The 72,089-nt window shown below is 42.8% G+C and overlaps 1 protein-coding gene across 1 annotated transcript; it reads left to right on the top strand.

Annotated features, from left to right (window-relative positions):
* Positions 1-18,770: 18,770 nt before the first annotated feature.
* On the top strand, positions 18,771-55,868 carry ankrd50 (ankyrin repeat domain 50). The gene is made up of 5 exons (XM_047584867.1): positions 18,771-19,089; positions 20,276-21,485; positions 34,606-34,838; positions 50,907-54,451; positions 54,734-55,868. The coding sequence occupies exons 2-4, from the start codon at positions 20,974-20,976 to the stop codon at positions 54,446-54,448; spliced, it is 4,287 nt and encodes a 1,428-aa protein (XP_047440823.1). The 5' UTR covers positions 18,771-19,089; positions 20,276-20,973; the 3' UTR covers positions 54,449-54,451; positions 54,734-55,868.
* Positions 55,869-72,089: the final 16,221 nt, after the last annotated feature.

The raw sequence follows: 72,089 nt of genomic DNA, 5'->3' as shown, positions 1-72,089 counted from the left end.
CAGCAAAAAAAAAAAATTCCTCTGTACCCGAAGACGAAGTCGTATAAAGCAGTAATGGCTTTTACGGCCTCGACAAACACAACCTGCAGTTTCAGCTGAGAGGAGGGTGTGTGTTTGTGCGTGTTTGTGTGTGTGTTTATGTGTGTGTGCGTGCGTTAAACAACCAGCATCACGGCCATAAAATCACAGAGCGGAGCTCCTCTCTAAACACCAGAGGAAACGCGGAGCAGAGGTCGACAAATGCTAGACAGCAGGAGGAAAGGTTCATTTGTTTGTTGTTTTATTTGAAAAAAAAAAAAAACATTTCAGGGTATTTCCACCGTGAGTGGTGCATTTTTTGGTGCAGCGTTAATTTAGAGCAGTAATTATGTGTCTGTTTGCAGTTACACGGAATCTATTACTTTTTTATTTGAGTCCTGTTAAATGTTTACACGTGCAGGAAGTGGCTCTGCCGGGGCCACGGTGACACGTTAGTGTTATCGATGATGCTGATTATGTGAAAAACACACAGAGCTCACGCAGTTATCGCCAGATGTCGGTAACGGCCCATGTTATCCACACATGCGAAGGAATCAAACCGCACTGTAAAACATTTCGAGTCGGTAAAGGTTCATCGAGGCCACATGAACACGGATCCGATGTTTGGGTGAAACCGCACGGGTCTGGACGGATCTGGATGTTTCTGAAGCCTGGTTTACGTGCAGAGTCTCAGGTGTCACGTCACATGACTGATCTCCCGTCTAATCAGCGCAGTAGCTGCTATTGTTTTTACACATTATTAAAGTAACGGCTTGATTTGGAAAGTTTGTGGGCTCATATTCGCTTTTGCTATTGTGTTTACAGCCGTATAGTAGCCGCTCTTCAAGGTTTTCCTGTGGCTCTGAACTGGTTCCACTCTTCAGTCTATCTCAGCTTCAGTGAATTTTTAAATGTACCTTTTTAAACGCCTAAAAGAAAAGAAGAAATCTCCTTCTATCTTGTCAAATGGACTCACTTCTCTTCACTGTTTCTAAGCTGAGGTCAGTTTAACTATATTCCGATCGGCTGCCAGTTTAACTTGAGAGCACTAATGTTTTTGTTTCTACTTTCTCATCTTGACGACTTGTGGCAGCTTTTAAAGTTTACCTAAACTCCAGGCAGATTCAACTAACATCTTGTCCATTCAGAAATTTTATATTTGTTTTACTTGGACCGTTTAGAGAAGAGGAAAGTTTGAGCCACCAAAACAAAAACAGACGCTTTGGAATTCATTCCTGGTAAGGAAGCAGCCTCTAATATCCACTCATCCATGACGCTTATGAGGCCAAAAATAATCAAAGGTATCCTCACGTCATAGTTATAGTTCTATCCAATTAAAAAATACGAAAATAAGGACAGCCTCTATATTTCCCACTGCATCATATCACCCTCCTTCCTCCTCTACCAACGCTTTTTCAGCTCAAAACTTAAAACATGAGTTAAATGAACATTGGCCACACAGACAAAACTAACAAGAAACCAGAACAGTGGATTACTTTAAGTTCTGAAAACGTATTAACTTGAGCTTAATATGAAGAGCTTCTCTTGACGATTGGCGTTAAAGAGAAGAAAAATGTTCCCATAACTTCACGGGGCTGTAATGTTTTCCAGTGCATAGATAATAATCTGAAATGACACAGGGGAGAAAAGTAGAGAAAGGGTGGAGCAAAAAAGTCATGGAACGCCAAAGACACCAGCTGAAATCTATCAGTAATTAAAACGCAATCCTGCCCCTTGTCAGTGCAAATTAATATGAGCTGGTTCAGTCCCAACTGATGGAGTCTCGTTTCCAAAATTCCCTGTGTCATTCCAATTTATTACACATAGTTTATGGACATATATAGAGGGTATGCACTGACGTCACTGTCAATGATCCATACGAACGACCAAATAACAAACATTAACAAACATTGCCATGTGACCAGAAATCACTTCTCCTGATATTTATATGAACCTGATTTCAGCCTCAGTTTCAATTAGTTTTAGTTTATTTCAGTTATGATAAATGTAGCTAAATAAAAGACGCTAATACTAAGAGCTTTACTGAGACATAACGTTAGCCATACATAATGTGTGACTTCATCAATAAATACAGCATAAATGAATATAACCTGATACTAAATGTGAACCACAACACCAGGTTTCTGTGCCTGGATTCCAGTTGTTTCTTCTAATGCAGTGGTACATTTACTTCTCTGTTCTTCACACAACAGCCATCAAACAATAGAGGGTATGCATGTGACGTCACAGCAAGGCGGAAGTCTCCATGGTTACGGCCATTGAGTGGCAAAAAAGAGACACATGAGCATGGACATTAGCAGTATTAGTTTCATTCCTTTGACTTTGGTTGATGCCGACATCTGGTGAAGCAGCTTTAATGTTCAGACTTTCTGTTGAGTTTTAGTTTGCTTGCTGATTTCTGGCGTTGTCCTTATCTGTGTTTCAGCCAAGACCAGGATCACTAGTCAGTTTTATAGGTTTACATTTTGTTAGCTGCTTGTTTCGTAATTCGTAAAAAACATTTACTTTTACGCTCAAAGTAGACGCAAGCAGTGTTTAGCAAATACATAGATATCAAAGATATAGAATACAACTGCATTTCCAATTAAAAAGTTAAATTACGCTCAACTTTGTTAATGTTTGTAATTGGTTCTTCATTTAGTTATATCGTATTACTTATATCGTATTACATCAAAATATGGCATTATGTGAAATAAAAGTTTGTTAAAAGTTAATGTTAGTCAAGAATAAGGTGAATTCATTGAGGAAATAATGGCTTGTTAAAGCCCTTATCTCAAACTCCTGGGAGCAGTTCTTTGTTGAAACTTTATTGGAGCCTATACACGTTTTTAATATTTTGAAAGGGGGAACGAGAAAGTTGAGGAACAACGAACCAATCATCTGCAGGAACAGCGATTTGCTAATTGATTTTCATCCAGTTTTTATATAAGCCTTTAACTTTCAGGCGTGAGTGCAAAATCTGGAGCCAACAAACGTTTTAAAATCTAAACCAAACCTGTCAACGTTAACAGTAAAGTACAGACCCACAGTATTTAGACTTTATTGGGTTTCATTTAACTTCTACCAGTTCCATCTGTATGGAGAAATCTGGCCTTAGGAAGCTAAGAAACCTGAATGAATGTTCTGAAAGCCAATGTTACGTCTGTTTCATATCAAACACAACTACCATTAACGTTGCTGAGTGCTCCACCAGGTGAAAAAGCATTTCCAACACTTGTTTCCAACTCCAAACGTTGTGCATTCAGAAGAAAAAAATGATGCCTGGAACTTGTTCTGTGCTGCTGGTTATGCAACAGAAACACCGGTGATATTTTTAAACCGAGTCCTGTGCAGAGGTAGACGAGCCGACATCACAAGCCTCCCTCACCTCTATCATCTCCCGCAACAGATATGTCATTAATGATGCACAAATTGTATGAGTTGTTTTACGAGTGTTTGCCAGTCGATTTCCGTGTCCCAGATTTCCCTGAGATGACACGTAGACGGCTCTTCCTGTGTTTTTTTTTTAAAGGATAAATTATTCAGAGAGGTCATGAATTTACAATGAGAAGTTTGTGTTGAATTTTAAAAAGGAAACTGCGGTAATGGGATTACCTCGTAGCGGCTGAGGTGCTTTTTTGTGAGTCGAGGGAAGACACTTAATGAACTGCATCATTGAAACATTCAGTGCGTTTACATGCACAGTTTAATGGAGTCATGCTCAAAATTCCACTTTCTGAACGAGGTCCTTGTCCCAGTTTTCATGCAGCAGAGATAATGGAATAACTGATGGGAACATGTCCTCCACCTCCACACTAGGTGGCGATGCGGCTTTTTATCGGGTTAATACGGCCCCCTTTCTGGTTGACCTATTACATCATATAATAAACAACCAGAGTCTAATGACATTTCAAACAACAACAACATGGATAATAGTTCAGCTTTTTTAATCTTGTACATCATGTGCAGGTGGTTCTTCTACTGGTTCTGTTTACCTTCTTCTTGTTCTGTGACTGGCGTTCTTGGATGTTTTTGTTCTGGGTTCACATGCTAACGCAGCGGTTGTGGAGTTTGCACACATGTGTTGTCTAGTTTAACTCTGATTAAGGTGTATACATACATTCCAATCTCATTATCTGGTTGTTTTAATCAGATAAGCAGAACTCTGATTTTAGTTGGAGTAATGTGTTTACATGCACTTAAGTTGTCCAGTTAAAGTCGGATTAAGGCACATTTTTGTGTACTTATGGTGCAGGTAAGATGACGCTATCCCTCAGGTGGTTCTTCTACCGGCTCTGTTTAACTTCTTCTTCTGCGACCGGCTTTCTTGAATGTTTTTGATCCAGTGGCATGTGCACACGTGTTGCCCAGTTAAGCGTATACATGCCGGAGAAAACTGATTTACAGTCACATTACCTGGGAAATTTGGTTAGTCGGAGTAATGTGTTTACATGCACTTAAATTGTCCAGTTAAAGTCGGATTAACGCAATAATTTGTTTTTTTCCATGTGCATGCAAAGGTAGTAATTCATTCATTTAGTTGGATGGGGCATGATAAGCCTAGAGGCTTTGTTCTTAGCTATATGCAAACATCAGCTTGCTAAAACACTCACAATGTGACAATGTAAACACCAACCTTTAAAGTAGTGATTCCCAACCACTGTTATCCAGTTTCACTTAATTGGTCAGAAAATGGGCGGCACAGTGGTTTTGTGGTTAGCACTGATGCTGGCTTGGACCTTTCTGGGTGGAGTTAACATGTTCTCCTTGTGTCTGTGTGGGTTTTCTCCATAGACGTGAGTGTGGATGGTTGTTTATCTCTGAGATAGACTGGAAACCTGTCCAGGGTGAACCCCACCTCTCGCCCGGTGATAGCTGGGATTGGCTCCAACAACTCCTGTGACTCTAGGGGGATAAGCCGTAGTAGAAGATGAGATGGTCAGAAAATTATTATTTATTTACTGCAAATAATTAGTCTTCATGCATCTATCCCAGCAACGTATAGTGACAGGCAGAACGATTAAATCCTCTTCCAGTAAATGGCAGAAGGCAGATAATTAACCTGTTTATCTACCTGTTGTCATTCAAACCTCAGAATAAGTCATCCGAGTGAGACAGCAGTAATAGCGTTGGTAAAAAACTGGAAAAGAAAAAATATTCAAACTGAACTGGGACCTGGAGAATATTCTGACCCAGATGAAGGTCCTAGTATGAGCAGTGGTCAGAAGAAAGTAAAAAGTGTGAGCCCAAGACAATACAGTGAAGGTTCTCTTTCCTGTGGATTTACTTCTGCCTGGTGTGTGGGGAAAAGCTGTCTATAACAGAGCCATGGTTCCAAGCAAAACACCCGTCCCTTCAAAACCAAAACACAGAATATTTTGTTCAACTGTGTGAATATACTGGAAACAGGCACCACAAAGATGAGTGAGAGAGCTCTCAAAGCCAGCTACCAAGTTCGACCCTGGCGCTCTTAAAGAAATAGCACAAGTCCCTCTCTCAGATAATATAATTACCAGATGCATTGATGACATGTCTGCAGACACTGAAAGGATAGTTTTGGAAAAGTAGCACGTTAGTGGAAAATCTACGGATATCAGTGGACATTTGTGAATTTTGGCCCAGATTTCACACTGAGAGAGTAAACTGTGAGCAAATTGAGAGCACGTCAATTGTGTTGTGAAATGAAGTTTTTATCAGCTCAGAATCATCACCAAATCAAAGTGTTTTTATCTCTGAAGGACCTGGAAACAGTTATCCGTGCTCTTATAACCCCTCCCAGGCTTGATTACTGCAACTCCTTGCATACAGGATTGACCCATTCTACCTTTCCTCGGCTGCAATTATGGCAAAATGCAGCTGTAAGACTGTTAACTGGCACAAAGAAACAACCACATCACTCCTGTTCGGGCCCAACTGCACTGGCTCCCTGTGAAGTACAGTCGATTTTAAAATCTTTGTTTTTAAAGCTCCACAGTTCATCTCCGACATGTTAATTCCATATTCTCTCCTCAGGTCACTAAGGTCTAACTCCTCTCAGTCCTTAACTCCTGCCTCAAATCCAAAGGTGACCAGGCTTTTTCTCAGTTGCTGCTCCAAAGCTTTGGAATAGTCTTCCATCTCACGTTAAGTCCTGCCCCACTATCGACTCTTTTCAATCTCGTTTAAAGTGCTACCTTTTTTTCCTCTTGCTGTTAGTCTGAGGTTGACCTATGGTTACTTGTTCTCCGGGGGATCTGTGCAGCTTGGAGCCGAAGGGTCACAGGTCACAGGTTCTCCTCCCACCAATTGACTGTATATATGATGGACAAACCCATCGTGACATCACCCATTGGATTCTGAACCTAAAAAATTAAGCCTGAAGTGGGCGGAGCATGTGGCCGCCATGTTGGATGAGCTTTACTCTGCCCACACTCAGATACTCCAAATTTGGACATGGGGCTCATGTTGAGGCGGAGTTAAAGTGGCCTGGTCCTTAATTATGCAGAATTGGATGTGTCAAACAGCAGGAATATAATTTCCCCAATAAAGTATCAATTATTATTATTATTGGTTTTTCATTGTTACTATCTTATATTGTGCATACTCTGTTCTTCTGTATTTTCAGTTTTTTACTTATATAGAGGAAGATGGTTTTATCTTTTTTGATAGGAAAGCACTTTGAGTGAACTTCTTTTGTTGCTATATTACTTGACCATTGATTTTCAGGTCAAAGTTGAGATCTGGAATTATTACTTTTGGTAAATTTAGCATGTAGTCAGTTTCCTGCCTGCTCAAAATTCACCTGAGGCTAATGTGAGTGATATTTTGCAAGTATGTGCTCATAAAACAAAGCCAGCCGTTTGAATGTTTGACCTAATGTTGTTGGAAAAACAATCACCATCTACCAAAGTTTCATGGCAACAGTTGTTGAGACATTTTTCTTTTCAGCCAGAAATAAAAACCTAGAAGTCCCAGGATTACCAAACACATCACCGATTACACAATGAATGTCTGGAAGTTTGCGCCGCTTTTCTCAACAATTACTCAATCTAGTCGCAATCGAATAATCTCACATGTTAGAAATAGTAACCTGACACACGCGATGGTTTGTTGCACACGCCGCCTTCTGATGGAACTCATTAAAGGTTTGGCATCCAAGTGGCAATTTTGCGAGAACACCACAGCTTTGCAACTCTCGGCATCTAAAAGCCACAAAAGGCTAGAGTTAACCCTAACCCTAACCCCAACAGATTAGCAAGATAACCGGGTAACTTAACATAATAAATTTAGAGAAGAAATAAAATTCAGATGAACGCTCACTAAGATTGCATTAGAAAGCACACACAGAACCATCTGAGAGGTGGTTCTTGGCAAAACGAGTAGTTAAAGAAGTCAAGGTATTGCTGACAGCGACAGAAAAAGAAACTGCCCGGAGGCACACAGGGAAAAACCTTTGCTTTAATGCTGTGTGCGCATTAGCTTGGATGTTATGTCGTGGCACACACACATACAAACAGACACAGACCCACAGATTCTCTCTGGAGACATAAATATTTCAGAGAGTTGTTGTTAGTTTCAGTCTGCTGGGCCGGGACAAGCCTGTAACCTGAAAGAGCCGACATCTGTAGAGCGGAGGGACACGGGTTCATGACCCATATAAATGAAATAAAAGTCAATAAAAGCAATCTGACATAGTGATTTTGTGTTTTGTTTCATCTAGAGGAGGTGTTATGGTGCAAATTTTAAATGAAGAAAATGGATGAAAGTGTTCAACGGATCAGAATTTGTGTGACCATGATTCTCTGTTTTGCTGGATTATCTCTGATCTGCAACAGTTTGACCCTTGACTCCCATTAAATCAATTAGCCTCATTCGCTTCATGAAGACGCCGGATACTCAATCACAGCAGCTTCAATGCTGATATCAATGTGCCCTTCCCTTAAGGTGTTTTCATATTGATTGTGAGATAATAGAGCCATAAAAAACTAGTTTTTCCAGACTTAAAATCTTAGAATTAGCTGCCAGCCGGTTGAAATGTTGAGTTGTTTTTAAAAGTGAAGTCTTATCCTGCTAACACCGTATCGATCGAATAAATATTAATCGAGTGAAATAAGATTGAAGAGTCAGCGTGAGGTTGCTGGATTGCAGATGGATCTTTTCCCCAGTGCATTATCTGAGACACAAATTACCTTAAGCTAATTGGAAAAGACTCAAAATATGACATCTTGATTTTGTACTTCTTAGCACACACGTCACATTTCTCCCCCTAAATACGCTTCCAAACCGCTGACATATTTATCACCGCATCACTCTGATCTGAGGGAAGCTGCGCTGCGAAACGCAACATGATTTTCTGCTTTCAGACGCCGTGCAGCGCGGTAGCCTTGAAACTGCCAAGTGCGCTCCCTCAATTTTCCGTCAGGTCACTCATCTGAATCACGCAGTTTGCCCGTCTGCTGTTCGCGTATGAGCCCGAGGACACTGAGCAGGGAGGTCTTGTCCAATCTGACAGGAGAAAAATAAAATCTCTATTTACTCCAAACGGCCATTATAGGAAAGTAACATTGAATGGCAAACTCAAAAAAAAAAAAAAAGATATGGTTCATGATAGGGTCATCTTTTGATAACATAAAAACACCTGTCAGAGCAGAACAAGGACAACAGCTGAAATAATCTTAGAAGTTTCACATTGCTTAATATTAGGAGTTTCTGCACAGCAGCAGTGCTTTCAGTTAAAGAATGACAACGCTCACATACTAAAACAACAGAATAGGTCGATTGTCAATGACTCCTTAACGGGCCAACACGCATGACCAAAGCGACCCTGTGTTGGTCTGCTGATTTGTCTGCTGACCTTACAGCCAGAGGGCTCCTATACTCCTATACTTCATTAAGACCCGACTTTCCACTGTTCTTAGATTAGACAAAACAATATCCATGTGGGGTCTGTTTCCACAGCAAAACATGGACTGTGGTTTGCACTGAAAATCTTAAGTGTGATTCTAAACATACAGTCGGCAAATGTACAGTACGTACAGACCAGGCAGGTCTGAGTGATGAAGTCCATGCAGAAGTGCAAAGAAATTGCAGTTCATCAAGTGGCCACTTGAGGCTCAAAAAGGGAGCAAATCCCCATAAACCCCCATGTTAAAAAGGGGGTTTTTACAGTAATACTGTATCGGGATGAATTTTTTTCTAAGTCATTTGTTTATTTTTCATTAAGGTTTAAAATTGTACATTTGAGTGACAGGCCGCCTGAGCTAACAGGAAGCAGAGAGTTGAGCTGGCGGGTCTCAACTTCTTTAGCTCCGCCCCAACAATGTCCATATTTGGAGTATCCAACTGTGGGCGGAGTAACTTGGCGACCACGGGCTCCACCCACTTCAGGCTTCATTTTCGAGGTCCAGAATCCAACGGGTGATGTCACAATGGGTTTGTCCATAGTGTTTACAGTCAGTGGTACCAGAAGCATGGTTGCTAACATTAGCTGTCTCTCCTCCACACCAACTTTTGTTTGTCTTTATGCTCATGTTTGTGATAGCATACTGTTCCATTTATAACAGCTATTTGATAGGGTTAGGTGCTTGGTTTGGTCAAGAAAAAGATCATTTGTTATTCGGCAGTGTTTCCTGATCTATAGCAAGTTTGTTTTTGTTTGTTTTGCCCAGCGTACTGCATATGAATCAGCAGTATGATGCCATGCCATCAACATCTGGGTTTTCAATTAGTCAGACTGACTACTGTGGCTAACGCCTGCTAGGGCTAGTGCTAGTGCTAATAGCCTATTGCCTCAACGTCAACGTTTTTCTCTATAAGCGTTTTCGGGCTTTCTATCAAAGACGATTTAAGCAACCGATTTTTTTTTCACAGCAAATTGCCTCACCTGCCGTTGTACAAAAGCCTCGCATTTAAGCGGAGCTGAACACGGGTTTATGAATGGAGTGTGTGCCACCACTAATCATTTCACTGAAACAATATTCTATAAATAAATGGACGCGCTAATCGGGCGCGAGTGCTACCTCGGTACACGCCAGGCTTAATCTGCGCTCGCAGAGCTTATCATCGCTCATGTTAACAGAAATTGATCATGGATCCGAGTTATTTCTGCACTTTGTGACTCATGAGCTCAAACACACACACACACACACACACACATGAACACACAGGAAGCGCTCTGAGTGCCAGAGTTGCCCCATCCTGTGATTGCAAATTAGCGCTTACAGGCCTGTAGCTTCAGGTTCCATGATTGCCAATTATATTTTATTCAGCCTCTATTCAGAGGTGAAGTGCTGTTGCATGAGTTATCACGGTCAGCATCCTCATTGTTCATTATTGTCACATTATCATTCTGGGTGGTGAAATATTGATTTAGCTCGTCACTGTGTAGAAATGATTCCCTAAAATGTATAACGCCGAGGTTGTTCTGAGGGGACGGGCGCAAATATTTTGGAGAGGTGGTGGCAGAATGTTTTTAAAGTGGTGCTGTCCATTCACTTCCTCCTATTGTCAGTCATGAGATTCACTGTCGGGACACACACACAAATATTCATGCTATGCGCCTCTGTACTTCCCTTGTCCTGAGATTCTCTGACGGTGTTTTATTTTATTGTAGCCAAGCAGCCACGACAGGGGCTGTAAAATTGAGCAAAAGTGACAATAAAAAAATAAAAAAGTCCATTTGAAATGACCACTACAGCAGCCTCTGTGAAAAAAACATGGTGATAAATGGCAAGAATATGTCCATAACAAATGACTGAACCAAAAGTGAGTCAATTCCCATGTACCTCGATGGTGAAATGTCCAACTTTACAGCAGAAAGAGACATGTTTACGACCTGGAATAAAAACTATTTAGGCCTTTATAGTGAAATTCTTTAGCTCCACTCATGCTCCAGTTCGAGCCATATTCTGTTTTATCTTAGGAGTGCGTTAGGGCGGGTTGGGGGTATGCTTGGGGAGTATGTACGTGTGTAGTATGCTGTGTATTGTGTGTGCATGAATGACAGCCTGGGGTATGGGGGATGTTGGGACATTTGTTTTTAATGTAAAGCACTTTGTGTTGCATCTTTTACATATGAAAAGTTCTATATAAATAAAGTTTGATTGATTGAGCTTGGGCTTCAAAACCACTCTTTAGGAAAATGTTTTTGTGCGTGTGTTTGTTGTTACATCTCAAATGATTTGCACATCTTTATATAGAGTCATTGGTTGTAACGCTCATTTAAAAATAATATATCTTCCTTCAGTTTCCTTCAATCTTCAGTGTTGTATTGGCGTTATATGTAATGTAATTACTTGTTGTGATCAATGTTTTGCTGTTATTTCATTATTTTAGTTTTGCTATGTGAGTCTTAATTATGCCTGACTAATCCCTTTACGTTTTATCAAATTAATAGATAGTGAATATAGTGAATTTCTTCATTTAAGCCAACTATTCTCAGCTCAACTCATGCTCCAGCTCTTTAATAATTTCTGATTTGGCCGAGAGTCGGATACTGTCAAGATGGCGACGTCCTTAGGCTCCACACCAAGATTCAAAACCACTCTTCAGGAAAACGTCTCAGATGATTTGCACATGTTTATATACAGGCAATGGTCATAACACCCATTTAAATTGTTATATTGACATTATATGTGATTTAATTACTTGTGATAAATTTTCATGGGTCTCATTTGATCACTTTTGTTTTGTGAATCCTGATCATTCTTGACTAACCCTTTTACATTTGAGCAAATTAATGCATGAAACGTATTCATATGGCTGAAAATATTGGCATTTAATTTGAATAACCTCCACTGCTGGCATGAAAGAAGAAACCAAGACAAGAAAAGAAGCTTTTTCTCTGCAAAAAAAAAAAAAAAAAAAAAAGAGTAAGAAAGGAGATTTTCCAAACTCCCCAAATCCAGTTTCTCATAAACCATCATTTTCCTAAGGATAAAGAAACTGTTTTTAGTAAGATATCACAACAGAAACGTTGCCGTAGCACAAATTCAAAAAGATCTTGCCAAATTCAAACATAACAACTAATCAAATAGCACCAACACTATACAACTGATTATTGTGAACCAGCTGGGTAAAATCGTCTTAGCTTCAGCTGCAGCGTCTGTCAAATATGCCAGGCAATCATCATATCTGGCATTCACAGGTTACATCACTCAGGAGCTGCAGCCAGCTCGGAGAGAAGAGACGTGAAACATAGTAGACATGGACGAGTCCAACTCAATTTTCTAATGCAAACCTAGAGCTCTCCAGCCAAACCGCAATCACCAAATGTGCGTCATCATATTCTTAATAACAAGGTGGAGGATATGTCTGAATATTCACCAAACAGGGAACAATCATGGCATCTCAAGCTGATTCAGCCTCCGTCCCAAGGGCGACGACTTGGACCGGTTGGTATTTAGTCGACACAAAGACCAAAAAAATTGCTGTAATTATGTGAATTCGGCAGATTGGCGGGCATGGCTGAAAGTGAATCTACACATCGAGCACAGTGTGAAAAAAAAACCCTGAATAAACGGCGACATGCGGCTTTGCAGTTTTCCTGTGGGGAGGAGAGAGCTTGTAACTTGGCTCCCGCTGATCCTGGGATGGCTGGCAGATTGAAGAGTATTAGTGTTGAGTTGAGCACTTTCTACAAGCTATGCACAATGTGGCTTAAAATGGTACCTATGGTACTATGGCCTGGAGTTTCTACTTAAATGATATAGGGTTAGAGACATTTTAGGTGTTAACGATAAATAAAATCTCCTCCAATTTTCACACAAAGACTTTAACTGTGGATTTGCAAGTAGTCTGCAGTTTTGGCCTAAATGCAAAAATGAGTATGCTAACATGCTAATAAACACCATTTTGAGGTCCTGATGTTCAGCACATAATGTTTACTATTATTGCCTTCCTACTTTAGTGTGTCACCACACCAAAAAAATGCCAAATAATTAGCTCCAAATACAAAGTACAGCTAATGGAAATAACATTAGCATCATTATGTAATTGCCAGATTAGCTTATATACCCCATCTAGTGACGTATAAAACAACAAGTAAAGCTCTATAACGTTCATTTAACCCTAGAGTACCTAAGCTGAGTGGTTCTTAAGTGATAATACTTTAACGTCTAGCCTTTTAGCATTCTTTAGCCTCCCAGCTTAGCTAACAAGTTGACTAGTTGTGGCGTCTCAACTCCCGTTTGGGGTGCAAATACTAAACTTGGTCATGAACCACAGAGCTGGACACACCGCCCTGCTAGCTAAGTGAACTAATGTTAACCATAAAATAAAAAAATAAAAATAATAATGTGATGCTAGTGGCAGTTATTTTACTCAAATGTCTCTCCAGCATAGTTCAAGCCAGGCTAGCAGTTTCTGTTAGCTCTTTAGTAACTTCCAACTACTTTATGGAGTCATACACGCGACATGTAACAGGACCGAGGGGGGATTCATTTGTATACAGTACATTTATATACAGTACTTCAGACCCTACGCTGTAGCCTGTGGCGTAGCCTGACATTCACCTCCACAGAAAAGTAACTACACACCATGGCGATGCAGACCACAGCATCTCCAACAGCTTTGCATGTACAGCACAGCACATGGGCACAGACAATGCCTCTACACGTCACCACGCACAAAAGGCAGACCAAGATATAAAGGGTTCAGAACACTGCATGAAAACATGTGGTTCCTAAGCAGCATGTTCTGATTAGGACTCCTATGGCTGGAAGTACCAGCCTTTTGCCAAAGCAAGCCCATTATTGTGAAGTGGCCATTTAGTGGATGTGTAATGTCCTGCGTTAGTGTGATTGTGATATGTGTAAAGGCCTTTTATTAAGCTCTGATAGGTTGGGTGTGGGGAGACCTATTATCTTGGCAACACTGATGGTTATGTGCACGTGTCCTGAGGTTAAGGTGGGCTAAAGAAGCGTTGGTTGTCTGTTTGAAATCTCAAAGAACAGTTTTTGTCAACCCATGTATCCACCCTGACAATTACTATAGCCAGTAGAGGGCGATGTATCTTGCAGGTGTATTTTTTGTTGTTGTTGTTGTTGTTGTTGAGGAAAACAGAATTTGCTCTGAATATTCATTTTTGATTCGCCAACAGGGAAGTCAAATTTGGTGTGTGGTCTCGTTCAGCTCATGCTCTTGTTTGCTTGTTTAGTGCGTGGGCAGCCAAATAAACGCTGGTGAGGTGGGGGAGGGGGGCTGCACTTTCTTGTCAGAAAAAAAAAAAATTCTGATTTTCACATGGAACCAGGGTAGTTGTAAACAACGCAGAGGTGTAATGAGCATCATTTGTTTTGTGCAGCTAATGGTTTCTCCTGGAGTGGTGCACAACAGAGCTCAAAAGCAGAAGCTGAACTGACAATTGCCCGTAAAACTTTTTCACCGCACAAAACCAAAAGGTGCGGTAGTTCAGTGTGGTTTATTAACAGCGCAACAGTGCTAGATTTCGGTTTTCAATCCTACAATTATCCACAGTAAGAGGTGAGACATGAAACCCGAACAGCTCATCTTCCCCCTGCTCGTCTTCCTCTTGTTTATTTCTTCGAAGCGGCAGGAATTAAGTATCAGAGTATCATCTAAAGGTTGATCTGTGATTTCTCCGGAGGGGAGTTCAATATATATTGATTTGTTTATCTCCTCTCCACATCCACAGGGGGTTCCTCCACGTTCCCCGCTCTGCATGATCACACCTAGAGGTTACAGAGCAGCTGGTGAGTGTCGAGAGAGTGTTTTGTTGTCCCCCCCTCCCAGTCAGCAGATTTCCTACTGTTAAATGGTGTTTTTTTTTTCCCGACGCTGTTATTATCTCAGTGGAATACTTACGTTGCATCAGGTAAACCCTATCAAAAAGATAATTTTCCTGTAATATTCCCGTTGGGACAATTGTAATGTGTTTGCGGAGCCGCGTCTATTAATGGGCCCTTGTTGTTGTTTTTTGACATGCCTCCAGTTCCTCTGTTTTATTATACCTTCCAAGGCTTTATCTGCATCTTTGAGTATGAAAATATTGGGAATTATAGCTTAAATGTGGTGCTATTGGGAATAGCAATATAAAATCAGCATGCACTTTTTATGTACTCTCAATCCCTGTCTTTTTCTAAAAACCTAAAGCTTTCATTTCTGTGACGCCTATTCATGATCTAACTCAGACATTTATATTATTACAGGAAACCAGATCTGAAGAGGAGCCTGAGACCAGCACCGGGCTGAATTATCTTAATTTGAGCTCAGCCGGTAGCACACTGTCAGCTACTGTACGGCCTTTCTGCAGATACAACCTCAAAGTAACAGTCCCTGAAGTAATTCTTCGGGGAGCGATAAAATGAGTTGTACGATCAGCAGCATCCAGCTAGATCAAAACGCATCAACCTGAAATCCCCGCGCGCTTCCCTGCTGGAAGGAAGAAAAACTTCTTCTGCTACAACTTGTTTAGTGTTTCGTTTTCATAGAGGCTTATGTAAGAATTTATTTATTTAATTTTGGTTGAAATGGCACAAATTTATTCAGTCATCAGTAAATTTCGCTTTATTTTAAAAAGCTGTTTTTTGTTTCAGGGCAGGCTTTAAGGCATGTGGCATCACAGCAGCATGGGAGAAAAGACAAAAGACGGACAAGACAGGACATATGCTCAGCTTAATCAGTGTCGACATATGGACAATAACCTCAGAGTCAAAAATACAAATGAATTCTCCAGTCTTTTCATCGACACTGTCTGCTTGTACATGGACACTAGTAATCCACAAACAATCAACTTAATAACCCAATCAAAATGAAACTTCACCATGAAACCACCTCAATCAGAACAGACTGGCCTGATTCAGAGAAAAATATCAGCACCTTTGATCAAGTAAACACTTGTTACATTTCCAGCTGATCGTCCACAGCAGGCAGAACCACTTTACCAACCACGTCTAAAAAGTTCTATTGGGACTGATGTTTTGGGGCACGTATTAGGAGGATCCGTCATGAAAACCACTTCTGATTGCTCTGAACTCACATCCACTTCAAACGGCTGAGGTGAGATATGTGTGCTACAGACGGTCTAAACGCATGATAGCATGCACCATTCCGAACATGTAATACATCAAAATGAAGGGGAGAAACTCATCTAAAAGCTTCTATCAGGCATTGCCACCTAAACGAAACACAAATGAAACCCCAAGCAATTGTATGGGAACGTGATGGAAACAGAATACTGCCAACAGCTCATTCAGTGCTTCTTCTAACCTTGCAACTTCAAGGCAGCCATTCAGAAACTCAGAGAGCTAGAAGCCAAAGCGCCGCGGAAATAACATTCGCAAAATCATAAAGAGGTTTCAGATTCACCTTTTTACCATCTACTTTTGCACAGTTCCTCATCAGATTTTACATTACTAATTGAAATTTCAACCGGGCTTTTAAACCATATATCAGGGGTGGTTTTTACTCTAAATAATGGGGGTTTTTTAAGGTGAGAACAGAAATTTATATTTTCTACATTGTTCCAGATGAATTTTCTATGACACAGGAACATATATGTTTATTCTGACACTTTTGTAGCAATCTCACTGGTGTTTGTGTCACAGGTGACCAAAATTATTCATACAGCCCTTAGAGTTGTGAAGATATATAACCTTTGTATTTATTATTATGTCATTTTCACACAGGAGGCAGAAAAATAGGCACAGAGACGAAGACGATAAGTATGTTATATTTTATGAAGATGAAGAACATAGTCTTCATAAGTAGTGCAGAAACTGACGCCTCTAGATGAAAACTACAGGATTTATAATATTAATTTATATTCTACAGTCTTTAAATGTTCATGTGTCCACAAAACGTTGAAAAAGAAAATGCAGATCACAATTCCCATATTGCTAATTGTGCTAAAACTAACAATCCAACTCTAAATAAGACCCCAAAAGACTTTGCATATTTGATAAGATTTTTCTTGAAAATAAATTGTATGTTGGGTTTTTCTAGTATTTTTCACTACATATTCCCATAGAAACACTATCCATGTAAATTGACCACTGGCACCCTTTAAAATCTATAACAGAATTTAAAGGCCTCCTCCTTACATACAAGGCCCTTAAAGGAGTAGCTCCATCGAATCTTAATCTTAAGACCTCATTGTACCATATTATCCCAATATCGATCTCAAATTGCAAGGTTTCTGTCCTCTAGTCTCTAATCTTATTTCTTCTCTATTACTACTCATGCGATTCTGTGGTCCGTCACCTTCAAGCTTCCTCTCAGGGTTTCAGACCAGATTTTCTAAAGCGCCTTGAGACCGTTTGCATTGTTATTGATGCTATATGAGTATAATTGAACTGAATTAAACCGATAACATGTGTATGTTTTTTCTGAGAGGTTTGAATCACATCTCAGTTTGATCACGACACTAATCACCTTGCATTGATTGATTTCAGTCCATAAATAAACATCCTCACATAATTTAAAATCTATAATAATCTACTAAACTCTAAAACTGTCAATGAGATCCTCTAACATAATGACCTCTACGTCACAATTTGGCCGAGGGTAACATTTTAATCTTAGTATCTTAGAGAAACACTGCAAACATCACATCATCTGCAATAAAACCTGTTGCAGCATGGCAGCGCTTTTTAAATGTGGTGAGAAAATCAACCACAGATCAGATTTGTGAGCGTGAATCATGTCTGTGTCATGTGTTGAAGGTTGAAAGCTGAGGCGGTAATTTTCATCCTGCTTTTAAAACGGGGAATTTGTGGACGGTCAAAAACTCAAAGACATTTGAGACTTTAATTTTTTTACCAGGACAATCTAGAAAAGCTTTCTAAAGAGTTCTTGGTATATAGACAAGGTCTCAATTTGATATAATTTGATGAACTAATAAAAAAAGAAGTCATCTGATTTCTTTTTTCTCCACTGTGTTAAAAAACCCAACATTTTAGGTCTCACGGTCACATCTGATCATGTTGTCATATAACCTCAGGCCAACATGTCCTTGTAATAAATATTTATAAAATAAAATGAGTTTTGGAAAATGAAAATGAACGTTTATTTAATTTTTTTGACTCAGCATTATTTCAGGAGAAACTGGATTATGCTGAAAGTCTTATGTTCTCATATATATAAATTATATATTATATGCATATGTTTGTTTACATATGTTTACATTACAGCTGCCACAATAACGATTTTATCACGATATGAACAAAAATGTAAATAATAACGGCAACATCCAGAAAATGCATCTTTAACTTTATGTCATTTTCTCTCCTTTGGGAGATGAATTCCACTCAAAATTAATTTCAAGGACTACTACTACTACTATATTACCTGATTTGCTGTGAACTTTACAGACATAAATCGTACAGTGTTGAACTTTAAAAAAAAATAAAAAATTAAAAAAATTAAATGAAATAGAAAAAAAAATCGAAAGGCACAACTTTTATTGACTTAATCCATATACCTTTCATAGATAACAGACTGGAATTTGATTTATTTGTTATACGTGTATAATATATAATTAATATGAGAACATAAGACTTTATAACTTTATAATAATGATGTCATATATCATATATAATACATGAAGTCATTATGTATAAATAATTAAGTCAACAACGAATAACATATGATACGATAAACGACAAATGACATCCTTTGTGTTGACTAAATATTGGCCCACCTGTTCGTACTTGACTAATGGCGACCCCCCCTCCCAAAAAAAGTTTGAAACAAAAACTACAAGTCCCAGAAGGCCTTGCGCCGCTCGCTGGCGTGTGCTCTGCATGCAGTGGGAGAAAATGTAGAGTGTCTGTAGGCGGAGAGTCAGTGGGCTCGCCTCGCCTCGCCTCGCCTCGCCGTGGAGCTGTGTGGTGTCGGGCAGCAGGAGGAGCCGACACCGACAGAAGAGACCGATTCAAAGAAAGACACCAGCGGTGCGCGAATGCACAAAACTGGGCTTTGAATTGCACCGGCGGAATACGGGTCGGGTCGGACGGTTTTTCACGGGAAGCGTGGACAGAAAAGGGGTGCCGGTTGACCACGGACACGGAGACCCTCCAAAAAGAAAAAAAGGAAGGGGGAGAAAAAAAAAACAGCAAAAGGAATCGGCAAGAGGTGAGAGGAAAACCGTTTGGGGCTGAGGGAGACATTTGAAACTGTAGCGAAAACATTGAACCGCTCCGCAATTGGCCGAATTGAAGTTGAAGGAACAGTTGTGTTGGGCTGCAATGGCTACATTTATCTGCTTCTTATTATCTCTGCGAAGCTGTTAGCGGGGCTGCTTTATTATTATTATTATTTTCATTTCATTAAAGCAACCCTCCTCCAGATAGGTGTAAATTGTGCCCCATGTGAAATGGGTGAGGTTTGTCTGGCCATACAAAAGACTTGTGGTGCCTTCACAGTCATTTCAAGTGAATCGGTGTCGCTGGCTCTGATACATTTTTTCTGTTTTTTCTTTTCTTTTCTGTTTTTTTTTTTTAGGGATAGGGGGTGGGAGGGGGGGTCGCCTTCTGTCTCAAAACACAGACCTCGATACATTTGGTTTAGTGTCGGAGACAAGGAGCGAATGGGAAGAAAAAAAACGGGAAGATGGAAATGTATCCGTGTTAAAATAATAATAATTAAATAATAATAGAAACCTTGTTATTTGGCACCGTTTCAAAGTAAACACCAAGACTGTTCTTGACAGAAGGGGGATATTTTATTATAAATGGATAAATGGCTTTAATTTTATGCCATTTCCCCCTCTCTCTTTTAAAGCTGCAACACATCATAGCGAAAGATTTTTGACTGTGCAGGAGAAAAAACAAGAGGTTTGCTCTCATTTGGAGTTTTTTTTTTTTTGCCCCCCTCCTCTCTCCACAGTTCAGGACGGATGTGGACTGTTTGGGATTTAAAGCCACATAGGAAGGAAGGAGAGAGGAGGGGGGGTAGTGGGGGGGGGGGGGGGGGGGGATCAGCGGATAGACTAGAGAAACTGGACGAACCCCCTGCCAAGAATTTAGTTGCAGGGCTCTCAGGCTCTGGCGTGGGTTGTTGGAGGATGAAAGCTCAGGAAAAAAAAAAAAAAAAAAAAAGAAAGAAACCAGCGTGCCCACCTCTTGTAGCTGCAGGAATAGAGGCTGGAAAATATGTTTCAGCAGTGGCGTGCATGCTCATAAACGGTGTCAAACTGTTGCAAATGCGCTCGTGTCTCGTGGCGGTCGCTTCCTCCTCCGTGTTGGGTGATTAAAAAGCGTAGCTGTGCATGAGCATACATCCCGAAGCTTGATTTTTAATTTGTGTCTCTGTTTTCCAGGAGGGGGGGGAAGAGCGGCGGCGGCAGCAGCAGCAGCAGCAGCAGCAGCAGCAGCCGGGGCTCTCTGTGTTATTGGAGAAACTGACTCCGCGCTGGCAGCCCCCTTCTTTCCGTGTCATGTAATGGAAACGCGCTTCTGGTCGGCGGCGTCTGAAACGCATCAGCGGAAATATATATCGGCGACTCCCATGGCTAATTGTGTCAAGTGGCGTCTTGAGTTCGCCGGTGGATGCACTCGGGAGCCGGCTGCCCTGCCGTGCCCAGCGCCATGCTGAGGCGACACGTTCGCAACGACAGGGAGCACTCGGTTCAACCGGTGGGAAAGCTGTGGAAAAAGTTGGTGGAGAATCTACGCTGCGAGCCTCGATTTTGATTTCCCTTTTTTCCCTCCTTCTCCTCTTTTATTTTGACCTAGATATTCCGTAGCGCGCCGAAGCTCGGCTGCTTTTCCCCCCCTCCAGCTCCGCTACTGCTTTTTTTTTTTTTTTTTTTTTTTTGCTCAAGTGGCATTCGCCCCGGCTTCCTCTTAAACGTCGAGGGGGCGGCCGCCTTTCTGAGGTTCGCAGCTCGCAAAATGGATGTTCGAATTCGCGGCCGGCCTCTGCTGGAGTTGAAAATGTGAGGGGGGGTGCGGGGGCGCGGGATGAAGGGACCCCTATGAAGAGGAGGAATAGGTGGAACAGCAGCGCTCGATCAAAATGGCCCAAACCAGTTTGCTGCAGGGGAAGCGCTTTTACTGCCGGGAGTGGGTCTTCCACAAGATCCAGCATTGTCTCCAGGAGAAAACCAACAGTCTCGGCGGAGTGACCAGCACTCCCAGCAAGCAGCCCCCGCTGGCGCCCGGCGGGGGCGCGTCCAACCCGGGCACCCTCACGGCGGGGTCCGCGAAGTCCTCGGGTGGCTCCTCCTGGGGCGTGCTGCTGGTGGGGGGGCCGGGGAGCGGGAAGACGGCCCTGTGCACGGAGCTCCTGTGGCCCACGTCGGCCCAGGGGACCCACCGCGGCCTGCACCAGCAGAGCCTGGCCTTCCACTTCTGCCGGGCGGACGACTCGGACACGCTGTGCGTCGGCGGCTTCGTCCGGGCTCTGGTGGCCCAGATCTGCCGCAGCGGGCTGGTGCCGGGCTACGAGGAGAAGGTGCGCGACCCGGCCGTGCAGAGCGCCCTGCAGCCCGGAGAGTGCGAGAGGAACCCCACGGAGGCTTTCAAGAGGTAAGGGCGCGCGCTCGCGAAACGTGGCGGCTTTCCTGGGCTGCTCTGAAGGTGGTCGTTCCGTACCCAAGCGAAGTCTGGATTGTGTGGCTAAGCGCGAGTGCGAACCGTACCGCGTCTGAGTACGATGCGGTTGGAAGAGGTGGACTTTGGCATGGTGCACGGTGTAAAGCGAGCAACCATCCCTCCATCACAACAACAACGGCAGCAGCAAAGCGTTGTCACAGGAAGAAGCCCGACTACTTTGAAGACTAGTTCACAAAGAACAAGAAAGTCGTTGCGGCCGTGTTGTCTGGTTCCTTCTCCATCGCACTGTGTAACTGTGCAAAAACTACAGTCACTTCATGATGATGTTGCACCGCGTGTGTGTTGTGTGGGGAGGGAGGTCAGTCATTCATGCCTTTGCGCGGTACGGGGACATTCTCACCACAAACACATGATTTCACTGACCAGCTCACGGAGAAGGGACCAGTAATCCGTGTCGACGGGACCTCGTTCTGTTGTTTAATCAATTATCAGGCACTAAAGCAGCAGCAGCAGCTCCCGTGGTCTGAGGATTATCCCTTTTCATATCGTTATTTATAAGTTGTCGTTGAATTTTGGTTGAATAGTCAGACAAGAGAAGGTGACATGAGGAATCGTTTCAGTATTTTATAGATTAAAGTATATTTGCCGTATAAATCTCTTATTTAAACACACGCTTGTTGCAGCTCTAAACACGGCTCCCGTTTATTTATTTTTCTATGAAGTCCAAGCCCCGTCCTTCCCGACCTCTCTTTGACAGCTTTATATAATTATTTATTACACCTTGTGGAAAGAAAGGCTTTTTTTCTCTTACATTTGCTTCCAGGTAATGGTGGAAATCTAGGAATCTGGTTTGCCTAGAAATGCAAAAATGTGAAGCCGGCCCCTCCCCCTCCCTCCCTCCCACCCCTCTCCACCTCCTGACCCTCATGTACCCCTCCCCCATTTTTTTTTTTTTTTCGCTGTTCCTCACACTCATCACATAGCTCCGCCTCAGCAGCCCTCTCCACCTATTTGATGTCTTGCTTTTTTGTTGGTTTTCCCCCCTGGTGTGGCATTCTGGGTGGGACCGCCCCCCCCCCCCCCCCCCCCCCCACCGCCGCGCCCTCCCCTCCCCTCGCTCAGCTTCCGATTCAAGAAAGGTCAGATATTTTTAAGCCTCGACTCAGGTGGTCAGAGACCGGCCACCGGGGGGACGAGTCTCTGAACCGGCGACGTGACTCACTGACCCGAGTGACTGCGCCGCTGAAAGATGAATCGTGCATATAAAGCCCAAGTACAGTAAGCTCCACGGACTCCCAGCGCCCTGCCCGGGCATGTAACGCGATCAAGACGGACTGTTATTGTAGTCAGAGGCCTTAAAAGGAGCTGCACGTGAGAATGTGTGTGTGTGTGTGAGGTTGCACGACTTGTCTGCACAGTATATAGTTCAGGACGTCTATTCAACGCAGGCTGGAATGCAGCACTGAACACACACACTTCTTGTCTGGCCATCTGGTGACACTTATTGCACCATCTCAGCATCACACACACACACACACACACCGGGGTGAAAAACTAGGTCAAATGTTCAGCAAGGTAAATCATTTTTTAAACGCCACTCACCAGAGTCAACAGCTGAACCCACGCTTTTTCACCTTTTTTTTTTATATATATATAGATTTAAAAACACTCTCAAGGAAGTGAGCGCTCTGCTTGTCATCTGCTCGTAATCACGCGGCCTCCACCGACAACTCTGACTTCAGTTTGACCCCCCTCTCTCGGATAAAAGGCAGGTTATCTTTAGGGACGTAAACAGAGGCTGAACTCTGCAGGGATGGACTCCTCGCTTCAGATCTGCTCTGTGTCATGGTCTTTTTCTTTTTTTTTTTTTTTTTTTTTGCAAAGAGTCCCCTAAAGTGCAGAAAAAAAAGACCCGAGGCTCATTATCGTCGTCTGTTTGGTTCTGTCGCTCTGGTTTGTGCCTTATCGCCATCTCAGGTGTGAAAGCATCCAGGCACTGTTGTACACAAATAATCTTAACGGCTCCCCTGCTGCTCAAGATGCTATCTGCTTTCAGGAAGCCAAGATCGGCAGTTATATCTGGCAGCAACATTAAAAAAAAAACAAAAAAAAAAACAAGAGCAACAAGCAAACAAGAGCATTGAGACATGGAGTAGTGTAAAACTTTACAGTTATTCCAGCATCATGGCTGCTAATTTACACCAGGAATAAAAACTCACAGAGGGCCGCTTGTTTCGATTTAACCGATTCAGACTCGTAAAAGTTATACGAGTTTCATTTAGATAAGAGTTTCGTTTAACGCTTTTTTTTTTTTTTTTTTGGGGGTGGGAGCTTTCAACCCCCCTCCTTCCACCCCCTGCCTCCACATCCACCTTCCAGCTGTGATTTTAAACCTTAAGCTAGTGAGTGAGTGCAAGAGGCCCCCGCCGAATTCTTTAGCCTAGTCAAAGACAAACAAGCCTGTTTGTTGGTAGTAATCACCAGTCGTGTGTTAATACAGTGAAGCTGGTTCAGACATGGGTTTACGTCCCAGCTCTGCAACTAAATCTTCTAATAAAATCTTCATGCAATTGATCAAAGATGAGTTCTGCGGCTTTTGATCATTTAGTAAAGTGTCGGGTTATTTTAGTGTTAAAGTTCTGTGTTTTATTTCTGGTCAAATCTGTAAAGCCAAGCAGCTGTACTTTTAAGACATGCAGTATAGCTGAGGTTAGTAGTGTTAAGAAGCAAAGTGTGGTATCTTTGAAGTGTCAGTCTCCAAGATCTCATTTTCAGTTTCCTAGAAGTCTAAATTGTGTTGCCTGTGTGAACTCTGAAAGATAACTGCTAGGACTAGCATCTCCTCTTTGCATGGTGCAGGAATGTCTCTACAGAGAGGACTTTAATATAATTACACAATTTTGGCAACAGCTCAATGCACACATTTAAATGAAAATCAAATAACTGACTTTATACTGTTTGTTAGCTCAGCAGTTTGGTAAAAAAAAAAAAAAAAAGTACAATATCTCCCTTTGAAGTCTAGTTGATTTGAAAAATATAAAATGGAAATTCTGAAGTGGATTAGAGGGGTCTGTGTATAATTTTTATGTTTATGTTAAAACTAAATTATATTGTGTAGGTGTGACCACCTAAAAAAAAAAACACCACTAGTATGTTGTAGTTTCTGTGTTCGCATATATTTTGTGTCAACGCTATTTTGTAATGCTTGTGCTTTCTATCAAACCTGAAAAGACTGACTAGTAATTGGTCCGATGACAGAAAATTAATTGGCAGCAATTCTGTAAACAACAATTTGCTGGTGCTTCTAACTCTCTGACATTTTATGGACTAAACGGTTATCAATATAAATGAGAATATCGTCTGTCAATAGGCGGATAATGAAAACAGCTGCAGTCTTAGTTTTAATATAACAGAAGCAAAATATCTGCCTCGACGTTGTGATATTGATTTCAGCCCACCTCTCTGTAAAGCCCTTTTTAATTTGCACGTTACAAAAAGTAATGTGATGCATTAGGAGGACAAATGCCTGCCAGCAAAGGTCATGAGCCACAGTTCTCCAGATAAAAGGCAGTTTCACCTTTCAGTTTGCCTTTCTTCTGCTCGAGGTCGACCAGCTCCTGTCCATGTCTTGTTCAGACAATACACTTGATACTTCTGGTTCGTTGGCTGCCTGCATGGGTCGCGTTCGTCGTCGTTAAGACGTGCAGTGTATCATCAAGGATTTTGCTCCTAGACAAAGCCAAGGCACATTCCTCTGTCTGTATCACTCCTGCATTAGTGTGTGTCTCAGCGCAAGCAAAGGCCACGTTCATGTTTTGACTGGAGTTTGAGTCAGTTTGCGAGTTTTAAACAACCAGTCAGCTCCCTGTCATCCAGCATGCCCCACTTTCTCCCTTCAGGACAAAAGACCTGGCTTCAAATAGGTGGAATTAACCCAGTCATGTGGGTCAAACTACAGGCATCAGTTTTTTTTTCTGCTGATGGGACAAAGCTGCCTTTTAGTGTAGGTGTGACTTTATGTGGATCTTTTGTCGAGCTGTTCTCCACTGAGCGAGGAGTTGAGTTTGAGTCGCAGCTGCTTTTACTTCTCCGAAAAGGGCACAGACTTCAGAAATGATGAATGGCCGCGGCTTAAATTTGTGTGGAAGATTTGAACTTTTTTTGGCCACGTTTTATTTCCTCTGCGTGTCTGCGTGATGCGCTGTGGAGATTTTTCTAAAAAAGCGGCTCGAAAATGGTGATTTTCTGGCAGCTGCATCAAGCGCTTCTTTGTGAAACTTTGCCGGTTGCTTTGCTTCAAATAACGGTTGATAATTTAGATAAGTGGTGACATTAATCAGACCAGAAGCATGATTAGATCGGGCCTAGTCATCTCAAGTGAAGTTATGAATATTTGTTGATCTCTTTACAATGACAGGAGGACACTTGGCTCCTGGAAATGTAGGAAACTGTGTAATACAAACCCAGAGATATAAATAAATATGAATAGGGTTTTTTTTTTTTTGAAAAGCTTACTTTGAGTGAGAGAAACCCTCAAATGATGTGAAATTAGTGGAAAAACGTAGCCTCATTTTGAACACAATTCCTTTGGAGACACATTTCAGTCTAAACTAAAGTCAACCAGGACATTTTTTTTTATGAACTTGTGGGTTTTTTTTTTTCCTTTGTGTTGACTTTTTGACTGGTGCACGCTGGGCGGCCCTGTTATTGGGGTTAAGGGACGTTAAATGAAAGCAGCCCGGTGGCTTTCATGTGGTGCACGGCTGTGGAAAACTCGCTGCAGATTAGGGCCACATTTTACAAAACCAGGGGGGGGGAAAAAAGGCAGCTCCCCAGTGTGACGCATCAACTCCAGTTGAGCAGATGAGGAGAAACGGCAGCACCGTTTGCGGCTGCAACGATGACTCAGCAATCTGATGCCGGCGTCTGTCTCCACACCGTCGACGATGTGTGTGTGCACTTTTGAGAGGGTTTCATTTGTCTTTGTTTGCACGTGTCTGAATACATAACTCGGTTAATTGTTATTCCACTCGTTAAACAAACTCACGGTAAGAGCTGCTGTAAGTTTACACTCATTCATGAAGGCAGGGCGACGGTTAGGGACCACAATATTTCAGTGTGGTCAGTTTACAAGTCAAAGTTAAATCTTCACATGAGCCAACAAACAGTCAAACAAACAGTCAAACATGTAAAACCGTAGAGTGGGGTTTGAAGCTGAATGTGGGAAGCACTGGCCGCTGCCATCTTGGCAGTGACTGACTCCGCCCATTTTCTGCTAATGCCAAAAACTGTCCATGAGAGTGAGAGGAGAAGAATTATGCATAAATTCAAAGCTCAATACAACTGAAACAGTAAAGTTGGAATGAATGAGTGAATTAAGTTTTAAAGTGGAACATTTTAGGGTCTTTGGGGATTGACTTCGCTTTTGTAGCTAGCCCCAAGTGGCCACTCAAGGAACTGCAAGTTTTGGGACTTCAGTTTTCTACCTCTGTGTACTCACAAGTACTTAAACTGAGTTCAGATGGAGCAAAATAGCAAATCAAGACATTCTGACAACTCTCTGTCTCTGACTATATACACAAATACCACAAATTTAAATTTCTTTAAAAACACATTAACATGAATCCAACATTAGAAAAGGGATGTTTATGCCACCCTATGTTGCACATGTTTGAAATAGAAAACTAAATATTTGAACCTCTTTATCATTTGAATGGTTCAACCTTGATCTCTCCATCAGTTTGGGGTCCTTGGCCTGAAAAACACGGAGGAGCCCTGCACTACAGTGAGACTTTTAACTTCTGCAAAGCACTTTTGTTATTAATTAATCGTTTAAAAGTGAAAAAACGAAGCTACTCTAGACTGTGTGTGTGGTTTGATCTCATTTGATTTATAATAGCTTGGCTACACAGGCAATCAAACCCTCAACTGTCATCACGCTTTGATTAAATTACTGCTAAAGCATGATTGGTGCACGTAAATATGTGCCATCACCTTTTTTCCGTCTTAGTCATACTTGCTTCAAACCAGTGAGTTAAAAAAAAAAAAAAACAGGAATTAAAGCAGAAGCACAGAAATGGCTCTCGGCGGAAAGTTTTACGCTCCATTCGCGGAACTGCGAAACTGCGCGTTCTCAGCACCTTTAATCAAACGTTAAGATTTGTTTTCAGATAATTGAGTTAAAGCTCCAGCAGCAGTGCGCTCCACTCTCCCGTGCCAGAGAGCTCACATTGCTGCCCTTTGTTACCAGAAATCTGTTGACCTGAGGTAAAGCCCTGTACAAAATGCCAAAGTCTCTGGCCGGCACCGGACAGCTCCGAGGTTTTTACCTGACGGCATTGAAACCCCCTTTTCAGCCCGTTTTTTTGTGAGTTGAGGCTGATGCACCCCGACAGAGCCTTGTGTCCATGCATACATCTGTGTGCGAGCGGAGCCGAGTGTTAGACGGGGACACGAGGGAGGGGGTTGGAAAGTATGAAATTTCAGATTCCTTTGACAGTATTGGATAGCTGGCCAGGAATGCACACCTCGCCCGGGTCGGGGAAGAGCTTTGGGGATTTGGAATAGTTAGGCTGTGAGGAGGCATGTGTGCAGTGTGTTTACACTTTGGCAAATCATTAATAGGCAGCATCTAGAGGTAATCAGCTATGATGTTGAATAAAGAGATGTTATTTTATTGTTAATAAAAAAGAATTTGCTCCATTATGAGTCACTGGAGCTGGAATATAAGAAGTTTAATGAGTTGAGTCAGGAGGGCGGTTCAGTAGAGGATTGTACTGGGGAAAATTTCAGATGGACAACGCGGTCAGATTGGGCGGACAATGCGGTCACTGTGTGTGATCAGTCCCATGACACCTCAAAACAACCCGAAAACATCACAAGACTCAAAGACCATCACACATTAACCTCAATTTGTCACTTTGGGACGTCAGGAAGGGCTGATTACAGACCGTTTAAGGCTACTGTTTAAAAGAAACGGTTGTTTTTGTGCGTGTCAGCCTCTCACGCGCTCCTCACTTCCCCCTGACCAAGCAGTCTCCAGTCGTCTGCTTTGGGATCCAGCGCAGAATTGATTGTGCGGATCCATTAAGCCCAGATCAAATTCTTGCATCTTCCAGCACGTTTGAGAGAGTGGCTGGAACAAGCACTTTTTCTGCTACTTTTATACTTGCAGCAGCATTTGAAGCCGTTTGTTTTTGGGCTTTTTTTTTTTTTTTATCATCATATTGCATCGTGTGAGGTGACCTGTCTTTCACAGGTTGTGGAGTTTCATCTTACTACGAGTCGCGCTGATCATCTTCCACAAAAAAAGCTTTAGCAGCAATGCCTCAAGGACTTTACTTAAATGCGGTAATGAAATACACATTCCTTTATGCAAGCGAGTACACCAGCACCTAATAATTAATACTGTCTCAAATGATCAGTCATCCTTTAGTTGCTTGGTCAAATATAAATAAATGTGACTTCAAACCTCAGGCTTGTTGAAGTAGATGTAATAATTTCACAACGTATTACCTAAGAGGCTTTCTCAACACCTAGATAACAGGTCTACGGTCATATCAGCTGCTCATTCAACTGCGCTTTGAGCTGCACAGGTGCTTCGCTTTGATGGTGCCATACGCCAATCAGCCACAACATTAAAACTACACACAGGAGAAGTGAATGACATTAACCATCCTGATATTCCTTGCAGCCTGACACACAGACACGCAAAAATGGTTTAGGAACAACTCAAAAACACACAAAGAACAGCACAAGGTGTTGACCTGGTCTCCAGATTCACTAGATCCTAAACCGATCAAGTATCTGTGGGACGATCCATGGAAGCCTCTTCCCTCAATGTCATGTAGCATGTAATGTCATTTTCTGATGAGTCACAACTGCTTTGGAGGCACAAGGGTCCTACAAAATACTAGAAATGTGGTCATAATGTTATGCCTGATCGTTGTACAGCACATCAGATCATTTACTTCTATTGGTTGTTGTTTTACTTGAAGCAACAGACGTCAACCTTTTTGACTTGAACCTTATGTTATCGGTGTCAGATGCTCTGTGGCTGTGAGTGCTACTTGCAGATGTACTTTTATTTTCTAACCTTATTTTCCAGCGTGTTATCATCAGTTAGTTGGATTTAAGCTGAGCCTACCCTCTCTTGCAGAACCGCGGCTGCTGGGCGACCAATCGCACGTCATTAAGTGTGAGCAGGTTGTGGAGACATTCTCATGTTTAAAATCCCAGACGCTCGGCTCCAGATACTGCGCACGTCTCGCATACAATTTCAACACTGTTCATTAGGCCCAAATACTATTTTGTTACCTCATTTGTTGATAGACGGCGACTTAACTGACAAACTTGATCAATCCTCCCGACAGCCAATTTAATCTAAAAGCCGCTCCCGACCCGGCTCCAGCGGTAACTATCGCGGCTGTGAAACGCAGGCAGGCAGAGCAGCGTCATGCCAGAGGAGATGATAAACGCTGCACTTAATCATGTTTTTCAGCTCATTTGAGTCCTGATACGATGCAGCTTAATAAGGACTTAAAAAAAAAAAAAAAAAAAAAGTTGCTCAATTCTCCACTCAGTCGTTTTGAACAAACGATCATAATGGCCATTCCAGTATTTTTCTAAAGCAACTAATTTACTGCTGCAGGGTCGACGTGCTCAGAGGATTATCTGTTTAATGAAAGGCTCTCAGTGGCAATTAATGTAAATGTGGCCATCCACAGCTTACGTAACCGCAGCTCCGCTCCCGTGTTACCACTCCGCATCAAACCCTTGATTTAGTCAAAAAAACGAAACAAAAAAACAAGCTTTATTCAACGCCTACACATTTCACTAAACCGATAATAAATCCTCAGAGTTTACGTCTAATCAGATGAAGCTGGAGTGAGATGATAACAGATTGAGGGGGAAAACGAGAGCATATGGTCGATGTGTCGGGGAGAATGCAGCTAAAGTGTCTGAGCCTGGCTGTTCGGCACCGCTGACTCTTATTGTTCTCATCAGCCTGATTACTTTGAACGGCGTGATTACGGCGATGTTATGCATAATGCAAGAACGGGAGAGAGGGAGGAAACGATCTGCGAGACAGTCGTCTGCTTCGGCCGGGATGAGCCGGCGCATGAGTCAGCTGTTCGTCTCCGACGTCTACCGAGTGGCTTCCTCCGAATTCACTGGCCGCTAAATGAAGAGATGTGAGCTCTTCTAATGAAAAGGCCTCGCTGTGTTTTTAATTAATTAATTAATTTTTTTATACATATTATGCAGGAAAGCTTTGTGTCCGTCCGTGTCTTGGCCGCTCACCTGCTGCACCGTCCTCCCGTTAACAGAGCAGGCCGGACGTGGATCGGCTTCACTGTTTCTTCGCTGCGTCTCGGTCAGCGTTTGCGTGTTGCGCTGGTGTTTGGGGTACGTGTCGTAGATTCCAGGCCCCTGCGCCCGCTCTATAAAATGAACCGTGTGAATTCGTAAGGCGCTGGCTCGGTGCCCGGCGCTGCCCCTGTGAGCCCAGACGTCTTTCGCCGAACGTCACGCTGAAAGCTTCACTTTGCACTTTGTGTTCGGAGCAGCGGCTGCTACAGTCGCAAACACAACATGACAGATGGTGAGTGCATTAGATGCATTTCACAACCCCCTCCTCCTCCTCTCTCTTTCCCTTTTCCCCTCTTTTTTTCCCCCTGTCTTAAATAGCAATTGGCATCAACTTGTGCATGTGTTGAGGACTTTAGTGAGAAGCAAAATACTTGGGACAAAAGCCCAAGACCACCATGTGAGGCTGAATTACTCTGAGCTTTCTGGTCCAGGTATGCTGCAGGTTCAGCTGGCAAACTAAATCAGCTTTCCCTGAGCTCCATCTCCCATATCCTGCTGAGTTTTCTTTGTCTGCAGTCCTTGTTTTTTGACTCTTTGACAGCCAGAAAGTAGCTGAATTGTGAGAGAAGAATGGCTCTTTGTTTTGCCCACTTGCTGTCACTGTGGATTTGATTGTCTCGGTAGGCAGCATGGCCTCAGACGCAACCATTCACACACACTCCCACACACACAGTCACCCCTGTGGATGGACATTCCTTTTGGCAGGGCTCCCAGATGGCACTGCAGGTTCTCTGTGGGCTGCGGCCCGTGAGAAGGAGTGATTGACTGCGCTTTCTGAAAGGCTGACCAGCGTCATGGCAGAGTGTGAAGGTTAGAAGACCTTGACATGGCTTCTCTGCCCTGCTGAGAGTTCAGACTGCTTGGAGAAAGTTCTCAATACAAGATGAAGTGTTTGCAGAAGCCGGTCAAAAGCCAGGTTTAACTGTCAAGTTGTCAACCAGAAAATGGACCGAATTTTAATATTAGCTTCTTTGCTGCTTTTAATATTAATATTTTTAGTGTTTGGGGCTGTTTGTCTGACAAAACAGGTCATTTGGAGACATTGCTAGTGACTTTTGACGTTTGAACCATATCAGACTGTATAAATATGGACAACGGGTTGTCACTTCATTGCATTGATCAAACTGATGCTATTTTCTTGGGGATTTCTTATCCCAAAAAAACTACGCTTGAATATGAATCAACATTATATTAACTACCTAAAATGACAGAAATCATCTTTGTAAAAAAATATTTGATATGTTTTTAGTGTTTTAATTTAACCCAAGTCCCATCCACTGACATGGAGGGGGTGGAGCTTATGACCTATACTGCAGCCAGTCACCAGGGGGAGCTCTACTTGCTTTGGCTTTACTTTTGAGTTCTGCCCTCATCGTTATAAAGTCTATGGATAAAATAAGTAGAAAAATGTTTTGAAGTGTTTGGGAAATCAAACAAATTTAATCAAATTAAGTTCTACATTTGCAAACTAGACTTCTGCAGACAGATGCTTGCACGACGCCGTGACAAACTTTCCACCATACTGTAGTTCTTCATTCGTTTACATTATTTCCAACTAATACATAGTATGAAATATTTCTATGACATAATTTGTGCAAAAAGTTTCTTCACCAAGTCATTGGAAGTCATTTTCAAAGTGGCCTCTAAGGTATTTTGGACTGAAATCACACAGACCTTCACCCCAGTCATTTCTGCTTCCACGCACTTAAGGATAATGAACTTGGGGTAAAATTAAGTCTGAAATGGTAGATGCTTAAAAAGGGAATGGCTATGGAGCCACAGGGTTAGTGACAGGCTGTTGAGCATCCAAAGGAAGTCTCGTTAAAACAGTATTTTAGTGTTTTATGACAAAGCTTACAAGCAATGTCACTTCCATTAAGGAGGAGTGGTAGTTAAAGAGACTGTCCCATCATCTGGAAGGTGACTGATTTTTATCTGCGTGAAAGCTAACCGCGAAGAGCCTCATACGCCCTGCAGCCACGTCGCTACTCCTGAATCAAGTTCTTCTCTCTTTTTTTTTTTAATGTGGATTAATTGATTTGTTCAACCCATTTTTAAATGTTTAATTAACCTAGACCTTGATTAAAATGTCACTAATATGAAATCATCAGATCCTTTATCGCAGTTAGTTGAGCTGGAAGTCATTTTATGAGTCTTGGGAGATGACATTTTCCCAAATGGACGTGTTAGGATGGGCTTTAAACTGTTGGTGGCAGTCGCAGTGGAGCCGGGTGCAAACATGACTCCGCTGAAGAGGGAAAAAAAAAAAAAAAAAAAAACGCTTTCTGCCTCGCTTCAGTGAGCCTTTATGTGTGAAGTTACTTATTAGCGCCGGAGCAAGTGGATTCCACGTCTGGGTGGCAGTTTTGCGTTGATAAAAGGTCAACGTGGCGTTTAAAATGTTGCTCTCCGCTGGGTATTGATGCGATGCTCGACACAGTCGGCCGTGTTTGTTTTATCATCGGATGCCACGGGGCTGGTTTTAATGGGTATTCATAGCGAGGCATCAATATTAATGGAGATTTGTGGAGATTTGAAAAAAAATATCCTCCGCGTTTAGTTGTCATGAAAGCTGCTAAACACATTTCTCTCCACATCTTTAATATCAAGGCTGAACGCTGAGCTCTCGGGCAAAAGTATTTTTTTTTTATTTTTATTTTCATCCAACAAAAAGGCCCATTGAATTATAATGACTGCATCTGCCCTGGATGTGCCTCTGAGCTTGGATCATCAGCAGCGGGACTGTTAATGGGTCCAATTTGTGTTGGACGGAGACATATTTAAACGCCTACTCTCTCTCCCAGTTGAAACTGATGAACTGAGATTGGCGTGCCTCAAGAAAAGCACTCTCTTGTTGTTAGTGACTGTGTTGTTGTGCCGGCGTTGCGTCACACCAGACAAACCGGTAGGATCGGATTAATCCTGCAGTGACATCTTTGCTCTGCAAGTTAATATTTAATTTTCAACCCTCAGGAAGAGGGCAAGAGTAAATACAATTTAAATGACTGTAGTTGAACCTTATGTCCTTGTGGTCATGTCAAGTTACGCTAATTCTGTACATTTTTTGATTACACTGTTTATTTTATTTTACTAGATAATAATTATTTTTATTTAAATCTTTCTTGCATTTTTAAGAGTATTACTTTTATGTGCAACTAAATTAAAGTCAAAGTCTGAAACACAAAAATTATACAAGGGAATAAAAACCTCACACCACATTAACTGGGTTAGCTTCAAATTAGCCGTGCTAGCCCATGCTCCAGATGGAAGCTAGTTAGCCTAAAAAGGTTCTGTTCCAGTAGTTTAGCTAACCTGATTCATTTTCTAAAATATTTAACCAAAGCTGGGGATGTGAATTTAAAACTTAGGTGATATATAAGGGCCAGGTTATCTTATTTATGGTTTTAGAAATTAGCCATAAGAGCATATTGGTTCTGGTTGGAATATTTAGGTAACTAGGTTAACAGGCTAACTAGTAGGCTAATTACTAGCCTGCACATATTTAGTTGACAGACGTCATATCTGACTAACTTTGTTCATTAATTTAGTTGCAAATTAAGGAAAATTAATAGTTTGTGTTTTGTGAAATGAGCAAAAAAGCTTTTTAAAGATGTCAGTGATGTCATGCATAAAGCCAGTGTTACTCTACACTGTTGTTGCTCACTCATGTAACGCAAAAAGATGACTATATGATAACATTTGCCTCCTCTTTTTTCCTCAGGTGCGTCCTCTTGCCTCTCCTGAGCGCGAAGCCTCCTCAGCAGGCGCTCTTCCTGCTTGTGGACTCTATCGATGAGGGCTGTCAGCTGGGTGAAGGGGAGCAGAGGTCCTCCCCTGGTTCCCCCAGGACCATCGCCGAGCTTCTGGCCAGTCACCACGAGTTCCTGCCTCCCTGGCTGCTGCTCATCTGCTCGGCAAGACGTCAGAACAAGGCCATTACCAAACTGTTCACAGGTAAACAGCCTTCCTTCGTTTGTTGGCCAGTTAAGTGAAGGTGCAGTTTACACATAACCGTCAAAATCCCTGTGTGGTTTTTATCACATCTGAGCTGAGGCGGTTTCATGCATTAGATCACATTTGCAGTTGTCGCCGCTGCTTCATGCTCGTTTCTGCTCAACTGCAGCTTTTCTTCCGTCCTAATATGATACGTTTCCACCTGAAAAATGCAGTTACAAACAAACCCTGCAGCTTGGTTCCTTTTCTGTCATGGCCTTTTAAATTCTACACATGTAAAAAGCCTTCCAACAGCACGACATGCCTGGAGAGATTAGGGTCACCACTGCAGACCTCGGAAAGAGTCGCGGCGCTTCCTTGTCCGATGACGATGTTCCGTACCGGCTGCTATTATCCCACTGTCGGGCCAGCAGCCTCCTCTGTGGTGATGAGCTGGCATAGCATTAATCAAGAACTTGACTGTGTAGGAGGTTGGCTCCTCCACAGGCTCGCGATGATATGCGTTACCACCTCTACCTTTCCTCCGAAAGTAGGAGCTTCTCGTGCCCTCGGCCCACCTCATCACCGTTACGTAACATCCCTGCAGACAAATTAGTTGAGCTGTTTCGCTACTCGGTACTGAGGACGTGCTTTAAGCCAGGTTTAAGGTTCAGCCAACATAAATGGTAGTGCAGTGACCTACCGATGTCCCCAAAATTAAATTAAAATCCTCATTTAGCAATTCTGTCATGCTTGTTACAGAAATGTGTGTATTAAATTAGGATTTGTGAGATTTATGGTGATTTTCTTGTGGTAAGTCATCAAAACTAACATAAAAACACATAAAAAGTAGGTTAGTGTGTTTCAAAGCCTCCAATTAGACAGTGTCCCAAAGGTAGCTGGTTAGCCTAAAAGCTAACCCTTAGCCATGCTGAGAAACAGCTTGTTTTTTGAATAACTTTTTGGCTAACTAGTCTAAGATGCTAGTTTGTGCTGGAGCCAGTAGCATTACTTTTTCTCATTTGAACCCCCATATTCTGGATGTCTTGAACACCAACATTTAAATATATGAAAATAAAGTTAGCTGGTTAGCTTCAAATTGGGCAAGGGCAGCTAGTTAGCATAAAAACCAACCTGCTACTTTTTCTGAAATGATGGGTGAGAAGAAATGAGAGTTTAATTTCAAACTTAAGTCTGGTGTAATTATGACCGCGCTAGCTTAATGTTTTTTTCAAGTAGAAGTAACCGTGCTAGCAAATTGCTTGTTGTTGGAATTTTTAGCCAATTAGCCTAAAATGCTAGGTTGTATTTTGAATTTAGCACAGAGCCACAGAGCAGTGTTTTTCTTCTTCTACACTTACAAGGTTTGCTTGTTAGCTTCAAATTAGTCATGCTAGTTTATGCTCCCCTAGGAAGCTAGTTGGCTTAGAATGTATTGTAGTAGCCTATTAGCTGCTAATTTATTTAAAAGATTTAAAAGGAGCTTTTATATAACAACTAGTTTAGCAGTTGGCTGCAGATTTCTGTGGCTCAAGTTGTTGTTGTGTAGAGCAGCGCAACAGGCATCTTTCTGTTCTATGTTTGACCTGCACTTGGCTGACGGTGGGCGATGTATTTACTTGTTGGCAGAACATTGCAGTGATAGAGGTATGCTAGGAGTCAAATGACAACCCCGTGTAGGCAACGAGGTCCGCAGTGAATGCAGCGGATTAGCTGTGCCGTTTACAGTTCAGGTGTCGAAAGGTTGCCTGTGAGGTTTCTGATTAATTGTGCTGCGCTAGTACATTAGAGTTGAAACAATTAGTCAGTTAATCAATCGGTATACCACCAGAAAATGAATCTGCAATTATTATGTTAATTAATTAATCAATCACTGCAGTGATTCTGAAAATGTCAACCATTCGGAGAATCCATGTTTTCCAATATTCTCAAAACAGACTCTGGAGAAATTTCATATGAACAAATTACATCGCTAATTAATTATTAGTCGCTGGCCTAAACGCATAAAACAATTGAGAGTATTGCGTTCCCCCTCTGTCGGAGCACCTGCCTCTGATTTAAGTGACTGCCACGTGTTTACATTTGAGCTCGGCATTATCGTTTGAGGAGAGGTTGTAAATGATCGGCTCCGGTCTCGGAGATTAAGTGAAATCTTAAGTGTGGGTGTCAGGCTGCCGTGAGTGCCGCTCGGCTCGGCGTAGATCTGATCAGAGGCGACAGCGGCAGCGAGATGAGAGTTGAATTTCGCGACACCAGAGACTCGGTCTGAGCCGTTTGTGGGCGTCACGCGTCTCGTATCAACAAACCAACTGTGGTGTGAGCTGCCCACTTTGTAATTGCAAAGACACGGCCACCCACGCTTTCCTCTAACATCAAAGCGTAGGTGCCCCTGGTACATTAGCTTCTGGATTGGTATCAGCGCAGGATGGAGCATCCTCTATCCTCGCAGCGTTTTCCAAAACTTTTACACCACAAACGACGCAGATGGAAAAAAGTTCTATATTTGATTTCCTTTCAGCGGCAATTTGCATTAAATCTTATTTTCTGGTCTATCCTGCGTGTGCTGTCTGCCGCGTATGGCACCAACCATAGATTTAAATCGTCACATTTTATTTGGGCTGCGTAATAAACTTCACAGCGGAGTCTGTGGGAGAATATATATGTGTGTGTGTGTGTGTGTGTGTGTGTGTGTGTGTGTATCAGGCATATGCTACAGATGTAAATGCTAATGGTAATTTTTTTTTTTTTTTATCTTGGCGAGCTCTGTGACTTCCCATTTGCTTTTTCTCCTCTCATGTTTGTAGCTGATGAGCTGTCTGTTCTCTTTATTTTTGATATGGTTTGAAAGGAATTTCATCTTGGAACAATCTGATAAATAGCAGTTATCTTCTTTCTTTCCTCCTTTTTCTTTCTCATTTTTTTTTTTTTTTTCGACCGGCTCATTCCTTTTTTTTTTTTTTTTTTTTACTGCCTTTCTGATGACAGCCAAGCTTTTGTTGAGCTCTTAGTCCAACTGCCCGGCAATTGATTTAAAAAAACGAATCTCTTTTTGAAAAGGAGAACAGAGCCAAGCTCACACATCAGATGTGATGCCCTTGTTTGAAGTAAGTGAAGGACGTATGTGATTGTTTTCCCTCTTCTTTTCCACTTAAACTCGCTGCGTTTCTGTGAACATGCCGCTCTGGATATAATGCTTTTTATTATTATTTCAGTGACTCATTGAGTTTGTGCATTGAGGTGCTGCTACAGAACTACAACCAGCCCTGACCTTTTCCCCTTTTCTGCTAATGCTTTTAGCTGCCTCTTTGTTTTGTCTAGATGCAGTCTTCCGCTTTTAGTTCAAGGTTGGAAATTCTTCTGGAAGACTGGCTTCTTCTTCTTTTTTTTTTTTTTTTTTTTGTCTCCCCCTCACACACACGGATGTCGACTCGCACACAAACACACTCACCCACTTACTCTGTCTTCCACTGGCCTTATTATGAACACGACACTGTGTGCGCTCCTTATTCATGCAGCACTGGACCCAAAATAGACCAAAGGACTTCACAGTATCAAATTGAGGCCAAGTGTCCACTAAAAATATCCTCCATATTGTTTACAAGTTAGCGATGGCAGTGACCTGCCAAAAGACTCCACTTTCACGCTGTGTGCGAAGCCAACTCTTATTTTATATGAGTGGCCTATTTCGTCTGGGGTGGAGGTTGTGTGGGTTTCCCAGTATACTCTGGTCTGTGGCGGTGGTGGTGGGAACTTTGTGGTTTCGATAAAGTTTGAGAAATGACCTTTAACCACACGGTCATACCGAAGGGAAACTCGCCGGGCCAGAGGTTTCGTCCACTGCTTTTAAGACGTCTGAAGGGATTTAAGATACTGAAGAGTTGAGTCTGACTCATGCTAACTGCACTGGCTTGCGGCGTCGGCTAACTAGCCTGAGATGCTAGACTGTGCGTTGAATTAGGCCGAGGTAGAAGATCCCACACTGTAATAAGTAGATTAGATTTAGACTTAGAAAGACTTTATTTATCCACAAGAGTAATTGTTAGTCACAGTAGCTCAGTTGCACATAAAAAACCCTCTTGAGAGCCACAAGTAACATGAATAAGTACATAAATAATAGTAAAGATTATATACAATTAAATAAAATGGTATAAGCAAAAATTTGCATATGAAGAAATGTGCAAGAAATACAGACAGAAGTAAATATATATCTTAAATAGATAGAACTTTAGCTTGATGGCTTCAGATTAGCCAGTGTCTTTAGGAGGACACTTAACTTGAGAAGTAATATTAGCAAATCTGCTGCATAACTAGCCTTTGTCCAGGAAAATAAAAATAGTTTTTAAAAAAAATCCTGTAATAATCTGACTAAAAACACAAGCAAACATCTAAGGATGTTGGATTAAAATACCAGACCAAATAATTATACCAACATGCACAGAATTACATTTTTAAAGGGACACATGCAAGTGTCTGCAAATGCATCATCATTAGAAGAGCTGCAGTCTGAATGTCCATGAAGAAGCTTCTCAGATGAGGAGCGAAACATCCAGTTTCTGGATGTACTCGACCTCGATGGATGTGAATCTGCAGACTCATGGTCGTTTGACGATGCTGACGATGATGTGTGAGGAGACTGTGATGTAATTAGTGCAGGTGATGCCCCCTCCCTCACGGTGCTGACACAGGTTATCTTCAGGGGCTCTGTATCTTATCTGGGCTGGATGCTGTGCGGTTTCCCCAGTAAACTCTCGTGAGTGTGGTCGTGTGAATTTTGTGGTTTCTTGTCGATAAATTTTAAGAAACGACCCACAACCACGAGGTCACGCTAAAGGAAACTCGCCGGGCCAGAAGTCTGGTCAGCTGCTCTTAAAACGTCTGAGAGGATTTTCTTTTATCTCTGATTTGTGTTTCATTCTCTTGAGTCTGATTCACTGTAACTGCATTGGCTGAAATGTTTTATATTGTATTTTGTAAAAAAGAGAGATGACTTTCTCCCCAGGAGCACGACTCTCCGAATTCCTCGTTCCTTACTCAACTGTTATTCCTTGTGTCTGTCTCGGGGTGGAATGTGCTCTGGGAAGTTTTCAACACCTCTGAGACCGAGCAGGAAGAAGGAGGCACACACTCTTCTGCTGCAGAACGCCTCGCTCGCATCCGCTCGCCTAATGCCTCGCAAACAAAGGCCGGTCTGTTTGCGTGGAGGAGTGCGAGAATTCTGCGCAGTATCCCCCTGGCTGACTCGCATTATATGATCACTCAGGTCTGATTAAGAGTCAGACTTCCTCTATTATCTCGACTCGGATTAAGAATCCTGGCTTGAAAAAAAAAAAAAAAAAAATCGACCTCGGCCGACCTGCTTCTTCTTCACGTCCCGGCCGCGGAGGCGAACCTACTGTACGGGCGCGATGGGGTCGCAGAGTGGAAACACTTAGGCAGCGATTTTGTCGGGGAGCCGGGTAGAGTCTGTGCCAATTTAACGAGGCCTGGGGGCAGGCGGCGGAGCAGAGAGGGCGGGGTGGAGGGTGGAGGTGGGACATGGTGGTGGAGGTGGGGAGGGGGTTGGGTGTTTAAATAGAAACAGCCTTTCAGACATTTTTTTAACAGCTCATACCTCGATCCATCATCGTATTCTCGTTTGTAAAGACGATAAAACTGACAGATGTTTTGTCTTGGCCTCCTGCGTCGACTCCACTTCCTTCCAAATTACCCAGGTTTATTATTTCAGCGTTAGCTTATTTTGGATGGAGGGACCAAAAAAAAAAAAAAAAATCGCTTTGCATATGGTTTGGCTGAAATAATTACCGGCTCGTTTTAATCGTAATCCCCCTCGTTACGTTTGATCCAGCCCGGTGTGTGATCTTTTTTATCTGGTGGAGGCATCACTGAGCTGTAAACGCTGCCATCTGCCCCGGATTGTTTATGATTCATGCTTGTCAGAGTCGCTGTTTATCAACCGGTAAGTTTGTGTAGCCACCGTAGAAGTTACGTCTCCACGCAAAACTGAAGAGTGTCCATTTAGAAGAGGGTGGTTAATTAGTTTAATCAGTCAGGGAAATAAAGTAGAAATAGAAATAACCTGCTTTCCTGTTTTTGAAACTGTGGTACCCAGACAAGAAGGCATCTAAGGTCACAGCCACACACTGATCAAGCATAACATTATGACCACCTTTCTAATATTGTGCAAGTTTCTGGGAACACAATGTTATTAGTCGGGGCCTTTGGGTCGTATGGGTTGAGGGGAGGGGTCTCTGTGGATCATCCCACAGATACTTGATCAGTTTGGGGTCTAGTGAAATTGGAGGCCAGGTCAACACATTGTGCTGTTCTTCGTTGTTTTTGTGTGTGTGTTGCCGCTGCTGCCGTCAAGTAGTGTCAATGCTGTGGGGTGGGGGGGGGTCTGGTCTGGTCTATGTGGGTGCTACATGTCTAAGTAACATCCACACGAATGAACCTCAGGTCCAAAAGTTTCCCTGCAGAACATTGAATTGTCACAAGATGGTTTAAACGTTATTTACTTCTACTGTCGGTGGTCATAATGTTGTGGCTGATCAGTGTAAAACCCTAGAAATGGGAACGAGAGTTTGATTGCAGTGTTATTAGCATAGACTCTATTTATCAAAGAATTATTTCTTCATGTTTAAAGGATGAGTCAGACTAAAGTTTTTGAGGCAGATAATCACAGAACAAATGTCCATTTCCTTGATTTTTAACTTTCAAAGACGAACTTTTTTTCATTTATGTGATATTTTATTTTAAAAAGCAGTCATATTTTGAATTTTTTTAACCAGTTTCTAACTAGATTAAAATGCTGCCAGCTCTCAGGAAGCAGCCCTGCACACAGAGATTAAAAAAAAAAAAAAAAAGAAGAAGAAGCACCTGTTAAGATCTGATCTAATCGGAGTGAACTGCTGCTCAGATCCGTCCTCCCGCGTGGAAGCACCTCGTGACTAATCCTGGAATACAGACGGAGGTGGATGACAATGATACAGCCCGGTGTAAAGGAAACACAAAACAAAACCCTGTGCAAGCTGTATTTAGGACTCTGAGAGAGGAGCCAACTGGAGCGAGGGATGAGGAACCGCAGCGACTTCAATGAGTTTAATTCCCCCCGTCGTAAAAAAAAAAAGGCACAATCGTTTCCCTCCGTTTTATTCTGAGGAGTAGTTTCTACAGGCCGCTCGGGCAGCGTTAAGGGGTCCTAAAGGCAAAAAAAAAAAAAAAAAAAACACACATAAAAGCCCCTCTTGGTTATGAATCACAGCTTTAATTAACACGGCCCCGTCCCTCCTTCAGTCTGAGGAATGTTACAGGAGAGCGTGGCCGTTTTTAAGACGACACTTCATCCTGTGAGGCATTTCGATGGGGGCTTTACTCATTTCCTTCCTCAAATGACACATTTGCTCACGGTTTCGAGCTAAAAGTAATCCGTACACGCGCTCGCGTGGCCAGCGGTGTACAGATAAGTAAACTCCACAGCTGTTCCGTAAGAAAAGCTGGACTTTGAGGAAATTGTGCGACTCTGGGGCGGGCCGGCGTTTCTGTTTCCTGTGTTTGTGTCTGTTTGGGGGAGCGGGTCGCCCCCGCCGTGGCACGGACCCGGACCGCGTCCTCCCGCCTCGGCTCGGGGGCCGCCGTGAATGGAGGCCTTCTCTGCTCGACCCGCCGCGAGACAGAACTGATTTACCGCCGGCGATCACAAACGAAAAGAGCAGCCCTGTTTAAAGCGCGAGCCCTCCTCCACTTCTCAGAGCCGCCCTTTGTCCACGGGCCTGTGGGTGAATCTGACACAGGGCAAAGCAGCCCCCCACCCCCCCATCCTCCGCCCCATTAAGGTCAACAAAACTCTTAACATCTCCCTGCATGTGTGTGTGTGTGTGTGTGAGTGGGCTTTTTTTTTTTTTTTGATATACTTTCTTTTTTGGCCGAATTCAGAGACCTCTCTCTGGAGATCTCCTGGCCGTCTGACAACACAAACACAGCCGTAAAGCGGCGAGGATGGTTTATTTCTTCTAGGCTGAGGAATGCTCCCTAAACAGAGACAAAGATGGCTCTGTCTCATTCGACCGAACCCCCGGGTGGCTTGATGACATTTTGCCGCGTCACCTGAACAGTCGGACGCACGCGCGCACAAATGCGACGGATGAATCTGGATCTTGACTGTGGAATAATGTTTGGTAACGGCGATGAAAGCAAAATAACCTATAAATGACAGAAATCCCTCTGTAAAATGTTTTGCGCTCGACACGTCGCTGCAGTTTCCTCTTCTTTTCTGTCACATTTTGCGTCATCATCCCACGGGACAAATTGGACCCTCCTGAGTAAACGTCTTCACGGTGTAAAACTTAAACCTAATTCCAGCATTTTCTCGTCAGTCTGGTTCTGTGGCCTTCGCCAGACTGACTGTTGTACAAACCGCTAAACAAAAGCACATTTGACAAACCCCCTGCCTCCACTAAAACACAATGGATCCCTTTCTGTCCTCTCCTCTTCGTTTCCCGTATCGATCGCCTCCGTGCCACGGCTCCTGGTTAACAAGAGCGCGGGTGACATATTTAATTAGCTCCCCCCTCCCCTTCTTTAAATTGGCTTACGCAGACGAGCTGATTTATGTCCGCGTTCGTGTACGAGCCGTCGTCTGCGAGGCTGCACGTTGAGCCTCACTTTGGATGAGCCGAAGACCATAATCCCGGCTGAATACTGTAATTTACCACCGTGCAGTCTGACAGCCGGGGCAAATTACAGGTCTACCGTGTCTGTATCTGTAACACCTTGGGTGCTGCGCCGCGGTAACGCGACTCTGAAGGTGGCGAACAAAGCGACCGGCCTCCCGCCTTCCCGAGGTGATGCCCTTCGGTATGTGGCATGCCTCTGCCACATTTTTTATGAACTTAAGAGTTTTCTTTCAAGGCTGCAGTACAGAGCAAGACTTGTCAGATTTTGATTTAATTGAAGGGTGTTTTAATTCGGTCTTAATTCGACTTTGGCTGCAGGATTCCTGAGACGTTTCTCCCCGGTTTTGCCGCAGGGTGGAAAAGTCTTCTAAAGTGAAGACGGGGGCTTTTACGCCTCCCGTTTCTCGACCCGCATGCCAAGGATGACTTTGCAGGTACCTGATTCCACAGTTAAGCTGTCACAGCTTCCCCCCCCCGCGCTCGATCTGCAGTCCGGGCATTTCCACGTGAAGCCTTTCCAAAACGGTTCCAGGCCCTTCCCTTCCCTTCCTTTCCTGGCGCTGCCGCTGCATGTTGACGGCCGATAATGGCTTGTTTGACGTGATGCCTGAGAAAACACGAGCCGCGCTGAGTGGTTTCTCATGCAGGTGAGTGGAAACATGTGGCGGCAGGGCCAAACGAGGTCGGCCGGAGGTCGGCCGGCCGGCGTCGTGACGGACAAAAAAAAAACGCGAGCGGACGCTGATCTTCTGCGGGGCAGGACGAGAGACTCGCCGTGAAAACCGCGTTTCTCGAGCCAAGTGTCAAGTTTTTGCTTAAGAACTGATTTTTATGTTAACATAAAAAAAAAAGAACGTAACATGAAAAGAGAGGTCGTCCAGGTTTTTTTTTTTTCCTGACCACAGATATCGGTAAATTGAGTGAATTCATTGGCTTTTTGCTCCTTTTTTCTAATGAATCACCACTTCGGTTGCTTCTAGTTTCTTTTCACTTCATCTGTGCAGCTGCAAGAAGCTCTCACTGATGCAGAGTGACAACTCTTAGTGCGCACGTCCATTATGAGACCCAGCGAGTGAAGGAGTGCACATGTGACCAGGTGCGCTGCCTTTGACTCAGTCTCTTGTCACCGATTTAATGAGCTTCTGTCATTCAGAAGATGAAGCGAAGCTCTTTGGTGGTTAGAAGAAAAAAAACTCTCACTTCTACTCTTTTCTTTTTTCTTTTTTTTAAATGGATGACGGTGTAATTGATGGATTATTCTTTAGGCGCAGGTGGTTCGAGAGCGTATCAGAATGTGCCCTCGCCGCAGAGCTTGCGTTCCCATTAACCTCACCCCTCCTCCCCCTTCGCACGAGCCCCGTTCAACAGGTTTGACTGGAAACCATTTCGCATCCCATTTGAAAGCCGGCGTGTTCGGGCACGAGCGCGTTCGTCTGCTCTGCCTCTAGCGAGCGTGAATTAATTGTTAAAGTGTGATCGTTTCGGCGTCTCGCCCGGTGGTCGTCGAGTGCGGCAGAAAATGCAGCCGGTTAATCTGAAATGATTTTTTTTTTTTTTTCCCCCGCAACACTTTTCGTCTCTGAGCTGTGTCAGGCTCCAATTAGAGCTAAATCCTCTCACTTCTCGACTTTTCTCATTTGTAAATAAGCAACGTTTGTCCAAGTTAAAACAGAAAGTCTCCATTTGACTGTTGGACTAGAAATTAGAGCTTGTGCAAAATTAAACAAGAACTTGAGAGTATTTTTTCTTTCAAAGCTTAAATAGCAGCACACTTTTCAAAGGCCTGTTGTTTGCAGACCGTTGGAGCTGACTCTCATCCACATACTTGTGTTTAGGAGGTTGGCGCTCTGGTGTTTTTTGGAGCGGGACGCGCTGCAGCTGTCGAACAGACGTTTGTGGAGCGCGGGTTTACTGGAGAGCCTGAGGAGAGGGCAGCGAGGCTTGGGTTTCTGTTTTCTTTGCAGATCCAGCGACTTAAGATGGTGTCTCCGAACGCCCCCGAACCCGAGAACCGGCCGCTCCCGACGTCCCCCGGGCCGACGAGCTCCGCGGACGTGCGGCCTCCCGGACGAAAGCGCGCGCACGCACGCGCGGCCCGTTCTCGTTTGTCATCTGACAAAATTAATCTAGAAAGCAAACAGTCCGTCTTTTGTGCGCGAGGCCCTGTCTCCTGTGGCCGGTGTCCAGTTCTGTAACGAGCAGCAGCTGGCTCCGAGGCCTGTACTCGGGAGCTGCATCCCTCACCCTGATGAATGTGTCATTTGTTGCTTGTTTAGCAGTCGCTTTTGTTCTGGGTCTGAAACCGTCCCCCTCGCGCAAAACGCCGATGGTCCGAGCGCGCACAGCACCCCTCGCTAGAGTTTTGCCTGCTTTTAAAGATGCAAAATGAACGGCCTTCGTAACTGCCGGGGATTTGGACGGAAAACGTTTCTTGGAAGGCGCCTCGGCGTTCGTAGCCAATGAGAGTTCATGCATTCTTGTGTAGTACTTAATAGTAGTTCCTGTTACACCACAGTCATCCATCGCAGATTGGATGACTTCACCCTGCGGTTGTTTTAGTGCTTTATCGGCAGGAGCGGCGCAGTAATAATGCCACGACTTCACAGTTGACATCCAGCGAAGTGATATCTGTTCATGACTTAAGTGGAAATTGTTGGTCATCTCCCTCCGTGTACGGTAACTGAAGAGGGAAAAAAAAACTTTCTTCTGTTTTCTGACTGAAGGCTCTTGGCCGGTCCGTTCGTTTTATTCCTCGCTCATGGAATAGATTTTTACAAATCCGGGCGACTGCAAGTTCATTTCATTGTGCGTAGAGTCAAATTTCTATCTCCTCCTCCAGCTTTCCTTCGCGCTGTATCTTCATAATTGGTGTGTCAGCGACCGTGGAATGCAGGAGAAACTGTTTATCATAAACTACAGTGCAGAAGCATTTTTCTGCTGTTCCCCGGAGAACATATTCATAATAGACTAGCATCTCCAGAATTGGGCTGTAGTGCACATCCGATGTTTTTCTCTGTCCCACTGCGAATAAAACAAATGGGCATCAAGACGTGATATTAGATGTCACACTTTGCTGGAGTCACTGACTGAAGTAAAAAAAAAAAAAAAAATCTTTGTGCTAGATACTCCTCTGTGCCCCTTAGGTCTTTTTTTTTTTTGTCATTTTTCCCTTTAGTGGCCTCTTTCCCCTCCTGAGCTAGTGAGTTTCCTGTCCCAGCTGGAGCAAACCCAGAATGTCCACAGAAGGATTTGGTTCAGAAGAAGAAGAAGAAGCAGGACGACCGTTTTTTGACGTTAAGAATCAGAAAGTCGCACTCGTAGACGAGGACGGCGCAAAACTTCAGGTGTCTGTTTTAAAACACAGGCTGGAATACATCTGATACCATGTGTCAATAAAAGGGGAAGGAAGCAGGTTTAGCCTTGAAGCAAAACAAAGCAGCGCTAAGAACCTGACATCAAACCAGGGCGTGGAGAAAACGAGGAGAGAAATCCTCTGATGATAGTGTGATAGGCTGAAATTTGATCTTTAATGCTTGAAGTCTGAGCCAGAGAAGTGAGTACACAGAGAACAGGAATGCACATTAGGATCATGCGGTACCTTCAATCGTTGCAGTTTCCTTTGAAATAAAACTTACGCTAACCTCAGAGTCACAGTGATAGGCCATTATAATGCTTCTCAGAATCTGTCAAAGTGAGTAATCAGTCTGGGTTTTAAGGCAAAGGTTTGAAATATGAACGGAATATTCACTTCTTCTTTTTTTTGTTTTGTTTTCTACGCTCCTGCTGCAGTAATTTCAGCAGCCTCGGTGCTTTGCATGCTCACCGTGAAGCTGCTTCTTGTAGTGTCGGTGACTCCTCCAGCCCCCGAGTGGGAGCCGGCACAAGAGGTCATGTAGCTGCAGAAGGGAAGGTGAAGGGAGTGTGCAAAGTCCACACAGTCGCTGAAAACAATGGCGCGCTGAAAGTGGGTTAGGGTCACTGAGTTGCTGTAATTATCAGGCAGTTACGTGGTACAATGCGAGGAGCGATACTTTATGGCTTTATTAGTTCAAACCACTTGCACAGCAATCCTTCCTGGCACATACCCTCATGTCTGTAAATATAAATATTTTAGCTAAATTATTTTGACTGGGAGGTTTTCGTTCTAGTCTCTATAACATCTGAGGAAAGCTCACCCCTTCTGTATGTCAGCACTGCAGCAAAGAAGAATGAGTGTAGTTCTTAAGAGTCATTTTAGACCGCAAGAACTTTTTTTTTTATAGTGCCTATAAAGTTTAAGGAAAGTACATCCCTTTCTGTGCATCTGCACTGCAGGAACTTGTAGTACTTTGGGGTCTTTTTTTAGATTGTAGGAACTTTTTCCTTGCTTCTATAAGATCTGGGGAAAGAACTCCAACTTTTCTGCATGTCTGCACCGTGGGAACTGAGAATTGTCGTAGTTTTTAAGGGTCTTTTTAGACCGTTTCCTGTTTTTTAGATCATAGTTCCTGTATGGGCTAGAGAAAGTGTGTCTATACTACATTCACTTGATTATAGTTCTTCCTGGGTTCCTTGTTTAGACTGCAGCCTGCAGGAACCTTTTCATAGTTCCGGTAAGGTGTGTGCATACTTATTGTGTGTGCATACTGCATACTAGATCTGTAGTGTATTTTTAGACTGGCAAAACTCATTTTTCAAAGTTCCTATAAGGTGTGGAGAAGGTAGCCCTATGGAACTAACAATGATTGTAGCTTTTTATCCTACAGGAACCTTTTTATAGTGCCTGTAAGGTCCTGCAAAGTCCTCCACTTTCTCTGTGTTTGCATGGAAGTAACTGAGAAGAATCGTTCTGTTTTCTTTTTAAATAGCTCCTTAAATGACCCTAAAAACTGGAGAATATGCACAAGTGGAACCTTGAGTGACGTAAGTGTTTGGTGACTGGACAAACGCATGAATTCAACTGTGGCATTTGCTCTTTAAAAATCTATGTAAACACTGGGAAACAGTTAACCATGTAAACAACAGCTCTTATCTTCTGAGCGTTCTTTCTTGGTGGTGCAAATGCAACCAGGAGACCTTGAAGATGTGTTTTTTTTTTTCTTAGGGGATCTCCCCAGTGGATAATTATCCTCAGAGGTTCCTTCGGACTTTGTGGTCTGAAAGTGCTTAATGTCAAGGATATACACAAGCACATGGGTACAACAAGGACGCTGACTAGCTGTGTTTTCCCTGACTTTCTTCCCAAAGTGGTGGAGTTTGTTGAGTCAGACAACACTAAGGAACTTTCTCTGTTGTATCTTACATGCACCGATGAATGAACGTATTTACTGAAATTGCGGGACTGTAGACTCCTTTTCTTGGATGTAATTCTAAATCTGTGTGTCACCCACAAAGAACGTGGACAAAGCTGCTGCTGTGGGGAATGTAGAGCACAATGCAACCTGATTTATATACAACATCAGTAGGCGACATCCGATGAAAGGACACCCATTAACCCCCGCTGTCGACCATAAATCCAGTTTAAATGTGTTTGTGTACTAGAACAATAAAGTCATTAGCCGCTAATATGTGTTCCCTTGTGGCTAGCATCTATGACATGAAATATTTTATGACACGGTGCCCACCCTAAAGTCCAACCTGTGACTGCTTTTTGTTTTAGAATAAGTGCAAAATAATTTTCTCTTGTCACGTATATATTCATTATGTGAGGTGTGAGCACTTTTAATTTCACCAAGGAACCATTTCCATGTCACAGTTTGAAACATAACAAATGCCCCGAGGACAAAGTGAACAAGATTGTAGTGAGGTGCTGTTAGTGAGGGGGGTGTGCTTATCTTAAACAAACTCAGAAGCTGGTGATAAAGAAAACCCACCGGTCTTCTGTTTACCAGGATCGGTTGTCCAAACTGTCAGTGCCTGCTTGGGAACTCTTGTTAAATGCATCAGGTCTGTTATCTGGCTGCTTCTAGGTGTGTGGTTACCACTGAGCCTGTGTAGAATAAGATTTCACAGTCTTTTCTGCCCACACAATAGCAGTCGGGTGAACAGAGAACAACGCCTTGGGCTCGGTGACGGACTCTGATTCATATTGTGTACGAGGGGAATAACTTGTTACATAATCAAAGCAATCACATTTGAGGATGATGAAGTTCTGGTGTGAAATCGTGTCGTTACTTGCCAGCTAAATCTTTCAGGGCACTCCTGTCAGTGCGTAAAATGTTGAGATAATAATGGGAAGCCAAACCTTGGTTTTCTCAACATGGCATTGAAGCACGCCATGTTTGGGAGAAAATGCTTTTTCCCATAGTAGAAGGCTTGAAAAAAATTGGTATGTCAACAAAAACTAAGAGGGCCTCTGGTGACATTTTTTTTCCTGTCCCAGTAACCCCGAGAACCATGGGAACTGTAAATACAAGTATGCAGAAATGCTGTCCTTGCCCTCGAGGCTGCAGGCTACACAGACCATGAACAGATTGTTTTAATATGGAGGAAAGTTCACTTTATGCCCATTAGCCGAGGCCATTATGGGGCCATTTTTCCACGTCGGAGAGGAATTCCCATTAAAGATCATTCATTAAGACTGTCTGTGATCTCTTTTTTTTGCAGTAGGGTTTGTAAAGGTCTGTGTGGGAGCATGTAGTGCAATAAGTGAGACACTGGAGAAATGTTTTACAGCCCACTGATGTGTTGCAGACATGGAAATTATATCTCCCTTGCTCACCTCCATTTTGATTCTTCAGCCCCTATAGCAGATTGACTCCTGGTGATTTTAAAGCTGCTACATTTAACAGATGAGTAATCAAGCTGGTTTCAGTGTTGAAATTAACTATATATTTTAAATTTTGGACAGAGTTTCCGATTTATTTAAGCATTTTGCCAAGGCTGGTGCGCTCTTTATGCTGCTCTTTCTGATGCATTTGTGTGGTGGGAACATGAGCCAAGAAGAGCCTAATTTAATATTCATGAATTTAATGTCTATGTTTATACCTATATATAGTAAGCCTGTCTCCGACGTATTCAAAATTACTACAACTCAGATATCTCCTGCAGCGCACACAGTACAGTGCACTAATTGCCATGATTTAGCTTTCGTTGTGTTTTTATGGTCTAAGCTGATAGCGAACACCTGCTGATCATGTTTGCTTCCAGCAGCCAGAGAGGTCACGCTCTCAATTCCTCTGAAAGGCTTTCTTTTAACAACATGGCTCTACTGTTAATTATCTTATGGCTTAGGAAATTAAAATTCGGCTTAACCTAATTATCCAAAGGTACATGATCAGTGGACAAATATCGGGTATGATCTCAAGGTCAGACGTGACCAGCATTGGGGAGAGTTATAGTACTCATAATTGATTACTAAAACCACTGTCATTGGTAAATTTATCCTTTGAAATCTTATATATATACATCAAACTAACGTAATCTTCTTTTATTTCAGGATTCCGCAAAATCAGCCTTGATGATCTGCGCAAGGCCTACATCGTCAAGGATGTGCAACAGTACATCCTTCACAGGCTGGATCAGGAGGAGGCCCTGAGGCAGCACCTGACCAAGGAGACGGCCGAGATGCTCAACCAACTTCACATTAAAAGCAGCGGTTGTTTCCTGTACCTGGAGCGCGTGCTGGATGGCGTGGTGGAGAACTTTATCATGCTTCGCGAGATCCGTGACATCCCTGGCACTCTCAATGGCCTCTATCTGTGGCTCTGCCAGAGACTATTTGTCAGAAAACAGTTTGCCAAAGTCCAACCAATTCTCAATGTAATCCTTGCAACTTGCAGGCCACTCACAGTCAAGGAACTGTACCACGCAGTCTGGACCAAAAACATGACACTGACTATGGAAGAGTTTCAGAAAAAGATGGACATTCTCTCCAAGTTGTTGGTTGATGGCCTTGGGAGTACTAAAATCCTTTTTCACTACAGTTTTGCAGAGTGGCTACTGGATGTTAAACATTGCACCCAGAAGTATTTGTGCAATGCAGCAGAGGGACACAGAATGTTGGCCATGAGTTACACTTGTCGGGCAAAGCAACTCAAACCACTCGAAGTGCAAGAATTTGCACTGCACCTTGTCAATTCTAATTTGCAGATTGAGCCATTTAATCTGGCTCTTTGGATGGTTTGGAATGGGACTCCTGCTAAAGACTCCCTGAGCACCTCCATACCAAGAGAACAGGAGGTTTTGCAACTTCTGGTCAAAGCTGGAGCTCATGTTAACAACGAGGACGACCACGCTTCATGTATTGTACAGCAGGCCCTAGAAAGAGAGGACTCAATACGGACATTACTTGACAACGGGGCATCTGTGAATCAGTGCGACTCCAGTGGAAGAACGTTGCTGGGCAATGCTGCGTACAGTGGAAACCTTGACGTTGTTAACTTACTCATATCTAGAGGGGCAAACATGGAGCTAGAAGACAACCATGGACAAACGGCACTTACGCTTGCTGCGAGGCAGGGCCACACCAAAGTGGTCAACTGCTTAATTGGCTGTGAGGCCAACATAAACCACACAGATCACGACGGTTGGACTGCCCTGCGCTCAGCAGCCTGGGGCGGACATTCGGAAGTTGTGTCCGCTCTGCTTTATGCCGGCGCCAAAGTGGACTGTGCTGATGCTGACGGCAGAACTGCTTTGAGAGCTGCCGCTTGGGGAGGTCACGAGGACATTGTGTTGAACCTTCTTCAGCATGGAGCTGAGGTCAACAAAGCAGACAATGAAGGAAGAACAGCTCTCATTGCTGCAGCATACATGGGACACAGAGAGATTGTTGAGCACCTACTGGACCATGGGGCTGAGGTTAATCATGAAGATGTTGATGGGAGGACCGCCCTTTCAGTTGCTGCTCTCTGTGTTCCTGCTAGTAAAGGCCACGCGTCAGTTGTGAGCCTTTTGATCGACAGAGGAGCAGAGGTTGACCACTGTGACAAAGACTGCATGACTCCCCTTCTCGTAGCTGGCTATGAAGGACACGTAGATGTAGTTGATCTGCTTTTAGAAGGCGGAGCCGATGTTGATCACACTGACAACAATGGGCGCACCCCTCTTCTGGCTGCTGCATCAATGGGCCACGCATCGGTTGTCAACACATTACTTTTCTGGGGGGCTGCTGTTGATAGCATCGACAGCGAGGGAAGGACTGTGCTGAGCATCGCGTCTGCTCAGGGAAACGTGGAGGTGGTCAGGACTCTGCTGGACAGAGGTCTGGATGAGAATCACAGGGATGACGCAGGCTGGACCCCGCTACACATGGCTTCATTTGAGGGTCACCGCCAAGTGTGTGATGCCCTTATTGAACAAGGTGCCCGTTGCACGGAGGTAGATAATGATGGTAGAATACCCCTGATATTAGCTGCACAAGAGGGACATTACGACTGTGTGCAAATTCTTCTGGAAAACAAGTCATGCATTGACCAGAGAGGATATGATGGGAGGAATGCTCTCAGGGTAGCTGCACTAGAAGGTCACAGGGACATTGTTGAACTGCTACTGAGCCACGATGCTGACATAGATTACAAAGATGCAGACGGACGCCCAACACTCTACATACTGGCACTTGAAAATCAGCTGGCCATGACAGAGTATTTCCTTGAAAATGGAGCAAATGTGGAGGCTTGTGACACCGAGGGAAGAACGGCCCTCCACGTATCCTGCTGGCAAGGGCATGTTGAAATGGCGAGGCTGCTGATTAACTATCATGCTGATGTGAATGCCTGTGACAATGAGAAGCGATCTGCCCTCCAGTCGGCTGCATGGCAAGGCCATACAAAAGTTGTGCAGTTTTTGATAGAGAATGGCACCCATGTGGATCACACATGCAACCAGGGAGCAACAGCACTAGGCATCGCTGCTCAGGAGGGTCACATCGAAGTTGTGCAGATACTTCTGGAAAACGGTGCCGACCCCAACCACGCCGATCAGTTTGGACGGACGGCAATGAGGGTGGCAGCCAAAGGTGGCCATTCAATGATCATAAAACTTCTGGAAAAATACGGAGCCACAACTCTTAACGGCTGCAACCCCTCCCCAGTGCATACCATGGAAGAAAAAACGCCATTGGCAGTGACTGGTAAAATGCAGTCCCTCACCATCAAATCAAGTAGTTCTGGCAGCACTGGGGCAGGAGATATGCAGTCGTCTGGACGCGGTCTAACCAACGGGCCTGTCCATGCCTTCAGCTCACCATCAGAATCTCCTGATTCAACTGTAGATAGACAGAAATCCTCCCTGTCAAATAATTCCCTCAAGAGCTCCAAGAACTCGTCCTTGAGAACCACATCGTCTACAGCCACAGCGCAGACTGTGCCAATCGACAGCTTTCATGGACTGACTTTTACAGAACAAATTCAGCAGCACTCACTGCCTCGCAGCCGGAGCAGACAGTCTATTGTGTCCCCTTCCTCTACGACAAAATCCATCGGTCAGCAACCGTCATCTCCATCCAATGACTTTGACTGGTCTCAGCTGAAACCTAGTCTGAAGTCGGCAAAGGGAACCAAAACCGGCAACGGGACGTCAAATGGCAAAGCAGCACTGGGAGACAAGAAGAAGATCAAGAACAGCGGATCAACCCAAGGCCAGGTTTTGGAGTACGAGATGACCCAGTTCGACAAGAGGATTGCCCTCAACAAATCAGTAGCCAACATCGCCGTGAAGGACCCTCATTGTAAGATCATGATCGGTAGTTCACTACAGCAGGAAAGGGTGCAATGCCAAGATCAGTTATTCATCCAGCAACAGAGCTGTTCTGAGAAGAGGAGGAATGGGATCATGACCAACCCCAACTATCATCTTCAGGGCAATCAGGTTTTCTTGAGTAGGGTGTCGGTTCCTCGGACTGTGCAGAACAGAGGCCACCAGGATGTTCTAGAGAACTATCCCATAGGGGAAACAGAGCTAAGCCTTAAACAAGCCCTGAAACTGCAGATTGAAGGATCAGACCCTGGGTTTAACTACAAAAAGGAGACTCCATTATAGCTGGTAAGAGACGCTTTTCAAAAAATAATCCTCCAGTATGAGCTGTTGTTGAAATACATCAAGCATGTGTATAGAAGTGTAAATCATGGCCGAGGTGATAGCGTATGCTTTTGGCTTATCTGGTCATTTACAGGTTAATATCTCTAAAAAAAATATAGTTGCACTCCACAGAACCGTCATTAGAAGAATTAAGTCAGAGCTACATGAAGAATGCCTTAATCTGGAAAAGCAGATGTTTTCCTCCAAAACAAAACCTTAACCCAAATCATTCCTGTGCTGTTTCAGATGTCTTGAATGCCATTCGTCATGCAGCCGTTGGAGGGAATGTGCCAAAGCAACTGTTTTCATCTGCATAAAAATCCTAGCTCCATTATTCATTGTTTTTTTTTTTTGTTTTTTTTTTCTTTCCATCTGTGGGAGACCTCAAAAATAATACCTAGGGAGGATTGTTGATTGCTGCCTGAGGCTTATGTGAACTGATACTTTGACGTGCCTACATCTGTTACAGCCTTCTTCGTGTATTCATGCAAGCTATCATTTTTAATTTAATGTAATGCTATTTAATAAACAGTGTATGCACTTTTAAAAAGAGTAAAATGACAGACATGCATTTGTTTTATTCACTTCGTATCCCATCCATGTTTTATCAAAGTTTGAAACATACCAATGCTTTTTTTTCTTTCTTTTTTTTTTTTTTAAATATATATATTATGTTTGTTCTGTCGTCTTTTTAACACTGACAGCAATGTGCCACTGCGTACATTGTCACAATACAGAGGACTTAACAGCAACTGATGCCATGGCAAAAGATTTAAACCGCAATGATAGTCTGCCTTTCTAGAGACCCCAAATAATCTGTGTTAACTTTGATCAGTGTGCTAAACCTATGTTGTGTGTGATATGTTAATAGCTACGGCAGTTTACTTCACAAGTATATACAAGCGTATTTATTTTTTCTGGAAAAAAGCCACTTTTGTTTTTTTTTGCATTACGTTCTATCATGGTGCTGTGTTCAGAAGTTGCCTGCAGTTATTTTCGCACTCCCGATTTTGTTGGCTTTGTGCGTTGTGTATTATTATCTAAGAAAGAGGGACATTCATTGAGCAAAAAAGAAAAAAAAAAAACTTTCATTTTGTCCCTATGGGATTTTTTCAGTTGTCGTGTTGTGTGTTTATGTTTCCGCGTGTGCGTAAAGAATATTTAAATAACTCATCGTGTACCGTCGGCAGAGGTTTGGTGCTGAACGCAACGATTTCAAGTGAAAGCAGTGATTTAAAATAAATAAATGAAAAATGCATTTGTCCGCAGAGTTATAGCCTACTGCACCGCAACAAAACAAAACCTGAGCTTTCCTTATTGTCGTGTGGTTCATTTACGGTAATTCCTGCTGGACTTTTCAGGGGCATGACACACACACATTGAAAAAAAAAAAAAAAAAAAAAAAAAAGGGTTCAGCCATTAAGACAACTCCTAGCTGTTAGTGTGTGAAATGCGGATTTGTAAAGCCAAAGTTGAAGCAGCATACTGCGTTCCACCTCCTGCCCCTTTGAGAAGTAGAGTATCGGTTCAACGGGACTGAGGACGGAGGGGGAGGATGTGACACTGAGGGAACTGTAACATCTGTTTCTCATGAACTGCGTGGAGCTGCGTTAGCGTTTACAGGCTGTGTCATATTTTTGCAGGCTTTTCATAATGTTAACAGTGAGCTATTTTTTGCCAAGAGCCGGGATCGCTGGGAGGGGAGGGATGTAGGGATGAAGGGGGGGGGGTAGTAGAAACCTATCGCATGCACAAACACTTCTAAGCCCTAGTGGAAGCTCACAGCTCTTCAGTACTACAGTAAGGATTCAAGGCAGGTCTAGAAGCAGTGCTTGGACAAAACATACTGTACAGTCTTATAGAGCAGTTCTCTTGTTTGTCTTGACTGTGTTTTGTCCGTCACCTTTGATTTGACTGTGAGTAGGATTGTAAATAGCTTACCATGTACATTCATCTTTCATTTAAAAAGAATTCCTGTATTATATGAAGCGGAATTTTCTGATGTATATTAAAGTGCTTAATAAACATATTTGCTTTACTGCTGAAAAATGGAAAAGCCTTTGCTATTTTATTGACTCGTCAACAGAGATGGATGTGGAGCCACAGACTGTATTAATATGGAACAATTCTTCAAACTTAAGCAAGTAGAGCGCCCACTGGTGTCTGGCTGCAGTATAGGTCGTAAGCTCCACCCCCTCCATTTTTAGTGGATGGGACCTTTTTTTTTTCTAGGATGGTTTCTGTCATTTTGGGTGGTTAATATAATGTTGATGCACATTTCAAGGGTCATTTTCTTTGGATAAGTTTTATTTAGTTATTTCACGCTATGGGAACCGGATGTGACATAATGGTGGCCATCAGTTGCCATGCCAACCGCTCCGTAAAGTTGACTAACTGCTGGGACTATATTCACTTACCTGCTACACTCTGTCTCATTGGATGGACGATTTGACCAAAGGAGGACACAGAGGGACACAGAGACAGTCTGCTTTGTCTTTATCAAGTGAAGCGTCTTCCTACAAAGACACTACGAGAAGTAAGTGGAAGCTACTGTGGAGGGTAACGTCGTAAATGCCGCAAACTGCTACTGCTAAGTTAGCTAGCGGTTAGCTAACTCAGTTAGCATGGAATCTCCCCATAACTTATCGTAATTTCAATCACAATTTAGTCTAGCCCATGACGTTATCGAGGCTGAAACTGATAATACATTACTTATTAATCTTACCTGATATCAAGCCAGTCCCTGTAGGATTACACGGACCGCTTTTTATGGTTATTGCAGCCAAAAATGCCTGATTTTGCCGAAGATTTTCCCAAAACATTACAATGAAAGTTGCGCGGTTTTATTTATTTATTTATTTATTTTTTTATTTATTTTTTATCATTATTATTATTATTATTTTGGGTTTTTGTTGCGATTACATGGTAGGAGAAAGGGAAGTTTTCCCTTTTTTTAAAAAAAATAAAAGAGTAATATGTAAAATATTATGTTATTTCTGTAAAAAAAAACAAACAAAAAAAAGAACAGACGCCGGAAAAAAAAAGTCCTATAAATAACCTTACCAGCATGACAAATAAAAGATAACCAGGACTACAAAAATGCTGAAAAACAGGCTCTACTTATGCAAATTGCTGTTGGTTGCAACTGTTGGTTGGAAGCTGTCAATAACGTCATGCCTCAGCCTCCATACAAGAAAAACAAACATGAGTACAGGTGTGCAAGTCATCTACGACTGGCAGTGGCTGGTATGCAATAAAACTTCAAGTTAGTGTTTTTGCTTTTTCGGGTTTGACTCCCCAAAAATCCATTAAGACGACATTTTCGCTGCTGGTAGTGACAGCGTTTCGCCCCAAGCTTCCCTCTGTTTTGCCTCCAGTTAACGTTGTGGTGTCACGGTGACGTACGCCATGAAGGGGTCATTAGTTCAGAGGATGTCTACCGTTTTTTTCTTGAGGACGGATAATAAAACGGTCGGTTAGAGAAAGATTGGAGGGGGAGAAGTTGGGGGGGGGGGCGACGATTACCAGGAACTGACAAGTCTGCACCATCACAGATATCTGTTTGCATCTGTTTCCTCTTTTTTTTTAATCCGGAGGCTTCTTTTATTCACTGAGGGAGTTTGTTTTTTTTGGACCCCCTCCACTCCAACCTACCCACCCACGACGCATTCTGAAACCACAGCCGTTAATACCTACTTCACTGTTGGTCATTTGACTCAGGAGGGGGTGGGATGGTGGTGGAGGGGGGGGGGGGTCAAACCAGGACACTGCAGGCATCACAACACATGGATCAAACTGAAGTGGAACAGACAATTGTGCCAAGTGCCTTCGCTGCTCACCCCCGACCCCACCCCCGCTCCAGTTCACCCGGTTCATCCGAGCCGAAAGCGAGCTGCGAGAGAGATCAAACGGAGGTTTTATTTCATAGTTTTACACTTCAGAATACTTTTACTGGCTTCCTCGATTAACCTTATTAAGATTCAGAATAGACGGAGAGCATTCAGGGACAATCTTCAGCTGCGTTTCAAAAGCATTTAACCGAATTAGCTGCATTTGACTGAAAACCTGGCAAAGTTGCATGAGATCGACTAATTGGGCTTAATTTCCAACACCCCAAAATTTCACGACATGAAAGCGGTCGAGGGACCCGTTCGTGCGCTCGGGCCTTCGGCGCAACCTTTTTCCTCTCTCTGTTTCTCTCCGTGTTTTCGGAGGGTGGGTGTTAATGAGCGAGCCATCTGGTTCTGATGTCATGTAGCGCGCGCTGTCCAAGTTTTGGAGGATCTCCTCCTGAACCCGCCGCCGCCAATGGCCACATCTGGTTCTTCTCCACCCATGCCCTTGTTTTGGATACAGCGCTAACAAGCTGCCTCGTGATGAACGCGGCGCGGCGACGGCGGCGGCCGGTGGCGGCGGCCAGCTCCTTCCCTTTTTCAAACCCGATGGCCTTGGTCTGCGGGCCGCGTCTCACTCCAGAAAAACACTTGAGGGGAAAGATTTATCTGATTAGCGCCGTAGCCGGGAGATGCAATGTTTTCGTGCTGTGAATGCACCGATCAGGCGTAACATTATGACCATCTTTCTAATATTGCGTGGGGGTCTCCAAAGAGTTGTGGAACAACTGGAACAAATTGTTGACGATCTTTTAGAAGTGAAGGTTTTTACCAAATTTGAATAAATGAGGTTAATACAATTCAAGTAAATCGCACACATTAGTGGATTTGTTGATTAATGTGTATGTATTTTCAGTGTTAATCTAATAAATCAGCAATGTAATGGCCTTTTACACCGACTAGGTTACATAACATTATGACTGCCTTCATACTATTGTGTAAATCTCACTTGTGCCTCCAAACAGTTGGGACTCATCAGGGAAAGGACATGGAACCTCTGAGGGTGTCTTGTGGTGTCTGGCGACACAATATAGTCAGTGGAGGCCTTTAAGGGGAGGGGTCTCTCTGGATCATCCCACAGATACTTGATCAGTTTGGGATCTAGTGAATTTGGAGGGTGACTAAGAATCATTACAGACACTGTTTTTGTGTGTGTGAGGCTGCATCCTGCTTTGAATGGCTGCTGCCATCAAGGAGTGTCATTGCTGTGGGGTAGTGGGGGTGTGTGGTCTGGTCTAGGTGGGTGGTGCATGTCTAAGTAACAATGACACGAATGAATGCCAGGTCCAAAAGTTTCCCTGCAGAACGCTGAATTGTCACAAGATGGTCGATGTTATTTGCTTCTCCTGTCTGTGGTTTTAATGCTGTGGCTGATCGGTGTATGATTCAGGGTAATTGTCAAATCAAACAAAAAAAAAAAAAAAAAAAGAAAAAGAAAGAAAAACACAGTTCATTCTCGCGTCCTTGTGTGGAACACATTTTCCAGATTGTCTTGGGATGAAAGATCTTCCCAAGAATGCAAACACTGAAAAGATTTCGCTTGAGTTTGGCAGGTCTGCGCTTCTGGCATCTTCTAAACTCCTGAACTGCTCTATGATCACATGTGCTGCGCTTTAGTTGATCCCAGTACAGATGTTATCCCAAGACAACAGTACATTTAGACTTTTTGACAAGCCAGTGTGTACCGCAGCTTCGGTACAAGACCTGGATTTTCCAAAATACCCTTTTTTTTTCAGATTTTTTTCAGATTTAATTTTTCAAGGTTTAGAAAATGGGGCAAATGAAATATGCATATGACATTGGCACATATCAAATAATTATTCATGTAATATACTAATCAGATAAATGAACATCTGTTCACTTGGTTTGACAGTTTTTGACAGATTTTATAAGTTAGAGAAGTTAAAACTTGCTATTGGCCATAAAAGTGATCTTGTCAGAACATTTTTATTCTCTCAACGTTAACAGCTCTTCTGGGAAACGGGCATTTGTACAAGCATAAATGGTCAAATTCGGGGGATCGGTGCCAGCAGCGATTTGGTGAGTAGGCAGCCAAGTGGCAGACTCGTGGAGACATTTTATAAAGGGGTATTTAAATCTGTCCATCCATTTTTATAATGACACAAGTGCAGCCATGCAGAGCCCTTCATCATACTGGCTTTACAATTAGATTGGCTGGAGCTGCTGTTCAAACTGTGAACTGGAAAAAAAAGTGTTTTTTTTTCACCTAAAATCACAGCAATTACATGTCGTTGGACCTTAAGTAGTTATAGGAGTGTTATATTATTTTCACACAATTTAGAAGTTAGAAGATGCTATTTTTGTATCTTAACTTATCCAGAAACACTTTTCTTTTCCTGTTATTAGCAAAGTCCTGTTTCAGATTCACGCATTTTCTCTTAAAGTGACATTACATAAAGTCTAAGGAAACAAACAACTCATCGATTCACTTCGAATGAAAAACTGATCCCTCAAACTCTCCACCGGCACCACTGTTACACTACAGCATTTACAGCTATCCGATAATTAGCACCTGTTAATTATGTCACTGATAAGTGCGCTGATAATTAAGTCAGAATAAATTAATTGCTTTTTGTCCCACAGTTAAATCACCAGTCTGTAGCAAGAGATTTTTCAAGTTCTTCTTTTGATTACAAAATTGTACAGCCACATCTTCAGCTCCCGTGTCCCGAGAGGAACTACTATCACGAGTGAAGGTGGTCATTGTTAAAGCTACGCTAACTGGACGAGCAACAAAGTTGCAGAACAGCCCATGGTGTTGCTCCAGTGCTTGTTGACAGTGTTATGTTGTCAGCCATTTAAAAATTAACTGGTGTAACAAATATCTGTGAGAGGTCGACTTCTGGGACTCGCACTGTGACTCATAGAACCGGGTTTACATTTGTAACTACTTTTAAAACTCCCAACAGCCATCAAAGTAACTGTAAAACCCTGATATCTCTGAACCTCTGGACGTAGACACAGAGCCGCCGATATTGATCTAAAACCCCACCATGCTCCTGGAGATACATTATGATCGCTTTATGCCGCGGAGCAGCATAAATATGGGTTATAGCTCCAATAAAGTTTTTGGACTCCCACAATGCCAACAAGCTGTAATCACAGAGCTAGTTTCAGATGCTCTTGTGACAGCCAGCCTACTGGGTTTTATGCTCTTTGCTGGCAACTGTTCAAACGGAGAGCATTTGAGTTGAACGAGGGCATTCTAGTTTGGATTTGTGTCAGGTTAACACAGCAGGCGGGGACAGGGAGCATTCATTTATAGCTGTATGGCTAAACGCATACGCAGCTCTGAGATCCGTCAGAAGCACTGAAAGCACTTTAAGGAATTCACATTATACACAAGGAAGAATTTCAAAGGGTATTTCTTCAATATCGACCGCAGGGCAGCGTTAAATGAAAAGTTGAATTCAAATTTGAGGGTGAAAAATGGCTTTGAAAGCAGCCTCCGCTCAGCAACAATGCAGCAACTCGGAGGCAACAAAGCTGGAGAATGGGAGATTACCGACGCACTGTATTCCTCTTTGTTGCCTGTTTACATAATCCCTAGTCTCTCATCAAGGAGGCTGGATGAAAAGCTTTCATCAGCTCTCTTTGGAAAACCTGTTTTCTTCTTTGAAACTCAACCCAGGGGCCCCGGCGCTGGATACAGGTGTTCCACTTTCACTAAACGCCAAACAGGATACGCAGCACACCTGACAGTAAAATCTTTAAGTCAAAAAGCCCGGCTCTGCAGAGGCAAAACACTGAAGCGGGCCCCTCCTTTGAGCCTGAGTGGGTTGACTATAGTGCACCGCCATACAAAGCATCATTAATCATTACGGTTAAAGCCAAGGACAATAAATGGACTCAAGCTCTACACTGTAAAAAAAAAGCCTGTAGCTTCGAATGCTGAGATATTCTGGAAGGAGACAAAAGCCTCCAAAACACAGAGTTTAGTATTTCATAGCTTCACGCACTCTTTCCATCAGTCATTCACACATGAAAACCTTGCATTTCCAAAATGTCAGCTTTGGAGAAAGTAAGAAAAATGGCATTGTTTACAGCATGACAGTCCAGCTTTGAGAACAGTGAGGGCTTTTCAGGCAAATTCCCCAAACCCGTGGGGTCAGAAACTTTCCCAGCACATGAGGCACGTAATCCTCCAACTCATAACTGTTGGGAGTGATGACACACAGAAAAAGTGGAATCTGAAAGAAGCAGCTGGGAATGTAAAGGTAAATAATGACCTACGAGACTGAAACATTATGAACCAGAGAGTGAGCGTTTCATTAAACCATGAAAAATGCAGAGGACTAAAAATGAAAGCAGCCGTGATTAGCTTGCAGCAATGTTTCAGTGGCCGAGGCAAACTGTGAGATACCGAATGTGCCAGGTCCAATAGCTTTCTGGTAGCTATTCCATTTCTGAGGGACAAAGAGACTGAAAGCCAATTTTCCAAGACCCCCCAAGAATTTCCAAATTGCTGAAATTGGCAGTCACATTAAATTTTAGAACTAAAAGAGTCCAGTGAGACGCAATAAATGGCTTTTCTTGGAAGTCTTAAATGGAAGGGTTTGCAGCACTATTCGCACCAATAAGACAAAAAATATTTTAGCAGGCTGGCGTTCTAAAGACGGTAGTGTCAGTCTGTGCCTTGACAAAGACTCAATGAACCAAAAGTGCCAAATACTTGTGGCAGTTACGAACCCTAAAGTCTTTGGTGATTTGACTCTTCAGTGTGCGCTCTCCGTCCTGAAGTTGACGTTACCAGCAAAATGTCTGGATACTGCAACTGCTGGATGTAGTGCCAATTCATTTAATAGAGACATTACGGCCTTGCTGTTCCTCTTTCCATCAAATAATGATAACTCGCATCCAGTTAATATAAATAATAAATAAACAACTAACACAGGTTGTCAGATTTTTTGATTTTTCAAATGTTAGCATCCTAACATGATAAACTAAGATTATTTTAACAAACATCAACATCAGTGTAAGCATGTTAGCATGTCAACGGTCATCTGTCTTGAAATGACAACATGCTTCCCCAACCAGCACTTGAGGTCTGATCTCAGTTTTGTTCTCTGTATGCAAATGAACACGTTTTGGCTTATTTATTTCTCTCCAACGGGACGTCAGTTATATTACCTGACCTGTAGACCTGCACAAAGCGCAGATTATAACGTGAACCCTAAAAAAACATCCATACATGTCATACAAGTTCACTTTGCTAGCTGACTGGCTATCAGTAATTAAGCACATGTTGATATATTTTAGTGTCCTTAGCTAACATGCTAATATTAGCATCTTGACTCACATATACACAAGATTTTTGTATGTATTGGGTACAGTGACGAGTAGCACCTGGATACAAGTTATACCCCCATTAACAACCAGGCTCTCGGACAAGAACAGGACCCAACAATGAACCTTGAGGAACTACTTAAACTCAGATTGTACAATTTCAGCCAAAGCATACTGGCACTTCCTTTAAATGTATATTTTTTTGGTCGTACTAAACCAAACACCTGGCCGATCAATAAACACGACAGCACAAGATTCATTTTCATCTCCGCTCATTGGCATCATATGACCCTCCCCCTAAAGCCCAAAGCCCCTTCCTCCCCAGTTTTACTGTAGCTGAACTTTATGAGTTCAGCACAAACAGAACAATGAGAAGCAGATTTGCTTAAATGCAGTGTTTGTCCGTAAAGCTGAGAAAAGTGAGCACCACCTGGGTGTTTTATTGGCTCTGAGCTGCTAAATCGGCTTATTATGCAGAGCTATTATCGCCGGGAGTTGAGGAAATTTCAGCCTTGGCAAAGATTTTCTCTTTCGTTCACTCCCTCTCGCTACCTGGCTCTCTGTTCTCTCTCTGTCTTTGGCTCTGTTTCCTTTCTTCTCTTCTTCTTTCATGCCCTGTCTGTGTTTTCAGTCTCTCCCATTCTACCGTCTTTGCTTTTCGCTGCTTATTCGATCATTCCCGAGCTTTGCTTTCTTTCTCTTTCAGACTTTGCTTCTTTCTCTGATTTGTCATGTCCGCCTCCTCTGTCTGTTCCTTGCCCTCCGCTGCCTTTTGCTGTCCCTCCCTCCCCCTGTTTCCTCCCCCCCCTCCCCCAGCCAGTAGCGAGCAGTCTTCGCCGCGGCTGCTGCAGGGTTCATGTCAGGACAAAAGCTTGTTGCTGCTGTTGCTGCTGTTGCTGCTGTTGCACATGCACTGTTTGTCGAATCAATGTCTTGGGTGTAGCGGTGCCCGGGGACAGATGGAGAACAGTGAAGAAAAAAAAAATAAAAACAAAGACATTCTCTGAGTTCCACTGGCAACGCAAAAGAATAGGAAGAAATTTTGAAACGACAAGCCAGGCTGAGACTGTGATGCCTCATGATATCACAAATAAATGCTGTTCAACCATTTGGACGCCCTCTTGGCTTCAATTTTTGCGAACTGTTTGCACCGCCTTGCTTCTGCCAATATTTAAATTTGTGTTGTCGAGAGCGCTTAACAGATTTGACCTAATTTGACTTTTGCAGCAGATGTTGTTCAACGTGTCTCCAGCAAAAGAGAGAGGAGATATGTGACGACATGACAATGACACAACGACGTGAAAGGAAATCATTCTGTGGGGGCAAATCTGCAGCAGGAAAAAAAAAGACTGCTTGGTATTAAACATTAAAGACTGGACTGAACCAGTATGTTTCACTATTCTAGCAGCATTTCTCCCGGGGAAGGGTAATGCTGGCCATGTCTACTGCCTCTCCAACACTTAGGTTGAAATATTTCAATACCTACTGAATATATTTACATGAAATCTATCGTTAGTATCCTTAGTGCCCTGACTTTCCATCAACATCAGATCATCCAAAAGATATCCACTTTAATCCGAGATACATCAACAGATAATTCCCTTCAGCCTTCATTGCGTTGTTATTATTGTTTGCAGGCTAATATGCGTTGTTTTCGTGTGTGCTAACATTTGCATTCAGTGTACAGCACGGCAGACACCAGATGCTAGAAGAGTGGCTAACAAAACGCAATGATACTTTCCATATGTGAGACATTTTAAAGTGGGGACGATTCCGGGTAATTTTGACCAGCAATTTAGCCCTAAAAACCCCAACAGCAACTAATATCTATATTTTATTGGGGTATTCTGGGTTTACCTCAGAGAGTCTTTAAGTTGCTACACAGTTGCTACAGTCTTAGCAAAGGTTGCCGCTGGGCGCCTTGCCCCTGGCCATTCACGGACTGCCATTCAAATCACCGCCCAGGCTTTTGTGCGTGACACCAGTCCTTGAAAGTAGCTGCTATTCAGCACAAGCGGTGCATGACATTTCAAATGAGGACCCCCACCACCACCACCACTACCACCACCACCACCACCACCTTAATGTGAATTAGGCCTGACCTGGCAACCCTGAACTTCCCCTCACATTTCTCTGTCATTCTCTCCCTTTCCTCATTAGCGCGAACCCTATTCCAGGTCACTACCTATGGCAAATAGAGAACCCCCCCCCCCCCCCCCCCCCACCCCCACAACCATGCTCTCCGTCCCATCTCTCTCCGAGGTTCTGTTTGCTTCATCCCCATCTCCAGCAAACACCCCCACATATTGACACGCATAGCGGCGATCAGGGCAGCCGAGCAGTCAGCAGCGTGACCTCATTAGGAACCATGGCAGCCCGCCGAGGGAGAGTCTGTCGATGAATGACCAAGAAGAAGTGCCAGCGGAGCAGGATGGACCGATCTGCACAGTTGGCAGGAGGAGATCTAGAGTTTCTCCCTGTGGTGGCAAAGCAAATATGTTTTCATACCCTGGTTGGTGATATTTTTACCTTTTAAAAATTAAATTATTGGGCTAGGGACTCATTTGTTATTTCTACGTTCCTCACACAAGCTCTCAGTTTGATATAAAATGCAACTCAACATAATATAAAGAACAGGCCTAAATTATACTGACAAATTATATTTTATTAAGACGTTTTTTTGATGAGTTGACCCAACGGTTTGGTGTAGACTTGCGAAATATTAAAACAAGTGGATGAATGAATCACTGTTTAGCAAGATAGCAACAAGTTAGGTTGTCCTCTTACAAATTACACGCAGACATATTTGTTAGTAACTGGTTTTGCATAGAGGATATGGTTATTGTAAGGATTTTTATGACTTTTCATCAAATCTTACATGAGGCCTATACTGTGTAGCATCTACTTTATGGAGTGGCACAGATATTCCTAGCTGCCAGATGATGAATCATAACAATTTTGGTGATCCTCTCTGTTCCTCTTCACACCTGAGGTGCTTCTGTTTTTGATTTAAATATTCCAACCGTGATTAATTGCAATGATTCCAGCAGGTATCGGATTTATCTATCTAGCAGCCTAGCCTTTGTATTGTCGTCCTGTCAACGTTAACTATGCAACTTTTGTCCTCCCGCGTCGAAACTGACCGGTCTGTCTGACTATTTATAAAACCCAAAATAGGTTACACATTTTTAGTAACTTTTTAAACTATTTGCTATAGATTGTATACATTATTTCAGGGAGGTAGACCATTCATTCTTTTACTTTCTGGAGTTGCGAGGCCTATCTAAGCTGTCAGTGGGCGAGAGGCAGGGTACAAGAGGTCTCCAATGTCAGGGCTAACACAGAGACAGACAACCATTCACACTCACACCTATGGCCAATTTAGAATCAACAATGAGCCTAACGAGCACGCTTTGGATGGTGGGAGGAAACCAGAGTACCTGGAGAGAACCCACGCAGACACAGGGAGAACATGCTAACCCGCACAGAAAGGCTCCAGTTGGCCGATGGATTTGAACTCAGAACCTTCTGTGCTGCCTGTCAAATTTGACACAAGTTTTTAAGGCTAATTGGAACATGGTGGCTCGCTAACATTTTAGTTAAGATGCTGAACATGGGTTTGTTAAGTTTACCATTGTAAACATGTTAGTGTGCTGGTGTTAGGTCAGAGTCTTACTGTGCCTTGGTGCAACATCGTAAGATTTGTTAGCATGACTGCTAACTCTTTATTGTCTGTTTTACATATGCTTTTTGAAATATACTTTCTCAGAGTAACTGATTAATGTAGTAGCTATTTCCCTCTTTTAACTGTGTGAAACCAAAACATAGCTAAAAATGGGATAAATTTAACCATTCATTTATTTGTTGTCAATACACTAAAATTGCAAAGGAATTGAGAAGAAAAAGAAGAAAAGTAAGAAGAATACAGTTCCTGCAGTTATATTAGGAATATGACCCAGATAGGCCACGTTTTCACCGTTGCTGCCTCTATTGGTCCTTTTCAAACGCTTACTTCAACACTCAAACACTGGTTTTGTTTTGTTACCTCCATGTTTCTGTCCCTGCTGGAAACTTGTGAAAGCTGATCTTCCATCTAGAGAGGAATGTGGTTTAAATCTGCCTTGTGAATGCAGCTGTCTCCCAGATTTCCGTTAATAGATACAGTATGAAGAATACAACGAGAAAGATTAGCATAAATACTGCACATATTTGCTCCCACGTGAAGAGATAAACAATAAAGGAGTGTTTGGTCTGGGAATGACTCGCTCACTCACTTGCTGACATAACAATGCATGAACAGCTGATATTTTAGTGCTAGGTTATTATGTGCGCCACATATAGACAGTCTTTATTCCTCTTCTTCTGTCAGACAATAGCTTGTCGGCTCTTTCATGGCCTTCAACGGGCATGCTATTTCATTGGCTGTCTAAGAAAATCCTCTTTTCCTCCCAACATTTACCACTCACATCTTGCATGCTGCTGAATGGAAAGAGAGGCCTGGTCAGTCATACACAACCAAATTCCTACTTTGTCTTCTGGATTTATGACCAGAGTTAACCTCAGCTTGTCTGGCTGCTCCATATTCAGCTGATATTTTACCGGTAGTGTTCTAAATAAATGGAGCAACTATGGAGTCTGGAGGGTCGAGGTGCTGCCAAACCTCGCCAATGATGGATGGCTTTTACGCTACAAGGATGTATAGGCTTTCCCCGGCTGTCAGAATATGTCCAGCTGAATGCATTACCAAACCTTACGTTGGAATCAGTCCGATCCCGACCAAGGTTCGCAGACAGATTAACATATAAATGAAACTACAGACAAGACCCTGCCCTTCATTTCCTCATCTGTTTATGGCTGCGATGTGAAGCAGACGAGGATGGAAAGAGGAGGAGGACATGACGTGGTTCCCGAGTTGGATGCCAGCCCTCTTTGTCATTAACAGTATAGAGATCATTATCCTAGTCCAATTAGTAGTTTAAACCAGTGGTTCCAAACCTTTTTTCCTTGCAGCCCCCTGTATTTGCATCTAAGGAAACAACTTCACATCCTAACATTTAATATTAGTTATTATTTTTAGTACTTTTTTAAGTCCTTTGTTTGTACTTAAGACACATTCTCCTAGCTTCATAAATTTACTTTGCATCTTTCCAACAAGTGACTTCAATGAAAAAACGCCAGGTTTAGATGATGCCTTCATGAAAACTCGGAAATTCCAATGTCAAAGCGTTCACATTACAGTTTAACTCGGAGGACAAAAAAATAAGTTTGGTATTTTGTCACCATTTGCTGAACTTTAAAGTATGTGCAGCAGCTATTTTTAATTTTGGAAGCAGTACTTTTTTTAGTTTGAAAACTCGGAGCTAATTTTTTCCCCAAGTTGTCTTGAATGCAGCATCAGCTGGATCCCAACCATGCTTCCCAAGACCCACCCCCACCCTACTTCTGATTGGCTAGTGATGTTAGTTTGCAGAGGGAAAGTTGTGTTACTCTCATTCGTAGGTGAACTCAATTGACGGGTAGAACCCGACAATATCCCCCATCATGTTTTTTTTCTAAATGTTGGGTCTTTTATAAGAAAAAGCGTCTTTGTCCCATAATGGGAAATTGCAGTTTTCATACATAAGGCAGAAAAATAACAAGAATACAGAGTGGACTGTATAAAAGATAAATAATGAGATAAAAAATAAAACAGAATAAACAATATACAAGTATTGGAATATGCACAGAAAGTATTGAATTGCACAGATAATGATTGTCGGATACTGCACAGAGTAGTAGTGAATGGTGAGTGTTGAAACCTTGAGGTGTGATAATGTTGCACATATTGAGAATGTTCGTTGTGGAGCCTTCCAGCAGCAGGAAGGAAAAGACCTTCTGAAGAATTAATGCACTGCATAGTTTTATCCAACAGCTTGAGGAATAAATCCTCAATAAACTCTACAGGCAGAAGTTGTTGTCCGTGTTCACGTCATTAAAACTGAGTGTTAGCAGCATTAAAGATATTATACAAGTGAGGGAGATAAATGTGCACTGTCTTTAAAAAAATAAAAGGCCACCATCTAAAAAAGTTATTTAATCATTATTAAATATTAAAATCCACATCTCGTCTTTATGGAGGTACGTCCTTCTACCCGAATGGATTTTCTTTGGGCAAAGAGAAATGACTGTAATGGAGGATTAATATGACATTTAATTTCAAAAAACCGCAAGCTTTGCAAAATTTAATGAGACAAACACACTTTACAGAGCAAAACCAGCCCTGATTAGTTTGCCTCAACGGCAGTTTTTATAACTCGCAAACTTTTATTCCTGAACCCAAGATGACTCTCTGCGAAGCCTTTTTCCAAACCCTGTGTTTGTCGTAGGCTTCCAGCGTGCAGCGCAGTAAACAAACACCATATCCAATGAAATCGCTGTATAATTGCACGTTACGAAGAAAGAGCTGTTGCTATTTTCATCAGTCCACTTGTGTAAGTAAACAGTGTTTAGCAGGTCTGCATAGAACAACAGTGTCATGATATGTGTTGGGGAGGGGGGGGGTAAAATGCAGGGTATGTGACTCATTGTAATATTATCCACAGCCGGGATCAACTTATTTACCAAATGTGATAAATACACATCTGTCTGGTTGGTTGTTAGGCTGCAGACACAGACTGGCATTAGTCACAGTAATACAATAAGCACAGGGCAGAGTTGAAGGACAGTGTGGCTGCACACGACAAACAGGAGACTTTATGAAACTAGGAAAGTGCAGGAGTCAGCACCATAAGAAGATTACAATGTCATAAAGTTTTAAACCTTTTGAAACAACACATTTAAAGCTATAGTGCAGAGCTTTTGTCATCCACTTCCAGGAAGTTATTACACAAATCCTTTTTGAGCTCTCCAACCAACCTCAACATTGATTGCTTTCTTTGTTAGACCAGAATCATGTTTCTTTTTTATCTGGAGCATCAAAAAGTTTTTATTTTCTATTTTCCTGCCCGCCAGAGACTATGAATTCATAGAACCCAAGTTACATTCATAACCTTCTCTGCCATAGACTCCATCTTACCTAGTTTCTGCACTGCTGTTACCAACACACCTTTATTGCAATTGTTGCTCCATTCTTTAGCTCTGGCAAACAACCACTGCTACTAGTTCACCACCTCAGAAACTTGATATAAAAGTATAAGTAGGAAAACACGAGGGATGTGCCTGCAGCGGATTAGCTTCCTCAGCATTGTCTCAACTTGTTTGGTGAGAGCTTGAATGACACCGTTAGTTTATATTTAAGGTCACACACTGTTGCTTTAAGCGCCTAAACCTGCACTATGAGCTGACACTGTAGAAGTGACAGCATCTGTTAAATCTGTAAGAGCTGCAAGAGCATTTCTGCACATTTACGAGCAATAACGACAGAATTACAGTCTCCGAAAACATTTCAAATGCTTTGCAGAAGCAGTGAAGTTGGTTGAAATGTCTATTTTGTTGTCCTTACCAAAGACCCCACTGAATATGTTTACATGAACAATGACAGTGAACAACAGCAGCACTCTTGTGCCACATTTACAAGGAATCAGATTTTTTAATTAAAATTGGATCTTCATGTGAACAGCCTGATATGAACACGATGATGTCACCAACTCACCCCCAACCCTCTTGCCCTGACATCTTATAACAACAACAACAACAACATCAGTTGTGGACTACAGGCTTGTGACGGTACTGCATCAGGTATTGACCCTTGTTGGGTGGCTAGGACAGTATATATTGTTGCTTCACCACTACGATGAGCTAAAAAGGATTATGGACTGTAATCCAGACTGTGTGTTTGTATACGGTGTCGGCACCAGATGTGCCTACCCTGAGTATACAGCACTTCCAGATGACGCCACAACGTAGGGATGTTGACATTGGATCATATAATTGGTTGGACAACAGGAAGAAGCGTAAGCAGAAGAGAGGTTAGCAGTTAGCGGTTGTTATCAAGACAGAGCAACTAATCCTTTTTGTTTTGTCCTTTTATTCTTTGGATAAATTGATAAAAGCTTTATGTTTATTTAAACTTTGTCAGTATAAAACTTCTTAAATCCACCTAATATACAAATGAATGGATTTAACTCAAATTATTTTGTCATTTTATTACTTTATTTTTTATGAATGATGTGCTGCCATTGTATTGTTTGTGTTTTGTGCAAAATTAAAAATTATAAATTAAAAAGTTCCAAGTTCCAAACATATAGTGAAAAATAAACTAAACTCGGCGTAACCACGAACTGATGTCACAGTCCGAGTTGGACGTAGCCGAACAAACAGGCCGAACATATACTGTAGTTGATGCCATCTTGAAGTGCCGGATACTCGGCCGAGCAGATCTGGTACCTACACTGTGCAAGGTACATGCGCATGCGCTGCCTCTT

The sequence above is a fragment of the Mugil cephalus genome, chromosome 5 (assembly GCF_022458985.1).
Source record: "Mugil cephalus isolate CIBA_MC_2020 chromosome 5, CIBA_Mcephalus_1.1, whole genome shotgun sequence".
NCBI lineage: Eukaryota > Metazoa > Chordata > Actinopteri > Mugiliformes > Mugilidae > Mugil > Mugil cephalus.
This window is presented reverse-complemented; position numbering and strand designations above follow the sequence as displayed.

Coding starts and splice junctions, on each gene's coding strand:
- ankrd50 (XM_047584867.1), top strand. CDS start 20,974: ATGGCCCAAACCAGTTTGCTGCAGGGGAAGCGCTTTTACTGCCGGGAG. Junction 21,486..34,605: donor CCCACGGAGGCTTTCAAGAG/GTAAGGGCGCGC, acceptor TTTTTTCCTCAG/GTGCGTCCTCTTGCCTCTCC. Junction 34,839..50,906: donor CATTACCAAACTGTTCACAG/GTAAACAGCCTT, acceptor CTTTTATTTCAG/GATTCCGCAAAATCAGCCTT.